This window comes from Centroberyx affinis, unplaced genomic scaffold (genome assembly GCF_046629955.1).
Source record: "Centroberyx affinis isolate AG114_WGS23_722 - 3 ecotype Tasmania unplaced genomic scaffold, CSIRO-AGI_Caff_v1 ptg000024l_1, whole genome shotgun sequence".
Lineage (NCBI taxonomy): Eukaryota > Metazoa > Chordata > Actinopteri > Beryciformes > Berycidae > Centroberyx > Centroberyx affinis.
The window spans coordinates 1-70,261 of record NW_027278738.1 but is presented as its reverse complement, the minus strand read 5'-3'; the positions used below and the strand labels follow the sequence as shown (position 1 = coordinate 70,261).

At 41.5% G+C, this 70,261-nt stretch overlaps 6 protein-coding genes across 17 annotated transcripts in view; 5 read left to right on the top strand and 1 right to left on the bottom strand.

The window, feature by feature from the left end:
- gdap1l1 (ganglioside induced differentiation associated protein 1-like 1) overlaps positions 1 to 9,910 on the top strand; it is an 11,239-nt gene extending 1,329 nt beyond the window's left edge. The window contains exons 2-7 of one of the 4 annotated variants that reach the window (XM_071514236.1): positions 2,774 to 2,782; positions 2,863 to 3,055; positions 6,040 to 6,213; positions 8,164 to 8,258; positions 9,300 to 9,414; positions 9,567 to 9,910. In XM_071514236.1, the coding sequence (XP_071370337.1) occupies positions 2,774 to 2,782; positions 2,863 to 3,055; positions 6,040 to 6,213; positions 8,164 to 8,258; positions 9,300 to 9,414; positions 9,567 to 9,910 (930 nt within the window). The remainder of the gene's footprint in view (positions 1 to 2,773; positions 2,783 to 2,862; positions 3,056 to 6,039; positions 6,214 to 8,163; positions 8,259 to 9,299; positions 9,415 to 9,566) is intronic. The other 3 variants (XM_071514452.1, XM_071514307.1, XM_071514379.1) reach the window with 3 other exon arrangements.
- A 2,961-nt stretch (positions 9,911 to 12,871) lies between these two features.
- On the bottom strand, positions 12,872 to 14,860 carry fitm2 (fat storage inducing transmembrane protein 2). Its single transcript, XM_071513456.1, has 2 exons — positions 14,688 to 14,860; positions 12,872 to 14,338 (listed from the first exon to the last, which is right to left on the bottom strand). The coding sequence occupies exons 1-2, from the start codon at positions 14,858 to 14,860 to the stop codon at positions 13,729 to 13,731; spliced, it is 783 nt and encodes a 260-aa protein (XP_071369557.1). The 3' UTR covers positions 12,872 to 13,728.
- Positions 14,861 to 20,058: 5,198 nt separating this feature from the next.
- r3hdml (R3H domain containing-like) lies at positions 20,059 to 24,776 on the top strand. The gene is made up of 6 exons (XM_071547551.1): positions 20,059 to 20,073; positions 22,641 to 22,967; positions 23,327 to 23,445; positions 23,614 to 23,716; positions 24,081 to 24,196; positions 24,644 to 24,776. Exons 1-6 carry the CDS (start codon positions 20,059 to 20,061, stop codon positions 24,774 to 24,776), a joined length of 813 nt encoding a protein of 270 aa, XP_071403652.1.
- Positions 24,777 to 38,568: 13,792 nt separating this feature from the next.
- Positions 38,569 to 43,908, top strand: hnf4a (hepatocyte nuclear factor 4, alpha). 2 transcript variants are annotated; one of them, XM_071546621.1, is made up of 10 exons: positions 38,569 to 38,677; positions 39,934 to 40,108; positions 40,446 to 40,540; positions 41,055 to 41,161; positions 41,297 to 41,452; positions 42,184 to 42,271; positions 42,446 to 42,598; positions 42,772 to 43,008; positions 43,110 to 43,232; positions 43,766 to 43,908. In XM_071546621.1, the coding sequence occupies exons 1-10, from the start codon at positions 38,590 to 38,592 to the stop codon at positions 43,906 to 43,908; spliced, it is 1,365 nt and encodes a 454-aa protein (XP_071402722.1). In that variant the 5' UTR covers positions 38,569 to 38,589. The 2 variants fall into 2 exon arrangements, with proteins under 2 accessions (XP_071402722.1, XP_071402650.1); XM_071546549.1 differs by having other exon boundaries at positions 43,110 to 43,242; positions 43,746 to 43,908.
- A 5,892-nt stretch (positions 43,909 to 49,800) lies between these two features.
- Positions 49,801 to 53,668, top strand: ttpal (tocopherol (alpha) transfer protein-like). 3 transcript variants are annotated; one of them, XM_071546427.1, is made up of 6 exons: positions 49,801 to 49,811; positions 50,310 to 50,536; positions 50,735 to 50,978; positions 51,186 to 51,379; positions 51,703 to 51,813; positions 52,231 to 53,668. In XM_071546427.1, the coding sequence occupies exons 2-6, from the start codon at positions 50,327 to 50,329 to the stop codon at positions 52,507 to 52,509; spliced, it is 1,038 nt and encodes a 345-aa protein (XP_071402528.1). In that variant the 5' UTR covers positions 49,801 to 49,811; positions 50,310 to 50,326; the 3' UTR covers positions 52,510 to 53,668. The 3 variants fall into 3 exon arrangements, with proteins under 3 accessions (XP_071402528.1, XP_071402378.1, XP_071402454.1); XM_071546277.1 differs by lacking the exon at positions 49,801 to 49,811 and adding an exon at positions 49,824 to 49,930; XM_071546353.1 differs by lacking the exon at positions 49,801 to 49,811 and adding an exon at positions 49,847 to 49,907.
- Positions 53,669 to 55,057: 1,389 nt separating this feature from the next.
- Positions 55,058 to 70,255, top strand: pkig (protein kinase (cAMP-dependent, catalytic) inhibitor gamma). 6 transcript variants are annotated; one of them, XM_071513995.1, is made up of 3 exons: positions 55,058 to 55,279; positions 67,606 to 67,787; positions 68,462 to 70,255. In XM_071513995.1, exons 2-3 carry the CDS (start codon positions 67,634 to 67,636, stop codon positions 68,542 to 68,544), a joined length of 237 nt encoding a protein of 78 aa, XP_071370096.1. In that variant the 5' UTR covers positions 55,058 to 55,279; positions 67,606 to 67,633; the 3' UTR covers positions 68,545 to 70,255. The 6 variants fall into 6 exon arrangements, with proteins under 6 accessions (XP_071370096.1, XP_071370163.1, XP_071370023.1 ...); XM_071514062.1 differs by lacking the exon at positions 55,058 to 55,279 and adding an exon at positions 59,902 to 60,034; XM_071513922.1 differs by lacking the exon at positions 55,058 to 55,279 and adding an exon at positions 61,768 to 61,896.
- The last annotated feature ends 6 nt before the right edge of the window (positions 70,256 to 70,261 follow it).

The following is a 70,261-nucleotide window of genomic DNA, read 5'->3' as shown; positions in this document are numbered from 1 at the left end:
CCAACAACCTTGAGTTGATGCTTAGTCTCCCCTTGCCATGTGGTAAAGGTTGGGCTTCAGCCTGTCTGTCAACCATGAGGCTAGATGTTGGCTCACAGCCACTCAAACTGAGCTGCTGATTGGGCCTCTTGTCACTCAGCAGAGGGGTAAACACCAGCTCGCTGTCATGATTATCACCTCAATCCTGGATTTGGACTAGCTGGAGATTTTTACTATCATGTGCAACTGTGCTGTGAAGGAAGAGACAATTGGGTATGTATTTCTTGAAAGATGAAGCTTAGCAACACTGCTGCACTGAATTCCTACAACAATCGTGACTATGTTTATTTCCTAAAATGCTGTATGACATTTGCTGTTATGCAAGCTGAAGCATGCTTTGAACGGCATTGTGGAGATGGCTTTTATAAGATTAAGAGGTCATGCACTAGATTGCCCACTCCACCAGAATTGTACCAAATGTGTAATATAATACAAATACTTTTAACTTGATTTGTTAAAATTATCCTTCTACATTGAAAGATTGTGGTTTTATGTGTATATTAAGTGGATCTTTTGTGACCTGCAAAACACTCTCCCTTTCCCTAAAAGTACTTAAATAAATACTACAGTAAATACTTCTCATTTTAAGTCGGCCATGAGACATTCAGCAAGTGATAATGATGTAAGACTGTGATTCTAAACCTTTTTCATATCAAGGACCCTAATTTAGTCCACATTAGAGCCACAGACCCCCATTTGATGAGATTTTGTCTCTTGGATCCAAATCTGAGAATATTTTTATTGTTCGGTATGATTTTGTCCAGAATTCCATGACTGTCTGTATTGTAGGTAGAGAGATAACAGAGAAACTATGATCAAAATAGTCATTCCTTTACATTCTCTAATTGTGTTAACTTCTTGTAAATTAAATAATGGTGAAGTTGAATAATTTGTCAATTTGCTGGGGACCCCCTGGAACCCCCTCAAGGACCACTGGTGGTCCCTGGACCCCACGTTGAGAACCACTGATGTAAGAGATATCACCTCTCTAACAGAACAGCAGCTCTATCTTTGTGAAGAGACCAGCGTCATTAGATGTTCAGGGAATTGTATACAAGTTGGTGTACGCCTCAGCAAGTTTCTGAGAAAAGAAGAGAGCTGTACCGCTGAATTTCCCCTGCAAAACCCTTTTCTCTATTTTCATAAAGCATCATGACTAACTGCTAACTGTGCTCCCAAGGTGTGGAGAGGGGCGTAAATCCACCTGACAGACATGAATGATGCATTGTGAACACAACAGATATGATATGGATAGAGACAGATGGAGCTTGATACTTCAGAGTTACAGCACATTTAGAGGCCAGCTTCACAGATCAATACAGCACTGGCAATCTGAAGGGCTGCAGGTTGGAGATTTACACCTTCAACACTCTGGCTTGTAAGTTTCTGCTGTTTTAGAGTACAGTATGTCCAGATACCAATAATTATCTGGTCAGTCTTATCAGATTTGGTAGAATTCAAGATTTGTTATTATGCTAAAATCAGGAATGAGCCATATGACACCACTGTGTATGAATTAGCTCCTTGTGAATTCCATTGTAATTATGTATTGACTAGAAACATAGTAATAATGTACAGTTGTAAAGTAACTTATAGTGTTAAATAAGTGCAGTCGATTTTACGCCTCTTTCTGAGAAAATGTCTTACCAGGCAGCAGAGCTACTTGGCATTTCTGCTGAGGAGTGACTGAAATTATTATGTAACAAACTGTTGTTGCAACAGTGGTTGCATTGCTAAGGGCTTGGCTGAGGGAAACCCAGTGTGTTGTGGAGACTGGGACCTGAAATATTTGACATTTTTATAAAGAAGATGCAGATTTTCGATGCAGACTTCAAAAGCCTTGCATTCATACATTTCTGCAGAACTATAGGTCCCTCCATGCTGTCCAAACCAGTGCTTGTGCTGTAATTACCGTGCTTATGCTACTAAATCATTCTGTGCTTTCACATTTCTTTTATTTCATTACACCATGTCTGGCCATGTAAAGCAAAACTCCCATTTTTTCCTTTTCTCCCCAGTGGCCACAGCACTTTTCACCCTAAGTGTCATCTCCTTTCATTAATCTTATACCCACTAATAGCTCTCCATGGACCTTGGCTTGTCTTTTATACCGCTAGTAATGGATCCTGACTGTCTTGCACAGTTTTTGCCCAAACTTTAGCACGCTGTAAACCATCTCATTACTTTGTCAAACCACACAAACACTGTGGCTTAGCCTATATATTCCACAGCACAAACATAATAGCGCTTTTCTTCCATAAAATACGAGCTTCAGTTTATCCAGACTTGTCTCTTTCTCCTCTCTGTACTATCCCTCATGACTCTATTAACCACCCTGCTCTGCTTTAGTAATATTGTAATACCCCCTTACAACAGAGAATGCCATTTGTGGGTTTTGTTTATGTTTTATGTTCCTATTTTACTTTAAGTATACCCGATAATCAATCACCCTACTACTTTCCATGTTATAGCTTTTCAATTCTACTGTGGATAATGTTTTTACTGCTCTTGGATAAAATATCCCACATCAATAATAATATAAAAACATGGTGTGAGTATGTGCAATGCATACACAAACCCCTTTTGTGTCTTTATTTGACTTCTGGGGCTTGATTCCTTGGAACAAAGAGGAGGACGCTGGAATATGCATTATATTGCTGTTTTTACTGTCTCATCTTTCCTGCTCATCAGCTAGAAGAGGCGATTGTGCTACTGTAAAAAATCTCTAGCCTAGAGAGTATCGGTTGCCAGTTTCAGCATGCAGTCTAATCCTCCCCCTCAGAAAATAGCCTAACCGTGTTCTTATTTATACTCTCATTGCAGGTACGCCTAGTCATTAATGAGAAGGGGCTAATCTGCGAGGAGAGGGACGTGAGCTTGCCGCTGCAGGAGCACAAGGAGCCCTGGTTCATGAGGTTGAACCTGGGCGAGGAGGTGCCCGTCTTCATCCATGGAGACACCATCGTCAGCGACTACAACCAGATCATAGAATACCTAGAGAAAAACTTTGTGGGAGGTACAGTAATAATGCTGTTGACGTCTTTTCTCTCTTTTCTCTCATACGTAAGTGTGACCACTTTATAAAAGCATGAGTGAAAGGATGGACGGACTGCGAAAGAGAAAGTCAGGCTGCAATTGTCGAGTCTGCAAGGCTGAAGTGCACAAACACTTAGCTGCAAAGACCAGTGGAGGCCATTGAAGGCCATCTGCTGTCATTGTACAGTGTGTGTCAGTGTGTGCTGTACTGTGAAACTCTGTAAGTTGTCGGTGTGTCTTTGCACCAACATCGCCAAGACAAACTCCTGTTCATTCATTATACTTGGCGATTAGATTAGATTAGATGAAACTTTAATGATCCCGTGGGGAAACTGGGTCATTGCAGCAGCGCAGAATAGGATATAAATACGAACAGAAGAAATACTGAAATACTGAATTGAAGTAATTATGACAAAAGAGCATACTGGGGATAATCCAACAAATAAATAAAGATATAGCACCTTCATTGACCATTTTACAGGTTAGAAACAGATGCCTTGACAGATTTAAAGCATAGAAGCAATATTTACCACCAGCTATTCACATTGTCAGCTGTACAGATGGAAGAACATATGTACAAACATGTGTCCAGGTAAAGTGATTTAGATTCAGGTCGAACAGCCAGAAACGTGACGCTGTGCCTCAGCATAAGCAAACATGTTAAGATGCCTATACTACAGAGCATTGGGTCTTGGCAGCGTAATTGAATCCTGATCCTGTGAGCTGTATGTATTGTGCTATATCTGTGGGTGACATGTCCTATAGAATCATTAGCGGAGACATTATGGCATCATGTAATGTCCTGGGAGGCTGGATCCAGGAAATGCCTGAGGGATGCTGAGAATCGGCCAATGGATGGAGAACTTCCTCTTAGTTTAGTTTGTGCTCACTCATCCGAAGCAGAGACGCTTGATGCTTCAGCTGACTCCTGATTTCAGCAGCAGAAGACACGGTCCACTGGTTGCTCAATAGTAATCAGATATAGGGCAGACAATTGACAGTGGTGTTTGATGTCTATTTCTCACTCAAACCCATTCATTTTAGCTATGTGATACTGTGCTGTGTACAGGTAATTGCATTAGTTTGTTTTGGAATAAATGAATATGGACTTGTATTCAAATCCAGACCTGAATATGCAGCAATAATATCATCCAGCATTCTTGAAAAAGTAATTCACTAGTGAGGTTAAGATTTGCATGTTTTCTCTCTTTATTGTCATATGAATCCACCATATGCTGCTTTTAAAACCAGACCTCAAGCTTGACATGCTTTTAGCCACAAGTCAATCTGGGGGATAAGATTTACAGACATGCTTTTTCTCTGTGTTTAAATCCCTAATGAATCCTGGCAGTGTGAGCTGCAGCTGGCCTGGAAAGTGCAGATGTCTCAGCAAAGAGATTCTTACTCCAGTACAGAGGAGCCCAGCTCAGGCTACTTTACCCTGTTGTTGAGAAGCAGTGGAGGGCTGTGAGAAAGCCCTCGCTTCTAATGGGTAATCAGAAAACTGGCTCTGAGGAATTTTTGCCTCATGTGATTTGTTTGTTCTTTTTCTATCAGAGTTGAATTCTTGGACTGCTGCGTGACTTTGCACTAGAGCCGGCAGAGAATAATGAAACGATCAGTGGCTCTGTCACTCTTGTATTGTATTTGTGCCACATTCACTCTGAGTGAGCATGGCTGTCTGCAAGAGTCAGACCATAGCGTTGGCTTGTTCTTTGGACTATACAGTGCAGGTTGGAGTGGGCCCTCGGGTGCTGAGGTAGTGATCTAACACATGCGCCCCAGCGCTGCAGCAGGCCACCTAGAGGACCACTCCTGGCATGCCCAGGTCGGCCTGCTGGTCCCGGGACTGATTACTCAGCTTCCTGGAGCTCTGCCAGGTGCAGCTCCACCCTCCGCAAACCTCCACATTGGCCCGGCATTGAACATCCTTCAAGCAGCCAACTGACTATCGCTCTTTTGTCAGCGACGCCGTCCCTCTACTTGGCTCAGCTGTGACCCGGCCCGCTGGGCCCTGGACGAAGATAACAGCTCTCTTTGTCGTGTTATCCACTCGCCTTTCTCTTTCTAAACTCCGATTCTGGGCAGCGGGTCACTGTGGCGAGTGTTGACCTTCCCTTTCAGTGTCGCTGTCAGCCATGCAGCATGCTTTAACCTAGCCTGCTTGTTGAGTTGTAACACACACGCAGACGAGGACGGCAAGATATAAAAGCTTGTTTGCTCCGTCAGTAATAACACTTTTTAACCTGGGTCACAGCAGATAAATAGAATAGAACAGGCCAATGGGGGTTTGGTGCAATGGGCCCAGAATGCAGCCTAATTAATGCGTGTATTTAATGAAATTATTGTCTTATATTACTGTGTATGTTGTGTTTTTGCTCATCTGGATGTCTATCATCTTTTTAATGCAAACAAATTTCCTCTCTGTTGATAATAAGGTTTACCTGTATCTGTACCTAAACTTTTTTTTTTTATCTTGGCTTTCCTCGCTCCATACAGATTCTCAGGAGCTTGTTGTGGTTGAGGAGTTTCCTTTCAGATAGACTCAGTGTTTTTTTCTTTTTAAGATGCCAGGCTTTGTGATATGTGACCAGTGGTGTGTTACAGAGAGGGGGAGGGGGTGTGTGTGATCTGTTACTAAGTTACCATTCTGTGTGCCTATCTGATGGCTGAAGCACGGAGCATTGTGTTATTTTTGGAGTTGTGTAGCGGCAAGCTTGATGAAGGTTGCTTAGGAACCTCAGGTGTTCTGTGAAGTTATGAAGCACTTACAAATATATAGCCAGAGAATGTCAGTGTGTGTGCAACTGTGCTCTACGTTTTCATTTTTGGTTACACTTTTTCTTTAATCAATGTATTATTATTTGTCTGTGTGTTTGCCTTCAGGGGAAAATGCTATTAATGGGTGCTAAAGTACTTAAAAAGTGCTTTGTATGTTTTTTTACCTGGGTGTCTTGCCTTCAGAAACGGTGGCCCAGCTGATTCCCGATGCAGGCTCGCCTCTCCACGAGCGCGTGCAGCAGTACCGTCAGCTGCTGGACGGCCTGCCCATGGACGCTTACACACACGGCTGTATCCTCCATCCAGAACTCACCACTGACTCCATGATCCCAAAGTACGCCACCGCAGAAATACGTAGTAAGTGGAGCCAGTTCACCGTACTGTGTGGGCATGATTGTTCAGCATTCTGCACGAGTTGCATGAAGAATAGTGTGGATATTGTGTGATGAATTAACACTTTACTTTGTGTTATTAATTCAGCCTGAAATTTCTCTCCCTGGAGTGCTGTTCAGTGATGTTTATAACTGGGATTTGCTCCAAATGAATTAGAGATTGGTCCTCTCTAATCAATCAGAGAATCCTGGTCATTGAATAGTATAAAATCTTTCTTTGTCCATGATAGTTTGCCCTGTTCAACCCATTGTTCCTATAAAGACCTATAAAATATAAAATTGTGAATAGATGCATATAGGTCTACAGGTACTTGTGGAGAGTTAACAGTTAACCCACTAATGATATTACCAGTCTCTCTTTATGCCCGTTAGCATTACAAAGTTATTAATTCTTTCCAATTACAGTAACACTCTGTTGGCAACAGAGACACCTAAATATGCCAAATCAACATGGATATCATCATGACAGGCTAACAAAAATACAAAGCTGATGTTTAGATTTGGTTGACTGATAAAAATGTGTGGTTTGGACGGGAATCTATGAGTCTGTACCTCACTAGTGTGTTATTTCCTACAGTAGTTATTTCTTTATTCCTCCTGTGTATTTAAATGGTTTGGTTTGTAATTTCAATTAATTTGAGTGTTTTGGTGGGAACAAAAAGAAAGAAGGCACCATGACTGCATAATTATTCATCTTTCTCACAGTTTCCAAATCCCTACTTTTATGTACACAACCTGATTAACATATTGTGTAATTTGATGCTATTCAATACCAAAAACCCTTAACGCAGCACCTCACAGTGATGCCAGGTAATCAGCTCCATGGCCCAACAGCAGATATTAAGCTTCTCAGTCTGAACTGCTCTGCTCCCTCCATCAGGTAATGGGTTCGCCCTGTAAATCAAAGCAAAGGGCTCGACTGGCCAAAATTCTGCAGCAGAATTAATTATCCAGGGAACCCATGGTCAGTCTGTGTAATATCTATTAAATCAACCTGATGGCTTATTTAATCGGAGGGATGCACCAGTGATGTTTATGTGTAATTAGATCCACTAATGTTTTTTATGTAAAATCATTATTGAGTATTATCAGTATTTTTAAGAGGTTTCGAAGATTGTATTAACCCTAAAACACTTAACACTGGGTCCATTTTGTGGTTTTGTGGTGTTTTCTTATTGCTGTATCTAACTGGCCAAACTCAACAACTTTCCCAGCATTCTGGGAAATGTAGGAAATCACTAACTGAAGCAGAAGTAGAGGAGGCAGGTTGAGGAAAAGTGGGCTCACCAAAAAAGTAAATTGCAACACTTCATCATAAAATAACTCCTGGAATGCATTGAACATTACAAATTGATGATATGTAACAGTGTAAGAGACTGGAATTTTCCTGGGTTTATGGGCTTGATGTGGTAACCATAGCTACCACAGTTGACAAAATGAGTGTCTCCCTCTGCCCTCAAGGGGGTGTGGAAGAACATAGATGAGAATAAGCTCTCTGAATAGTCGGATATCTGCCTCTCCTTGGAGGATTGTGCACATTGGTCCCTGGAGTGCCTGTCCTGTGAAAAATACAGGGACACTGCACTTAGAAAACCAACCGGAAAGCCATTAAGTGTCTACAATAATAATATCTACAATGTGTGACAGCATATGATACTTGTAACTACATTTAATGCTGTCTGTTGCGTTCATGTACAATATTAACCTCCATATTGCCAATCTCCTTGTTATACAGGTTATACAAGCTTTTGTGGATTTTACAGAGTGGAAAAGTACCATTAATCACAAGATTCTCCCTAAAGTACATTGGATTAGAAAACTACAATCAAAGTGTTCAAGTATCCGTTTTATCAAACTGATTCTAGATTAAGACATTATGAGACTGAAGTGTGTGTGTGTGTGTGTGTGTGTTCAGGACACCTGGCCAATGCTGCGTCAGAGCTGATGAAGCTGGACCATGAGGAGCCCCAGTTGACAGAACCATACCTCTCCAAGCAGAAGAAGCTTATGGTGAGTTGAAAGAAAATACAGCATATATTATATCCTCATTATATTATAATTCTGTGTGTCTGGGCGAGGCAGCAATTTGTAGGAGCAGAGACCTGTAACAAAGGACTTGTTATTGTGAAGGCTCAATTGGCTCATTTACTTCCTGGAGCTGATTATATTTTGTGATGGACGACTACAGAGTTAGACTTGTCCCTAAACGCTGACCCTGGGTCAGATATTGTTTCATTTTACTAATTGTTACGGTTAGTCTTGGACCAGGCAATCTAATCCCAGGTCTGTGGCTAAGAGAAATGTCATCCTCAAAAGCCTGCAGCATTTCCCTCTCATAACGCCACTTAAGAGCTAAAAAGGGAAAGTACTATACTGTGCATATACTAGATCACTGTATCTTTGCCCTGAATATAGTTCATATTCAAATCCTACTCTTTTTCTCAGCATGGAGAAAAGATCCTACTGTACTAATGCATATTGTTATGCCATTAATGAGCTTTGCTTCACAAGAATTAAAAGATGTGACACAGGATACTGAACAGATAGCACTTGGAGTTACCTCACAGCACCTTGTAATACTGTGGCTACTTTATAATGAAAACATTGTGTGGTTTAACACTATATTATGTATTGTGAATAGGAATCTATGAGCCAGGGATGAGTGTGTACCCTGCTAGCATGTTTCTGTTTTTTTCCCTTTTTGTCCTGCTTGGCTGCACCTTGCTGCATGTTAAGATACTACTCTGCAGCTCAGTCTTTTTTTTTTTACCATGTTTTATTGTAATGCACTATGGATTATGCAAAGTACTTCATGTGCTGGAAGTCATAAATGTTTTGTATTAACTGACATTTTATCAGTGAGATGACATGTCAGCTGTCATTTCTCTAATGTAGCTGTTTCCTTGCAACAGTTTTGGTTGGCCAGGCATTTGAAGCAAATGTAGTTTGCGTTTAACACCATTATTTTAACATAGAATGATATGAAAATAATATATCAAACTATGCATGGGTGCTGGTTTTGCTTTTGAGATGCAAGTTTTGTGTCGACAGGCAAAAATCTTGGACCATGATAATGTGAACTACCTGAAGAAAATTCTGGGAGAGTTAGCCATGGTTCTAGATCAAGTGGAGGCCGAACTGGAGAAGAGGAAACTGGAGTATCAAGGTATGCACCAATGGCCATTGTACCTTTTCATTACATTTTACACGCTAACGATTATGTTTTTTAAATCATCATGGCACCATCATGGAAGCATGTTTCATATATTTCAGACCCGGCCCATGTTACGGTATAGTGTTTTCTTTTTCTCTCGCCAGGTCAAAAATGTGAGTTGTGGCTATGTGGACCTGAATTTACACTAGCTGATATCTGCCTCGGAGCCTTGTTGCACAGGCTCAAGTTCTTGGGACTTTCTAAGAAATACTGGGAGGACGGCAGCCGACCCAACCTGCAGTCCTTTTTTGTGCGTGTGCAAAAACGCTACGCTTTCCGCAAGGTCTTGGGCGACATCCACACGACCCTGCTGTCAGCGGTTCTACCCAACGCATTCCGGATGGTAAAAAAGAAGCCGCCGTCCTTCTTCGGGGCCTCTTTTCTCATGGGCTCCCTCGGGGGGATGGGGTACTTTGCCTATTGGTTTTTAAAAAAGAAATACATGTAGTGAATGCCCTCTTGTTGTGTTCAATGTCTGTGTAATTTGTGTGATGTTTCAACTTTTTCTGTAATGTTTTATGACTGCAGGAAAACATATGAATCTATATAGAGAACACTATTACTTACCTGGGTGAACAAAGAATATTAAGAACATTCCATAACAAGGAATTCTTGACAGCACATTTTCTGGTAATCAATGCCTTCATCTAGTTTAATTTCGGGCAACATACAGGTCTTGTGTCTAAGGCCTGGAAGTCCTCATTTAGCTTTTGTTGGAGGCGTGCATCAGGTCCAGTTATACTGAAAATCTCAACCTAATGGTCTTCACACATAATGTAGAAGACCCAGACAAAATGTTATGAGGTTGCAACACCATACACAGTAACACCAACAGGGGTTAATTGACCTTTGCATGTCACTATACGGTTGAATTATAGTCATTATTCATACTATTGGCGTTCACCTATTGCTCTTCACTCCTTCATTGGCCTGGGGGTTTTCGCTGTAAAAACCCCAGGAGATTCTACATGACAAAATACTTTCTGATAATCGCTGCGCTGCCAGAAACTGCCAGATGAGATGAAGGATGGAGGCAAACGTTCACTAACTGTGCACCCAAAACACAGTGACACACACACGCACACACACGCGCGCTCACAGTGACAGGTCATTTAGAGCACTGTAAATTACACAGCACACAGTAAACGCAGCACACAGTGCTGCATGGACTCATTGTCACTCTATCTGTCGCCGACCAGGAATTCAGATGTTATTGAGGCAACCGGAGCTCGGGTGTTTGAAACGTTACACTTGGCAGAACTGGTAGTAATATTGTAAATTCTGCATCTATGGCACAGCAGTGTTGTGATAGGTCCAGAATGTATTGCATTGCATGGGGTCTTATTGTGTGAGCGTTTCGTGATGGGTGGACACGGAGGATTTTGTGTCACCCGGAGGCAGAATTTATGATGAGAAGTCACTACCGAACATGAAACCACAAACGTCTAAATGTTAAGTTTCTCAATGTAACCTTTGAAGCACCTGCACTGTACAGTCAGTATGTTGGAGGTGGTCAGGGGGTCGAGCCGTTCATCCCTCAGCAATACTGAGCAAGGAACCACTGGATTTTGACTGCTGTTTGTCCCCGACTCCTGACAGACGCAAGATTGTTTTTACAGAAGATATTTATAATTACACATTGTTCCATTTATTTTACCACACTGAATTTTTAATGAGCTTAAAGGTGAAACGAGAAGAAAAGCTGACTCATCTGAAGGCGAAAGGGAGCATGACGAGGATAAAGCCTTTCCCCCGGCTAACCTTGCCAGTCCACTGGCTCGGTCTTGTTGTTTGTTGATGTAGTGTACTTTTCTTGCTTCACACTCTATTTATCCTTTATGGGAGCCATTCTGCTTTAGTCATACCTCCAGGATTTAACTTTAACATGTTATAATGCAGCTCCAGAAGCTCAATAGGTTTTAACTCATAATGTGAAGTATTGGTTGGAGTTGTAAGCTTCTTTTGTCTCTGGTTTTATGACTGGTTGTACAGACATTCTTACTGTTTACTGTAAAGAAACTAAACCTCTTATGGGAACTCTGACTCAAGCCGCTCAGCTTGAAGGACCTACAGTACAGTGTTTCTTTCTGTCTGCACATACACAGCCCAAACACTTAAGGCTAACATACACCTATATTGAATTTGAACAGGGTTTACATTCTGTGATTAAAGGGGTTTATTGTTCAGCTGAAACCAAGCCTTGGATCATGAACAAGATGGTTTACATGAACTTGAGTTTTTAAACAGGAGGCCAATATCTGCGGCAGGATGCTCCGTGTTTTCTATTGCCACAGAAGACTCTCTGCAGACGGTTCAGTAGCCCGCTGCTGGTGTGGCAGAGAATGTTTAACCAAAGACGATGATCAATACTCCTTTAATAGCAGCGTCTCTTAGCTGTGTAATATCTGATAATTCACTCTCACTGATTCTCACTAAGAAAAGTCCTCTAGAAGTTTAGAAGCTGTAGTTTTATGTTTTATATGGAGAGTGCAGTAGAGCCACATAGGTTTACCGGTTTGGAATCAATCCTTTATACGGTGTGCTTGAACAGAAGTAATGTGCATTAAAGGAAAGAGGAACATAATCTGATTCCAAACTATTCTTGCATGAGAGCAGCAGTGATGTAAACGGCACAAATGAGAAGATTTAAAATAATTTGCTGAATTTGTCAAGATTGGAAGTGAGCAAGCGGATACCTAGTGTACAGTACTATTTCCTGTTCCGATTTAGCCATAGGATTAGCCGAAGTATGTGTCAACATTATTCTCAGTCTTTTTCTTTCTGTTGACTTTCGGGCCGACAAACTTTCACTTATTTTGTAAAGTGACAAACAGCAGATGACACTGGGGGGGGGAAATGTTAAGGAAAAATGGAAATATCTCACTTCATGTGAACGCTTGTATATTTTGATTATTGCAAGCACCCTTGTTACAATGACTTCACTGCTTCTTCTGACCTAACCATGACACCTGAGGATTGGATCTGTAAGTCGTGGATCACACAAAGAATTCAAGTTGAGAAATCCTAGTTGTTATTTGTGGCCATTATATTTCACAATAGTATTTTTTTATTTTTTACTTTTTATTTTTTATATTTATATATATGCATTTATTTATGGTGCTTTTTATGATGTTTGTTCATAAGCCTTAATTTATTCAGTTGCCATCAATGACAAATAAATGATGAAAATGGAATATTCAGATCCCAACAGTTTTTCTTTTGCCAAAACCACTGTGCTCCTGTAGACCTTGTAGTTTGACAAATCTCATGAAAATACAAATGAAACAGTTTAAGAAAGGTTTCAGTAAGTTCTTATTTACTCCTGACATTACAACTAACATCTTTTCCATAATGTATTCCCTAACTTAAGTAAGTTTTGTCAATCTAAAAAAAGACAAACATTCCCCATCGAAACTATTTTAATAGGATTATTCTCTTGCACCAAAAAGAAAACAATACATACTCTAATGTAAACCCATGTAGGGCTAGCCTACTACTAGAGCAATAATATATGGCACATGTTAAAATGATCTTTATCATATCAGTTCATCTTTATCAAGCTTATCCTGTCAACATACATTACAGGTAGTGTTGGTAAAAACTTACTCCGGACACAGTCACCAGTTCAGTGGAATTATTGGATAATGACCCAAAACCATGTACCATCAAAAATGGAACGATCCTCAAAATCCTGCAGGACTGCAAAATCTGTCTGAAATGTAGGTCTACTGCAGTTACAGTATCTGAATTTGTTCTGAATGTAGCTTTGCATTAAAAATATTGAACTGCAGTGGTCTGCCAAAGTAGGTTAATACAAGTCATCAGTGCTATACAACTGCAGCTGTAAACAATCTCAAGTGTTCCAATTCAGACATCTAAAAATAGGGATTATTTAATATCACCCATTTACATTTAAACGAATCAAGCATTATATGGCAACAAACAATGAAACGAACGATGCTGTAGCGTGAGAACCGGGGCGGCCGGAGGTGAGAGGCTGAAGCCAGACAGCAGTGCAATGCTTTGCTTTTATCTCAGATTACCCAGAGTCATTTTGGGAACAGCAGCTGCCAACCACCATGCAGGGACCGCAAGCCAATCCCCCCTGTACAAAATGACCTTTCTGTACGGAAGGAAAAACTTAAAATAGCGTGGTGGTCAACTTGGACCCAGAGAGGCAGAAACATCCAACTTTAGTGTTGTTGTTTTGAGGATGGCATTAACATTGGCAATAACGCTGAGTGAGAGAGAACGTATGGTTGCATCTTAGGCGCGTTGTTTCTGTTCTTTTGGCTGGCGCTGCGGGGGAAGTCCGGGTGACAGTGGCTTTAGATACCACACCCGATACGTCAGGTACCACCCCAACAGTCCGCACAAGGTCCCCAGCAGCTTGTGAGACGGGTCATGGAAGTACACAGAGGTACAGGCAAACATCCATACCCAGATGACCACTATCATATTCAGGGCCACGTACAGCAGGTTGAGCACGGCCCTCGGCAGCGCAGACAGGCCGGCTGTCTTCAGGAAGGCCATGGGGGCCGTTTCCTCTACGATGAAGAGGGCGGAGTAGGCCAGAATGAAGGAGTGTCCTGAGATGTCGTAGCCGTGCCAGTGGAAGCCGGCCCTCCTGCAGCTGGCTTTGGACGTGAACTCCTCGTTGATCACCTCCATGGCGTTGCTGTCGAAGCACGAGCCGGTGGCATCTTCAATGTAGAAGAAGGTCTCGGTGCACACGTACCAGATGGCTGTTGCCACCACCAGAGACAGCAGCCGCCGGCAGAGGAAGGACACACTCCGGTTGAAGGAGGAGTTGGAGAGCAGGAGGAAGGGGGTCAGCAGCAGCAAGGTCCAGCCCCAGGACACTTTGACAAAATACCTGAGAATATGGGTTACAGGTTTACAGTCAGCTACTCATTCAGGACTTAATCATGTCTCCACATTCATGAACATGCACTCATATGACCTGACACACATTTGACAGCAGCAAGCAGCTTACGTTGACTTGGCTAGCTCAATAATGCTACCTTTGACCCATTTAATTTCAACTGACAAACATTGCTAAATGCATTACAACACAGCCAGGAAATCATGCTGAATTCCTGAAGGTCGTTTCAGGGCAACATAGCAACGGTCATCACCAAGTCATCCGACAGTTTAACTAACGTTAACGTTAACTGACGTTAGCTACACTAACCTTAGCTAACATCCCAACACACTTCACTTACATATTCAGGGCATTTTTGCTGCTGCTGAAATACGTCTCGGGGACGAGCTGCAACTCTTTGAGGATTGATCCCACGAATGAAATAACCAAGAAGACCCAAGGGAAGTTCAGTCGGACAGCCGATATCCTCCAAAGTGACACAAACTTGTCCACAATGACATCCACTGCTGCCATGTTGACAATGCGGACGGTAGGAGAAGAGCGACTGAGCTCTGACGTCACCGCGGGTTAACCAATGAGGCGTTTCGCCGGTATTTGTCATTCCTCCCCACAGAACAGAACAGCATAGAATATAATAGAATAGAATAGAATAGAATAGAATAGAGCATAACAGAATAGAATAGAATGTGTAACACTTAGTTCATGTATGTTTCGATATTTGGGTTATTTATAATTATTTATTATTTATAAATAATTTTTTGGTTTTTGAGTGATAGCTTTACACCTTGGGGTTTTATGCTTGTCTGTAAAATAGAATCTCCATGCTGTTTCTGCTTTTGTGCATTTGTTATTTCAATCAACTTTATTTTAATAACAAGCACAACCAGATCTCCAGTCTAGGCATGCAGATGTTATGTGCAGAAACTCCTACTCCCCTATAGGTGGAAGGCTAGTCTAACATGGGCAGAGCAAAATGTGCACCTACAGTGAGCCTGGTATAGACCTGCATGTGACTGAAAGAAGGCTAGAAGAATGAAGAATGGGATTGTTGTCAAACAGGTCTGCAGCATTCAACTGTAGACAGTGTGACACAGTTCAAAATGTTGGCAAATAAGACTCTTGTGGCAAATTCAGGGAAAGTTTGCGTGGGAAACAATTTTAATTCATTATTCATCACAAATTACTGTATACCTGCTTGAAATGACAAAGCCCCAAAGCAAAAAATCATAATTTCAAGATGTGCTAGGATGTTTGTGTCCATAATCACACAATCACATTTCCCTACACCCAAGCAAAAAGTCATAGCTCTTAGTAATGAAGAGTGTAATCACCAATTAATTTCAAATCTGTCTTATTTCAAATCAGATCTGTAATTTAATGACTGCCTTATTATAGTTGCTATGACAGATTACCGTTTTTACGAGATTATTGCCCTATACTGAGAATAATATCTTATTAAGAGAGACTGAGAGAGAGAGACTTAACTAGACAGACAGACAGACAGACCTGGGTTTGCCTTCCTCTTTTGTGACTTGAGATGCGCCCATTCCTTTCTTGCTCTGGGTCATGTTTGCTCAGACGGAGCCTTGTAGTGTGGCATTTGGATGTAAGTCAGGGGGTCGAGGTGTCGGGTTTCATGCAAGCCAACTATCAGAAACAAAATGCAGACAAACATTCATACAGTATCCGCCCACTGGCTATGCCACTAACACTGAAGTTAATATGTAATGGTGATGGTGACAAAGTTGGTGGTGATGAGAGTAATGATGATGACAGAGTTGAGTCCGGCTGTTGCTGAGTTATTATGATTGTTTATACTTCTTTACAACACTGGGGGAAAAGTGTATGATGGATAAATCTCCCCTTTGCATCTGAATTTAACTTCTCTCATGCAGCCTGAAGGTTTGTCCTTGATGCACTTGGCAAGCAAGCCTCTCCTAGAAATCCAATTTTCCAGACACGCCTGTTGATCGTTCCTGAAATCTCCATCTCAAGCACCGATGCCAGACTACACACTCCTGCAGGAGGCAAAATGTGTTTAAATTAAATGGTTTCAGATTACGGTTTACACATCACACCAAAGGAATTGGTTAAAAAGAGTTTGGACTTTAAAAACGGTTCCAATCTAGCGTCTGTTGCTGCAAGGCTGCAGAAAATACATTACAGAGACATCCAGAATGAATGCTCAAAGTATTGTGAACATGCTAAATGCAAACAAATCTATTGGAGCGACCCTCTTCTGGTTTCTGCAGTATGAAAATCTCAAGCAAATATGAGAGAGGGGATGAAACATTAGAAGCTTTCCTGCAGACAACTTGGCTGCTTGATCAAGAGGCCCAGGCTTTGTGGAAAATGTCGACGTGAATTATTAAACCAAACTCTTCTGACTTGGTGCTGGAACAATTCCAACTCCGGGGAGATACTTCTTCTTGGCCATGCTGTTTTACTGTCCACCTGCATACTAATGTGAAACTGCAAAAGAAAAATGCCTGTTGTATTATTTTTTCCTTCAATGATTAACTAGGCAGAACATTTGATTCACATGAAGTCTGATACTTACATGGATTACATAATCCTATTACAAAAGTTGTTCCAGGCTATGATTTGAGGGAGCACAAATTACTGAATGAATTCACCTTGTTTACAACAGTTTTTATGGGAAAACATAAGAGAAAACTACAATTTACCTGCACCCATCTCCCTCATTAGATGTGGATAAATTTCCCTCTGATTCTTGAGAAAATTTGTTTTAGCCACATCAGCTGACTCAGATTGTTTAACACTAAGCCTTTGCAAAGTCATTGGCGTTTGATTCAAGGGGCTGTAATTCAGCTGAGTGCCGGTGTTAAAGGAGTGCAGTTTTGTACTAGATTATATTAGAAAGGGCCAAAGTCTTTCCCTGTGAAAGGCACCAGCTGCTGTGCCGTTACTCAGACAGAGCTGAAAGGCCTGGCTGACAATTGAAAAGCTGTGTCTTGGGGACCTCAAATACAGTTGGTCCATGGTTTATTTTCTGTTCCCTCTCGGGTAAATAAGGGAGGCTGGCGAGCGCGAAGAGGTTTCTGTGTGTTCGGCTCTCCTCCGCACCTTTCAGACACGACAAGGTCACTGTGTGCTTTTGTATGCAGGGGCCCGGCAGCCCAGCGTCTCGGTCCAGACAGATGATGTCATGCTGCAGGGGGTGTGGGATGGTCTCTGGGAAAATCCTCTGGTCTGGTCCAGTCTGAGGTCCCTCTTCTCCCAGGTTTGACCCATTTCAGACTTTCCTGAAGACAGTTTTCCTGATCAGATTTACTGGATGGTTCAGCCGTTCACTGCAGAGATCCAACATAAATCACAACTGTTACTGCCTGGAGTTACTCAGTGTGATTCAGACTAACTAACAGACTATCCAATCATATCCTATTGCTTATAGTCTTTCCAATAACTACATAGAATGGGAATTTAAATGATGGCACCTGTTCTGATTGTGTGTATTTGGGGGAAAGAAACTAAAATTGTGAAGTATAAACCATGAAGATAAATCATCAGCCCTTTCACACTTTCATTATCGTATATATTTGTCTCAGAACTTGATCATGACTTATGCATGCTGTGATGACTTTATTCAAAACCAGAGTGTCATGTGACCAGATGGTCCACAAGCTAAAGCAGACATACTGTACTCTTCTAAGTGGATGAACACTTGGTTGAAAGTTTATGCCAGAGAGCACTTTTCATTCCTTTTGAGTCCAGTAAATTCTGTATGGAGCGGCCTCATTGCCACTCCCTCTCTGTGTCGCTGGGAAGGGACTCTGAGTAAATTTGTTTCCAGGCTGCCAAAACATAGGTTGGACCATGCTGACATGAGGAGCGGCTCCATACGTGACAGTGGCAGAGGGGAGACTCTTGGATTTATTGAAAAAAAAGGTGTTACACCCCTGTTTTTATTTCTGACTGAGAGGGACGGCCGTACAGCTGTGCACCTCTTGACCTTTTCCTTTTCTTCAGATTTTAATAACATCAGCAGCAGTTTGACAAAATGGTCAGTTTTTAGAGACTTTGTAAGTGGGTACACATTGCTAATTTATAATACAGTCTATGTTTCATCCTTGACACTCAACAGTAGTCCTCATTCAAACATCTTGTCCTTGTTCCACTGTCTGTCAGTCTGTCTATACACCTTCAGGTTTGATGGATCTATTTTATATTGCTGCTCAACATTTCTCCCCTCTTTGATGTGCGATGATGGAATTATTAACTATGTGACAGAACTGACATGGATGTGCCCATTGCTAAATTTAAATGCTGGGTCTTACAAGGCTTCGTTGTCAGCAGGGTCAGCTTCGCTCATACTCATCCATCAAACCTGCACCAAAGAATTCCATTGATGTAACCCTAAAGATAACAGTTTGATTATATCAGGCTGGTGTAACCTGGTAAAAGTCCACAATGTGGATTTTCTGAGCAGTTTTATCTGAATGGTATATCTCAGTAGTATAAACTAAGTGTTCTGGCTGCTGATATAAATTCAAATTTGTATGCAAATGAAGTGTTTGCTTTTCACTTCATAACCAGCCATCCAACCAAGTTTTCCCTGCCTCTCAGCAGAGTAAAAGAATACACGGGGTCCTTTATAATAAAAAAGGTACAAAAATAAACAAAAAAGAAATCAAGAAGCGGTTTATGTTGATGACTGGTTGTGGACATTGAGATACTACTACAGACTAGTGGAAAAGCAAACTAGTCAAGCTCAAAGACCAACAACAAGATGTGACCTGGGGTTTTAAGTGAACCTTGCTGTTGACCCTGTGTGGCCAAAGGCCCACACAGCCTCTTTGATGGAGCGCTCCGTGCATTTTACACACCGAGTCACAAAGTCTGACAACACTCAACCAAGCCTGTGTCAAAGTATGCTGCAGGTCTTTGAAGGGTCGACTTCAGAAAGCTTACCTGAGCAGCCAGGTGATGTACGTAACTGGCCATGGTGGGACGCTGTGTGCATTCAGGTAAATAATCTTTTTCTGATACAGGAGAAACCAGGGAAGCACTAGCTGCATGCTGCTTTGGTGCAGACACCTTGAAATATGAAGCAGTTTGTGAGTGTGAATGGTGTTAACTAGTGTATCTGTGTTATATTGTATGTTGTCTGCTGTTGTGTATGATGTGCACTCTTTCCTGTACTGGCCTTGAAAATTGCATTCCCTCTCAACAATAAATCCTAGTATATCTTTCATCCAAGGCCATCATAATTGCAATACGTTACCACACTATACCACTTGTAAGCAATAGTTCTACATGTGAGAGCCCAACCCACTAGACCACTTAAAGACAGCTGGATTTTGCTGAGCTTTTAGACAGTAACCTCAAGTATCTCAAACTTCACCTTGATCTAGTTTATGGACCAAACCTCATGTGCACATCTGAGGTCTGTAGGCCAAAGGATACAAGCTTTGCAGAGCAGAATTAACACCTACAGTTTTTATGATAATAAGAACCACAGTGCAAGCTACTCAGGCTGTTCATTTTTGCATCTGATTCTTAAATATGTATTTTGATGACCATGGTATTTTGCTCACAATTCATTCTATTTCTACTATTACTTCCACCAACAGGAATTCCCTATACATAAATCATAAGGAGTTTATTCTATATTGAAACAGCTTCATGGTCTGGGATGGAAACTCTGCCATGAATCTGTGAAATTCTCCCCATAACAGCGATGTGCCAAAATGACTGTGGAGAATGTAAGTAAACAGTTAATTGGCATTTGGCCTGGCTCTTGATACGTTCATGTTCATGTCTGAGTCTGAATCAGCGCTCTTATTGTATTCTAGTGATAATTATTCTTGGTCTATAGACTGAGGTCCATAAACATCATCTTAGGAAATATGGCATGTCATCTACATTGGAGTTTTCAAAAAGACTGAATATAGTGTAGCTTTGTCTTTCAATTCAAGTCCAATCAATCATTTTCAAGCATCATTTGTTAATGGACGTCAGAAACAAAAAGTCAGCCAAGAATACTGTTCTACACATTTAAGCAAAACAGCAATAATAATAGGCTGAGAAAAGAGATTAAAAGAATGATTGGGTCAATTCATCTGAAATCTATCAAAGTCTGCTCTGTAACTAGGTTAAAACAATATGGACCAAGTTCCCTTTCCTCGTGCATAAAATGTGAGCGGGGGACTCACTGGAACGCCCGAGAGAAAGACTACATGTCATTCTTTACACAGACAATCCTTTTTGAGAGGCTCAGGCTGGACGGACCCTTCACAACGTTAAGATTCCTCACATAGGATTGTGCTATGCTGCCGGTCCGTGACATTTCCCATTCTCTCTCAGACATATTGCAGAACGTTGGGTGGCCGCTGGTTAGTTGCAAACCCATAATTTAGGGGCAGTGGCATGAGCAAGGGATTACAAATGGTTTCCAAATGGTGTGAGTCACGGTATGGAAACTCAAACATGAAAAATTATTTCTCAATGGCATCGCATTACCATACCTCAGCTGCTTTGGGAGAGACTGGAGACAATCAGCAGCTACATACATTGGGCCTATGAATATATTCAGTACATGCATCTGAACAGCCAGTTTTTCAGCTGGCCTTGCAGCTTTGCTCTCATTATACAGTTGCTCCTCTGTGGACTCGCGCTCTCGGTGATCTCTGTGACCCCAGTGGCTGTTGCGCCAGTTGGTGCAGTGTACCTTGGCAGCACCCTGAGTCTCTTGGTATAGTATATTACACATGGCAGAGGATCTGGGGCCCTTCCTGGAACCAACAGCAGCTGGAGATGAACGCTGACTCTGCAGCCACTTCAAAAACTGGACCTTTTCCCCCCCTTTTGTTTAATACGCATTCTTCACCACGCCGCTCAGTCCTTCCCCAAGGCATGCTTATTTAAACATTTTATTGCGTTTTATTGAAACAACTCAGGGAGGTCAGGGGGCAGCCAAAACATGTGTGCTATTACTAACAGCCTCTTACAAGACAGCCTCAAGCTCTTAATACTAATACTGCTGTCCTAAATCTAATTTAAAATGGAAAGATTGTTATGTGTTCAAATAACAGCTCTTTGAATGAGATATTTTGCTGCTCATCATAATAAGAGATAAAGAGCATTTATTTAATAAAACAAATCAAAGGTGATTTTCAACTTATTAACACGAGGGTGGCCAGTAAAATATTTTATCAGTGTGATTTTTATCCTGGAAAGCAATTTCCTGTGTTTGGGATTTTCACAGCAGTAGAGAGAGAGAGAGAGAGAGAGAGAGAGAGAGAGAGAGAGAGAGAGAGGGAGAGACTGTAAGTTTACATAATGCTTGTGTTGAGAAAGCTAAATCACCTATCAAACGATGGGAGGAAGAAGCATGCAGGAGGGTTTGTGCGTCAGATACCCTCTGAGAGACTTGGCCCAGTTAAATCTCCCTGCCACACATGTCCAGCGGGCTTGTTTGCAAAGGCTGGTGTTTAAGTGAGGATCTCCTCAGCTGCTCACCGCTCACACTGTCGGTCTGAAAGGATCCACTGATGAAGGTATGAGACTCAGCTTTTACACTGCCTGTGCTTTTCCTCCTTTTGCATAACAAACTTCTATACTGAAGACAATGCAGATTATATTGCAGGTTTATTGTTTATGCAGCAAATAAAAAGATTATATTACAAATTGTATGTGCGTAATGATGTTTTTGTAAAAAAAAAAAAAAGGTAGAATGTGACTTAATAGATTAAGTTCTGTTCATCATGTACTTTCCTTCACAACATTTCAGAGAGCTTAGCAGCACTATTTCAGCCAATATCGCTTTGGATATTTTGTTTCTTTTTAATGACTGTGATGTTTGAATATACTTGTGGTCAGGCGCACTGTAATATGAACACTTTAGTGCAAGCTCCCATTCAATTTCTCTCATCATTCTCTCATAATAAGTTTTCATAATTAGTTGCTTTTTGCCATCAAGCCAGTTAACAGAACAATTTGGAAATGAAATGGTTCTGATAATAAAACTGAATCCACGCAATTTTAATCTAATCATGTTACCATTACTGTGTCAGTTGGCTGGTTTGTTGTAAGTCAGCAGGTCAGATGTAATAATCTCAGCCTGAATGCTCATACAAGATTTGTTTCCATTCTTTCCAAATGAATCATATCAACTTAATGAACCACTCAGCTCATTATCCTTGATTTGACATTGTCCAGATATAATTAGTGAATTCATTACTATACATGTAATGGTTCCTGTCCATAGCCTTTTGAATGACTTTTGCTTAATTTTTTCTGGAAATCTGAAAACCTTCTCATTCCTCATCAGAGGCTTGCAAGGACCTGCTGCTGCTCCAGCCTCGTCCAGAGGGTAGAGATGGGTGCTGCCTGCCTTCAGCTCCTGTTGGCTGCCATCTTGTGGACGATGCCTCACATGGGAGCTGCCGCCGTGCTGTCGAGCCCCACAGAGCTGCTCAACATGAGCAGAGCTGGGTCTGAGGCAGAGTCAGACATTAAGAACCTCACCGGCAGTGTCGGTGAGCCTCGCAGCAGACGTAAGCGAGCCATTTCCTCCAGGGACGTGAACGCCTTGCTGGATTACCACAACCGAGTCCGCTCTCAGGTCTTCCCCCCAGCTGCCAACATGGAATACATGGTGAGATCCCCACTGTAAACTGGTAACACTGTGCATTGGATCCGACCAGGGAGACAAGGCACTCCTCCTATCCCTGATCTTATAAATGCTTACAGTGAATGCTGCACAACCAAACTGATAGGGAACAGAACTTACTTTACTCATTTTAAGATGATCCTCACACAAAATTATGTGCTTACTTTCTTATTTACGGATACAGAAAACCTGAAAAGCAGGGAGCCAATATATGAAAGTGTTTCTGGTTTCCCATAGTCTTCTCTATAGGCAAAAAGCAGATTGGTCTGAAGTGTTTTCTTCTCACTGGTCTCTCTGAATTGTTGAACAGCTTCCCTCTCTCACTCTCTTCCTCACCACTACAGGTCTGGGATGAGGGACTGGCCAAGTCAGCTGACTCCTGGGCTTCACGCTGCATATGGGATCATGGGCCAACACAAACCATGAGATATTTGGGCCAAAACCTGTCAGTCAATTCTGGAAGGTAGTGCAGAGTCAGCTGTTGGTTATGCAACATACTATCAGCTGTGCAATGGATAGATTGAAATATGAAATGAGAAATGAGATGTTGTATAATAAAAATTTGAATGTTGGAGTTGTATAATGAGAAATGTATGATGAATGAATGAATGATGTGTGTTTGATATGACAGGTACCGGTCTATCACTGATATGGTAAGGTCTTGGCATGATGAGAGACACCAGTTCTCCTACCCGAACAGATGCAGTGGACCTGTGTGCTCTCACTACACACAGGTACGTAGCTTTCCTAATTATGATTGAGGAATGGATCTGGAGGGATTTGCTCATTTAGTGCATTCATTCTCTCCAAATAACCCAAGAGACCTAAGAGAAACTGTCTTTTCTAGATAAAGTAGTTCTGGACTCTTGGTTTTGGTTTGCTAGGATGCTGGGTCAGCCTTACTTTTTATAGCTTTCCCAAATAATGAAGAGTAGTAAATGTGTGATACATTGCATGATTTAATTTGACACTGACCAAACATAATGACAAACTGTTGACAAGTCCTGCGTTGGTTTGGGCTGTGTTTGATGACATTATGACATTACACAGGATATAAATGTGAAAATGTCAGCATCTCTGTTTTGTGGTGTGTTTCAGATGGTGTGGGCGAGCACCAATAGAGTGGGATGTGCGATCAAGAAGTGTTCAAACATGTATGTGTTTGGGAGCACCTGGAGGGAGGCCACACTTCTAGTCTGCAACTACTCTATAAAGTAAGTATAAGAGATGTACACACGCACACATTCACACACATTTATATTTTATCTATATTAGGACCCAACAACTGGGATAGCAGTGTGATGACATTGGCTTTTCACCCATATATTGGTAATTGGTATTTGTTACCCTGATAATGCACAAATAAGATGAGCACAAAAAAGACGCAATTACTTATGGTCACTTGTTTCATGTTTATTGAACATTTAACATTTAAGAAGAGAAAACAATTCAAAACATTACCTGAATATATGTGTGTGTTGTAAAATTGTGGTTGAGTTTGGTCTAGAAAGGGGTTACAAAGATGAATCATGTTAAGTAACAGCAATCCCATAAAAAGACATTGCAATAAATATTGGACCCAAACATCAAAGCAAACCCATACAAAACAAATGCGTAACAAGACCTTACAGGTGACAGCATGTTCTTTATGTGTTTTCCAGAGGGAACTGGGTGGGAGAGGCTCCCTATAAAACTGGGAAGCCTTGCTCTGCCTGTCCATCAAGCTATGGTGGCACCTGCTGGAGAAACCAGTGTTCAGGGGATTCAAAAACCAACAGATGGCAAAGATATTAGAAACAACACAACATTTCTAATTACATTGTTTCCTGATTTAATGGGAAAAAAAGAACAGATACATATTCACAGTCCATTCGAAGCCCAGTTTTGTCTCATTAAAGCAATGGCTGCAGGACAATTTCGACAAATACAAAATGATTGCTCAGTTACCACTATTTCCATGTTTATAGCAAGTTTTGGTAACACTTTATAATAACCATCATTAATAAATGGTAAATTGATAGTTAATTAAACTTTAGTTAATAGTTATTTTACTGTTAACAAACAATGAAATGATCATTAATAATGTTTACTAATTATTAGTAATGCTATAATTTATGTTATTTTATCATTCGTTTGTGTAATATAAAATCATTTGTTTATAAATTATATATTGTATCATAGCTTTTTACCCTTTTTACCGTCTCTTATCAGCTATGATACAATATATCATTATTGTATCAATTCAACTATCAACTATCAATTCAACTATCAACTATCAATTTACCATTTATTAATGATGGTTATTATAAAGTGTTACCCAAGTTTTTAATAGTGAATGTTTAACACACAATCAAGTTGATCTTTCCTTACTATGTTTGCTGTTATCAGTTTTGATCATCCCCACTTTACTGAGAAAATAATATTGAAAACCCAAAGGAAAATCTATTTGAATCATTTCTCTCGTCATCAGGTGAAAGAAGATGCCTATTTTTATACTTTATAACACACCCACAGAGATTGTTTGCACTGTTATTGATGGATTTGTTGGTTTAAGTGACTTTTGTGAGGCATTGTCAAAAATGAAGCACTTTTGATGTTCTTTTTTTTATTGTACAGATGATATTACTGTAGCTATGGATGTGTTATTGATTCTCTTGCGGTGTCCTGTTTCATACGTTTTTTTCTTTGTTGAATATTTTTGGCTGGAAAAACTGCCAAGTCACTCCTTGAATAAAACAGAAATGTGTTTCATTCACGGATATCTGGGCGCCTGATTGAACATTTATTAAGTTATAAATAACCGATGACTCTGTATCTCCCCATAAATAGCCTGCTGTGCACTACTTGTGTTTATTCACCAACTGCTGCAGGAAATATTTTGCCTTGCATTTCACATCATTACATCTCTCCATTTACCCTCAGAGGCTTTCTCTGCCATAAAACAGGGGTCTAATGCAGCTTTTATGGTCATAAATATGAGCTGTGCCTCTCAACCGATTCAGGGACAGACAGAAGACACACACACACATAAGCCACCACTGTCACTACCACAAAGCATGTAGAACAAATGATTTCAAAAACATTTTCCCTAGCAAACAAAAAGCAAATGTTTCCCACAAGCAACCTGCGATCAGCACTTTCTGTAAGAGAGAAACTTGCTTACACTATCGTTTTGTACAGCTCTGCATATTGTAAGTTATTGCACCTATTGTTTTTTTTGCCATTTTATACATATTGATAATTACAAACAATTACTCATTTTGTGATCACCACTTTAAGGCTCAACAGATGCCTAATAGAAACTAAATCACTTAAGGACACCAATGATGTTCACACCCTAATTGCAGAATGTGATAAATCAGAATATGAATCAAAGAAAAAAATGTAAAATGTGGCTGTGCAGAATACAGGGATAAAATGTTTCCATGTCTGTTTGTTGATCTATGGTTAATATTTTGATACAAAATTGCCTTCACTATAATCTGGCTGTGGGCTAATGGAAACAGTGGGATTTCCAGCCAGTTAGACTATGGAAATTACATCTCCTTCTTTTGAATCAAACTTCAGTGGGTGTCCTTCCTCCACAGGTGTCTCTGGCTAATTTAGTCTGTTGTATTAGACAGCTAAGCAGGAAATGACTTATTTTCTCCGCCAAAACAAAACTGATTACGTCACTCACATACACAGTCTCTTAGCTGCCACCCTCAGTACATTCTCCACTCCTCTTTCTCTTTTATGTCACTCCCTACCTTCTGGCTCTCTCTCTCCCTTTGTATAAACTCAGTGTTTTTATTCAACTCTCTCATTCACTCTTAATCCATATTCTGAAAAATGTTTCTTTGGTGATGGGAAAGAAGGGGAAACACGTAATAATTTTATGTCTATTTGAGTTTCTATCATCTTGTTGCTATAGCTACAGCTGCTATATAGATTGGTGTCCATACGAGCCTGGTTACTGTTTAACCTCTCCACCCACATTTGCCCAGATTAGGAAAATCAATAAGATAACAGCAGCAACACCGGCCTTACCTTGCACCAACAACACCCTTCTCACACTAAAGCTCCCTGTGCCAAACTTCCATATTTTACACCTTATGGTTTGAGAATCCTGGGGAGAAGAGGAGTGGATTTAAAACAGATGCTTTGAAAGGGGGAAAAGGAGGAAGACATGGTCAATGTAAATACACAAGTCAGTTCAAGTATGGAACTTCCATTTGGTGAGTACACACCTTTGTTTTTATCACTTTGACTCGGCGGTTTCAGTGAAAAAGATTGAGCGTGGCAGCTGCTTGCTCTCTGTGTCGCCGGTTTGCATGGCCACTGGCTTCACAGCGCCGCTGGATCACAACTGACTCCTGCTAGGAAATATCACCGCCATTTGTGTCTGGGTTTTTCACACGGCTGCAATCTAGGAGGTGTGTCAGAAATATGGAGGCTGTTAAAAAGGCCCTGAAAGCTGCGCCTGTCGGTGATGATGATACACTGGGTCTGACATGTCAGAGTAGTTGGAGAACATTGAGATCGAAGGGAATTAGAGGATGATTTGAACATTTTAAGCTCGGTGTTCTCACCATAATGGTTACAAATAAGTCTTTTGAGACACCATAGTAATGGATAAAGTCTTGTAGCTGTTATCATTCTGGGCATGCTGCAAAATGTCTGGATGCTGAATAATGTCTTGCTGGGGAGTAAAAGTGACTAAGAAAATACAGAAATATGAAATCTGTGATGAAACTTTGCCAAACAGAAAGTGGTTTGTTATTAACCTGGGCTTTGTGTTTAGTTACGGCTATATGATGCTGTGTAAATGCAGTGGGGAGTGTGAACTCTTTAAGATCATAGACATATTCCCATTCTTCACATCCAGACACACTTCACATCCCTGTAACAGGTTGCAAACGCTTCCTGTGTTTTGATTCTGCTGAACAATCCCCATCGAAGAACTGGCCTCACTGAGCTGCCTAATAGACTACGCATACTGTGCTGCAGGTGCACATGCAGTAGTTGGTGTGGGTTTTGTTTTTATGCCAGTGATCATTCATTGAGTGATTTGCATGTCACACTGGGATCTGGAGATGCAAATCAGTTTTTACAAAGCTCTTGCAATGAGCTTTGAAAAGTCAACTGAGTCAAATGAGAAAAATGAATTAAAAAAAAAGGCATAATGCAGCTAAACAGTTTCCATGTCCCTGAACAGGCAATGCTATTCTATCTATATTACCCTTTGGGACCATGCAAGGAAGTTTTGAAGCATCCTAGAGCGGTGTACCCTGTCCCACCATGCCTTTCAACAGTTTTTTTATTTTATGTTATTTTTTTAATAATACCACTGTCAAATGGCTTGGCTCAAACTTCAACACATCAGCTCTCTGTTCCACTTTGCATTTACATGTCGGTCTATCCTCCACCTCCTGTCCCCCTTTCTTTGCAGGGAGTCAATCCAATCATTCATAAGAACTACAACAATAATAAACATAATGATACTGAATGATCATCTTCATCATATGGGTTCCTTTACTGATAGGAAGTGTCCCCAAAGATGGCAATATCTCTATCAACAAGACACGAGCATCAATTTTGACAATAATGCTAGCCATATGAAATGACTTTCTCAGTGGCCAGTTATAATACCAATGAATATTTATTGGAGATTCTCAAATGCCACCTGAGACAGTGTTTAACCCCACAATCATGTGACGCAGCAGATCATTATGGCCGTAATGATTAGCACTGACCCTCTAGGCTACATGCCACAAGACGAATCCCAGACTATTATAGAGAATCCACTACTAAAGGAAGATGTGCTTGTGTTATTTTGACTATATTCTGTGTATTTAGTCATATAAACATCGAACAAAAAGTTTGGAAATTTGTGTTTGGTAGATTATTTCTCTGTTGTAACAATGCTTCTTGGCAATACATTTTATACCGTTGGAAAGCCTGTTTATTTCCCTTTTAAATGGTGCCCCATTTGTAAGGAACATGCATTTGTGGGATGAGCAGCACAGCTGAGTATGTGGGTTGCGCTCATGAAAAATTTGCCAAATCTTCTCTGCCAATGCCAAACAGCTTATTCTGCTGTTGCTATTGACTCTTGTTTTGAGCTTCCGGTACCCCCAGGTGCTGACAATCAGGTACCTGATTGGCACCTGCATTGGCAGCACCTGTGAGCATGGGCCCTGCTACAGTGGTCAATCGGTGTCTGCTCCAAGAATCGGCATGCCACGTTTGTCTGATCTCGATAAGGCCTGTGCGATAGGGCGACTTCAAGCTGGTGTTCCACAAAAGCGAGTTGCGGCATTATTTGGAGTGAGCCATAGTACCATCTCCAAACTGAAGGCCAAGTTCCATGAAACGGGGGATGTCAGAGACAGACTGCGAAGTGGGTGTCCCAAGAAGACGACACCCCAAGAAGACCGGTTCCTCACCCTTTCAGCACTTAGGAACCGTAGGCTGTCTTCTACAGATTTGCAGTCAAGGTTTGCAGGACGATATGGCGCACGGCTCTCGGCCCAGACGATCCGGAACAGACCGCACGCAGCCAATCTCCGGGCTCATGGGGCTGCCAGGAGGCCTGCCATGACCGCCCTTCACCGTCAGGCCCATTTGCGCTGGTGTCGGCAACACCTGCACTGGAACCTTAACATGTGGAGGAACGTTATGTTCAGCGATGAGTCCAGATTCTGCCTATGGAAGTTGGATCGTAGGGTCAAAGTGTGGAGAAGACGGGGAGAACGCTATGCTGATCGCTGCACCGATAGAGTAACACCTTTTGGTGGAGGCGGTGTGATGGTGTGGGGCGGCATCTCCATCACTGGAAAAACGAGGCTTGTCATCATCGGAGGCGATCTCAATGCAGAGAGATATCGAGATGAGATTCCGCAACCGGTGGCGATCCCATATCTCCACAGTCTGGGACCGAACTCCATCCTCCAAGATGACAACGCTCGCCCCCACAGAGCGGGGTTTATAGTAGTATAGAGTATAGGAGTAGAGAGAATGGAATGGCCTGCCAACAGTCCTGACCTCAACCCAATTGAACACTTATGGGATCAGCTTGGGCGTGCTGTTCGTGCTAGAGTGACCGACACAACCACGTTGGCTGACTTGCGACAAATCCTGGTTGAGGAGTGGAATGCCATCCCACAGCATGGTGACCAGGCTGGTGACCAGCATGAGGAGGAGGTGCCAGGCTGTTGTGGCTGTGTATGTTTGTTAAATGAATAAATTGTAAAATTGCCAATATGTCTTGTTTCTTCCTTGTTACTGATAGACTTCAATCATCCAATCCACCAAACAACACCAAACAAGAGTCAATAGCAACAGCAGAATAAGTTGTTTGGCATTGGCAGAGAAGATTTGGCAAATTTTACATGAGCACAACCCACATACTCAGCTGTGCTGCTCATCCCACAAATGCATGTTCCTTACAAATGGGGCACCATTTAAAAGGGAAATAAACAGGCTTTCCAACGGTATAAAATGTATTGCCAAGAAGCATTGTTACAACAGAGAAATAATCTACCAAACACAAATTTCCGAACTTTTTGTTCGATGTTTAGTATTTGGTCATTTTGGTTATCGTGTCCCTCTGATATTCAAGGCCAATGACAATCTGCAACGTGGTCACAAGCACCGATTATGTTAATTAGCCAACTAGAGACATTCATCCATGAATCCAGAAAGACTGTGTCACCTCCAGCTGGATTATTGAGTTCGCACTGTTATCGAGTACAATAGCAACATTTGTTTGGCTTCTATATGCTTGACAAATCTTCCAAAACGAGGACATTTACATTACAAATGCATTTCTTTGGCAGCTGCCTTCTCTAAGCTTCTTTTTGGCCTAGATCGGGTTATACTATGTTTCTTTGTGCAAACAAACAGAACTGCAAATCACTGCTCAGGTTGCTCCTACTTTGAGTTGTGCTGACACAATGTTTCCAAAAAGCATCCAGTTTAACAATACTGAAATTACTGTGTTATGAGCACTGTGAGTTTGAAGTTTTCTTGCATTATTTTGTAGACAATGCAATCTATATAATGTAGACATACAGCACTAGCAGATAATTACAGCCATCCATCATTAGAAGATAACTGAACGTGATGAGATGAGAAAAGTGTGTCAGAGATCTGGACCCACTTCTAATTAATCAGCTTTGACTTGAACACCATAAGTATGCCACAATTTGCAGCCTTTTTCCCCTAATTACTCCTCTAGCCTCAACTACTGAGACAAAACAACACACTTTCCTCTCAGCAAGGAAACCCATTGCCTATACAAGTCACATAACTTCATGTCAGACACATAGGATTAATTGCTAAAACGCCTGAGCTCCGCTGTTTGCAGAATCAGTTGGCGAATGTAAACACGACAACAGCCATTGAACAGCCCCTCAGCGAATATATCTGTTTGCCTAGGAAGCTGAATGACTTGACAGTGGGGCACTGAGAGGCCTGGCTGGCTCAACACAGGCCATGTGAGTGACAGGGACAAAGTTAACAGTAACTGGAGTCACACACAGAGCCTCTCCTTGACTCAGGGCTGCAACACGTGGCTTGGGTTTGCAGCAAGGATATGAATTGGTAACTGGGAAAACACTGTGTGGATAATATAGTGAGTATTAAGGAAGAAGAGTATCATTGAAAAATAGTGTTGGATATAGTTACCCATATACAATGTCTAAAAAGGTCAGGCTCAGGTGTTATGGCTTCTTTATATAGCCATAAATGTCATTCAATTAAGAAATAAGAGGAATGCAGAATAAGGTGGCATTGCAGTTCACCAGGATTTCTATGTTGCTATATCTATGCGTAGTTTTACTTGACTTTCCAATAGCAGTGGGCTGGCACTGGTCGCATAGACATTTCATTTGGCACCCACATATATTAAACAGGTATCAAATCCTTGGTGGGCAGGTATATTCAAACCAAATCTGCATTTTTGCAATATTGAAACCCTTTAGTGGAGAGATTTCTTAGTCTTTATTTTTGTCATCTGGATGAACCAATCTTAAATGCAAACCTTAAGACTGATACTGCTGTATTTCAGCATGGTGTAGGCCGTGTCACTGGCAAGGTGCCTTTTATTGCCTGGAGCCAGCTGGTGAGACTACAGCCTACTGTCCTCTAGTTTGTCCAAGCATCATCATGCGATCAGATAGTTTTTAGTATTTAACAGGGTTGCTTAAGGGCACAGACATAATGCAACCTCTTCAGCAATTATATATTGATTGTCTGAAATAAATTCAATCTCTGGACAAATTTTCAAATTCTAAGAAAAGTATAGCTCTTGTTATAGCAAAGTTACAAAATGGTGTAAGAAAGGAACAAAATCAGCTATACTGATGGGAAGCATTGTTTAATCTGTCTTCTGTACTGAAATAAAGTATGAAATTCAACCAGTCTAGATGTGCCTCTGTAGTGTTTTACCAAAGTCGGAGCCCTGAGTTAGCATTCTGCACGGAGGGTGGGTATTACACACTGTTCACTTGACACCATTAAGCCGGGTGTTCAAGTCTCCAATCAAATCTCATTGTGACAGGCATTAGGGGATTATCCCCAGTTGCCTCGGGCCCTTACAGCTGGCCCGGCGGCCCCGGCTCTATCCAGTAGCTGTGGCCCTGCTTCTCCCGCCTGCCTGCCTCAGCCTGGCTGGGCCTGAGAGAGCAGCCGAGGCTCATGGGCCTGCACTCAGCTGGCCAGACCGCTGTCAGGCCTCTGCCTTCACAGGGATGTATGGTGAGGATGGGACGCTGCACTTCAACCCAGGTAAAGGAAAAGGAAGCAAGGGGACTTTCTAAATGTGGTGGGGAGAACTACGGGAATTAGTCGGAGCATGTAGATTATTCCAGAGTCGGGCGCAAACAACAAGCTGCTGTTTGTTATTGCATTATTTTCTGGGGAAAGCAAAGCTGCTGGCTGCTAACAGATCAAATAGTGATTGAACTGTAATTGCATATGATGCAGTGATATGTGTTTCTGGTTTACTGTTGCTTAAAGCTTTCAAAAGAAATCTGATCTACATATGGCAATGAATGTAAAACCGAATTGTTTTGGGTGAAAAAACTATAGAATAATGAATGCTGCATAGAGGAAACAAGTGAAGGGACATAATATCCAGTTTCAACTTGAAAACAAATAAATATATATTACACTATCTTGGCAGTCCAAATTGTTGAACTGCAATGTGATTTGGACCGAGCATGACACATTCATCCAACAGCTTGCGGATGATACATACAGTATCACACAGCAGTGGGATCAAGTACAGATTTGTGCTTACATGTCCACATGATGGCAGTAGCAGCTAGAGAGTCCAGCTTCAGGCCTACAGCAGTGTTGTAAAAGGAATAGTTTGGCCTGTGACATTGACATCAAAAATGACGCCGTGATCAGACGACCGGCTTGGCTGTTCAAACAGGGCGAGACAGGCCAAGGAGAGAGAGGCTGAGGGCAGCGTGTGGGGGTGGGGGGGGGATGACCCCAGTGAGGAGGAATCAATTGAAAGGATTGAAACTATCCAGCACCAAAAAAACTAGTGAATACTGCTGCAGTGTCAGTGATGCACTCACTGGGCTGATGATCAGATCACTCTCAAGTCTGCATATCACCCACACGAATGTTAAAGCAATTAGGTTAAAAGTCACAGATGTTTATGTTAATTTTAACACAGAATATTTGTCGGATGTATTTTCATTCAGGTTTCAAACTGCAGTGATGTCAGTGTTTGCTGTCTGATGGATGCTGCACTATTTGAGGACTATTTGATTTTGTCCCTGTGCTGATAGGATAAGGTTGAATTCCTAAATATTTAGTGTCTTGTTATTCAAGATATTGAGGTTAAATGTCTATTGATCTGCTGATGACAAGAGGCCCTATAGGGAGTCAGGGAGATAAAAGCGCTCAGAGCAAGGCTGCTGACAGAAGTGATTGGGCCAGCAGTCAAAATGAATTCTCAGCAAAACAGAAGTTAATGATTACAGAGGCTTATCACACACTGTGATTGATTTACGTTGCGCATGGGTCTTCATGTTTATTGATGCAATTGTTTACTTATTTGGTGCACAGAGGCTATGTGAGTTTTTCAGTCTGCAAAAACAGCTATGGCTGGATATGTAATGAAAAAGAAACATGCTCCTGTACATTTACATATTTTATCTGCAAAATGTTGCAAAACAGTAGAATATTGCCCTCAGCCTGAAACATTACACAGTTGTACTGAAAGGTTGTTTTGATTTAAAGAAATAAATATGTTATAGAAAGAAGTAAGCAACAACTAAGTTCCTACAAATAAATAATCATTACATTAGCATAAGAAAACATTTGACATTATCAGAGTGCACACTCTCATGTGGAGAGTAAGTGAAAAATCATAGCTGTGTGTTATCTTTTCTTCAAACTACATACTTCTCACCTTTATTTGCCAACATCTTTATTACCCAGTAAGGCTATGGGATAAGTAGAACTTGTGCAAAATTAGGCCCTAGTGGTTTATCATTACCCCAAAACCAAATAGTCATTATGGGTGAGGACTATGAGAACTTTTCTGTTGTGTCAGAAAAAAAAAGATATGATTTCAACTGGCTCTGCTTTACTCTCTTGGCATTTTTCAACTATTAAAGTTTGTGTTCTTCATACAACACAATTACCTAAATGTCCCTCCAAAAGTGAGGAAACATGACTGAAGAGAAAATACAAATAAGTCAAAATGTTCATTATCTTTCCCTTTACATTTTACAGTACATGTTACCCTTTTTAAAAATGCGGAAAAGCCTCTTTATGAGGCTCTGGCTAGCAACCTTACAATATTTATGCTGTTAAATTACATTCTCCACTTTAGCACAATCCAAGACCTGACAGCAACGTTTAACTAAGCCCAACACAGATGACGACTTCACTGAAGTAGAGAGGAAGCCTCAAAAGGCTTTGATAAACAAAGACTGTAGGCCTCTGAGGCTCTACCACTATTGATCAGTTTAGCTTCACTGGAGTTATCAACGAAACTTGATTTCATTTTACAACTGACTGAGCAGAAAAATGTTATTTTACTAAGCTGGGTAAAGGTACTGATTCAGAAGTAAATTAATTCATTATTGATCCAGCACAACTTAACGGACTAAACATGCTAACTTGACAGTGTTAGAAAATGACCACAAAAAGTAATTCGATCTTCACAAAAATCAACATCAGCGTGAACAACGAATGTGTTTGAGAATATTCCAGTGACACAGAAAATATGATATTCCCTGGCGAGCCAGAGGGGCTTGCATAAGCTGTGTGATTTGCAGATAGTTATCTGTTGACAAGGTCTTTGCCATGTCACTATACTCACCTATCTCCTCCATCTACTGCAGGAGACGGAGCAGCGGGCTTTTTCTACTGGCCTCAAATATGCTGCAGCAAGCACATTGTCTCTTCTCTTTTACTCTTATCCACATCAACACGCTCCTGGATGTGCATAATAAACACTCACTTTTTGTCTGTAGTGGAGCTCTTTTAAAAAAACAAAATAGGTTCCCAAACAGTGTATTCCAATTCTTATTGACTCTTCCAGGCCATCATGGATTCTCCTTTCTCCCAGCTGCTAGTTCCAGTATTTTGATTTTACTATGAAGCTTCCCTGCCGCTTGCCTTTGAGATCGGACTTGGGGAAATGAAATGTAGTCATTGAGGAGAAGGTACAAATAGGCAGTGGTTACAAATGGAGTTTGGTCAGTGGTCGGAGATTCCTATTCAGAAGATAGACAGGACTTTGTTCACAAACTGGAGTTTGAAGTTTCAAAGGGGAGAATCACACAAGTGTTACATCAGTTCTCGCCGATCCTTTGACTTTTAGCCCCGGGGCAGGGAGTTTGGGTGACTGATTATAAGACAGCACTCTCATCCCATCACAGTTCAACATGGCTTCCTCATGCTGCATGCAATATGACAGCTGAGTGACAGGCAGTTGTGGCCATTGGGGTTGACATTATCACAGCTCTTTGTTCTGCTTCAGCTTGAATAATTGCTTATCATCCACTTTATATACTGGTCTTGAACATTATACAAGGAAAACAGTAATGAGAATATGCAACAGTGGGTGCTGAAAGTTTGGGCTTAAGATACATTTTAGGGTCTGTAGTCTTGGATTATCAACATGTGCATACATTGTGTGTATTAGAATTAATCACAGGAATGAAAATGCGCTGCAGTAATTTTATTTTGTTCAGAGATTTCGCAGAGAGTCTTCTTTTTCATACTGCACGTCATGCTATATAGCCTGTGTGTTGTGGGAAAGTACCCACAGTATCGTATAGAATACCTCCCCTCCTCCCCAAAATGCAGACAAGTTATGGGAGAATCTGAAAGTAACTTGTCCTATCTCACACATGAGAACAGTTTGTCAGTGTGTGTGATTAAGAAAGCTACAACCACGTAGATTATACTTTATAGTCCTGTATATGACTGTTCCTTGAGGAGTTCACAGAATTTTAAGATGGGAGCGGTGATAAAAGCGCTTTAATGACAGGGAAGATAAGATTTGTTCCGAGTGACTCATTCATAGCTTCACACAGAACCCCCCCCCCCCCCCCCCCCCCCCCATCCCATCCGATCCCCTCTGCTTACTAGGTGCTTTGGAATAATGAACAAACTTCTTGAGCAAATATGGGCATTGCAGAGGAGCCGCATGAATCGAACGTGATCGACGGCTGCTGTGTAGACCAGTGACACAGCATGCTCCATTTAAGAGCCACGTTTCATACTGTATTATCATTACTGGCTACAGAGTAATGGTCTTTAGGAGTTTGTTTAAAAAGCTGCTAATCATTTCTCTATCATGGGTGTGAGTTAATCAGATTAGTTAAGATGTTCACAGCATTCCCTACATCAAAGCACCCAAGATTAATGAATCTAAATCTATGATCATACATGACAGTTAGAGTGGCTGAAAAGAACAGTTTCTATAGGTTTTAATCATAGGTTGATGACATCCATTTTCATTTCTGATTGGATTAAGAGGGGGTTTTCGTCAATATTTAATCACTGAACAGACTATGTCAGGGTTATTATAACCACCAGGAATGTTATGATGTTTGCCTGCTGGGAGAGAACTGGATAATTTTATGAATGCTCTATATAATTTGGGTGGATGGTTATCAAGTTCACCCACATGGGGTTTACCGCTCCGGAGGTCTGGTTGAACCCAAGATCATTGACCTATTGCTATGTACTGGCACTTTCTCTTTAAATACTAGACTACTGTTTGCCGTGTCACATTCACTTACGCAGAGGAGGCAGTGAATTTGCGCAACCAAAGAATTTATTCCTGAAAGCAATCGGATTCAGGATTGTTGTAGAGAATTGTAGGAAAACAAGAATAGACTTATTTATTGATAAGCACATCATCTCAATTATAATGTTTTTTTTGTCTTTATTGCCACTCCATTCTTAGACCCTAAGTCACTTTCTATTCAGCTTTGGCTAAAAGCGTCCTAAAAGCATGCTCTTATAGTTATGTGCACAAACTGAGGCTCTAGTCGCCTTTGTACTGCAGGGTCTGACCTTTAAAGAAATACTGTATGTCGCCTTTATAAATAATTCGCAAACATGAATCACCGAGGCTGTCTCTGTCTCTTTGAGGGGCGACTGCCCAGACTGCACAGCAGGTTTTGAGCATTTGGATCAGAATGCAGCCTCACGTGCGCCCTGCATTTTCAGAAACAATGAACTCTTTTACATAAAGGCATCAATTTGCTTTAGCAAGAGTTATTTCTCCTGTTCATTATGCTAGAATTAACTGAGATTTACCCGGGGACGTATTACACGTGGAAGTAGGTCTGAATACAGACTAGTGGGTCTCCCTAATGACATATGAACGCCAGGTAAGCTACACCTTGCTCTGCTCTCGCCTGCCCTACAGAGGTGATAGATGTGAGACACTGTGATTTGTGTAGTCGTGACAACGCCATGTTATAGAAAGTGTTGAGATACTTGGCTATCAAATGGACAACTGGTTTAAACTGGTGAAAGCTTGATGTGTCACAGAGTGATTTGGCACAGGATTGACCTTTTATGGCTCTCATCAGGGAGTTGTTTATCCATTACTGACAGTGTTGTGCAGAGAGAGAGAGAGAGAGATAGATAGAGAGAGAGAGAGAGAGAGAGGGAGAGAAAGAGAGAGGGATATCCAAGAGATGAGAGATATCAAAGTTGTGTTATCTCTTCAAAAAAAAAAAACCCACAACCCTCTGATTCACCATTGAGGAGGCTAGTTAACCATCAACCAGAAAGACACTCCACCTCTCCTCTGGTTAGAGGCATGAGAGAAGGAGGAGGAGGAGGAGGAGGAGGAGGAGGAGGAGGAGGAGGAGGAGGCGGCCTCTGCTGTCAGTCAGCGGTGGCCTCCGCATGGTCTCCCCTCTCTGACACCACCAGGTCCCCATCACACTCACTGGGCCAGGGATCTACCTTTTACTGGGCGGAGCTAGGCCCCAAAAAAAAAAAAAAAAGAGGGAGGGGGTGAGTGGAGGTGGTGGTGGTGGGGGGGCACATTAGCTTCTTGGACAAGTCTTTCTGCCCCACTGTCAGGTAGTTGAGAATTTGTTTGCCCAAAGCACTAGCAGACATGGACATGGCAGACTACAGCGATTCTCTGGACCCAGCCTACACCACGCTGGAGTTCGAAAACATGCAAGTGCTGGCCATGGGCGCAGGTGAGTCACCTATATGCAGCTCTGCCGATGAACTTTGAGACTTTTACCCGCTTAAAACTTTGGTCAGGGGAGGACAGAGTCATGATAAAAGGGGTCATTTGTCCATCTGCTTCTGCTTGCAGAGGGGCGATCATGTGCAATGGTCTTCTTTTATCGCCTCGTCGTGCGATAGTAAAACATTAAGAGGTTCGGATTTACGAGACTGCGCTCAGTTCTCAATGCATTCTGGTCATTTGGCAGTCATTGGGAGTGCAGTGTGTGGTGCGATCTTAACCTGTTAAAGCTTGCAGGGTGAGGTGGTACTGGTCATATTTCAGCCAGATCGATGACAGCGGATAGACATTCATCCTCTGATGAAGCAGTAGTTTGAGTATCATGAACATCCCTCTCTTATTACAAACCGGTTGTTCCCACAGGTTCTAGGGTTGTGAATTAGGATAGGGATTTTCTGGTGTTGGGGTGATTAATGGTTTTTGAGAAGTTAAGATGACACCAACTTATTTATGTATGCAGTCTCCCATGACTTCTGGCTGTGATCCTGATTCTAAAATGAAACTTTTCCCAATGAGGATAAAAAAAGATGCTTGAAAGTGAACCTCACTACATAAACTATAACTTTACATTCACATTTTGGTGTAACAGTATTCTTCTATAATTCTTCTATAACAGATTCTTACTACCTAACTATTCAAATTTTTAATGGTTATCAATAACTAATAACCCTTTACAACCTAAAGAATGTTTATGATCATGACAACATGACATTCTGTGTGATTGATTTACCCAGTCTGATGACTATGAGGGTGACTAGAAGGAAGACTGTCTCCAGTGATTGCCTTTTCAAAGGTAATCAAGCCTACATCAATTATGGTCTGTTGACTTTGTCTGAGATACTCAGGCAGGTAATAGATCCTAGCAGGTTCTCATGAAGGCTCATTGTGATCAATAGCACTGATGACTGTACTCACGTCTGCCGTTCACGCCTCCTTAAATGAAGTCAGCTTGACTACCTGTCTTCAATAAATGCACTGTTTGAGAATATTAGGCAATCAAACCATGTTTCCTGGTGTGATTAGCTTTCATAGAAACATTTTCATAAAAGCTGCCTCTGTTCAGTGTCACCCTGTGTCACCCTGTGTATCCCTGTTCCATGTCTATGTCAACAACTGATGACCTAAGGCCTGGTGACCTGATGAGAAGTGTCTCTCTCTCTCTCTTTTTTTTTTTTCTCTTTGCTCTTCTTCTCCTCGTGCCAGACTCCTCGCCGGCTGAGAGTGCCAGCATGAACGCCGCCAACCACCTGGGGGCGGGCAGCCTGTGTGCCATCTGCGGAGACAGGGCCACCGGCAAGCACTACGGGGCCTCCAGCTGTGATGGCTGCAAGGGCTTCTTCAGACGCAGCGTCCGCAAAAATCACATGTACTCCTGCAGGTGAGAGCACAATGCATCCGAAATGGCTCAAGCATAGTCATAGAAACATGAGAAATCCTGGGTGGTAGTAAATTAATGTGTAATGCTCTCCCCTCCCTTAACCGCTACTGTTGAGGTGCCATTGAGCAAAGCACTGCACCCCCACAGTGAGTGTGTGACGGTGTCTAACCCTCCCACCCACTGCATTACTCCCAGGCTGTTGCTGTGAATAAGAAAATATTTTTAGTCATTTTGCCTGATTAAGGGTTTAAATATTGCATAAAGGAACCTAATTGCTTCATTCATTCCAGTTTGAATCTGCTACAGTACCAATAAACTTACTCCACTCACTTTCCAGGTTCAATAGACAATGCATTGTGGACAAAGACAAGCGAAATCAATGCAGATACTGCAGACTGAAGAAATGCTTTAGAGCTGGCATGAAGAAAGAAGGTAGGAGGCTTTTATCTTTTCAAAACTGTGACAAACTGTCTCAATCTATAAGCTCAATCTATATGTTTTTGTGAAAAGAGAAGTAGTGATTTTGGCAATCTCTTGCAAGGGAAAAACAAAATTTCCCACTTAATCAGCGAATCACCGTCATAGTGTAAGCTGTCCCGTTGAATTGAAGCTACCCGTAGTCGGGGTATGTTGCAACACCCAGGAGAGTAGCACTTTGTTAATGTTCACTCCATGAAGCACTGAAGTCTATGACCAGCTTATGCTGAGCAAACATTTCTGAGCAATAATAGCCATATACTGATAAACATGACAACCTTGGAAGCCTTATTTTTCCTTGAAATGACGCAGCATTGTATCTATTTGTATAGCACAGCAATGAAGAAAATTAAAAGTTTGTTCTTGTTTTCTTGCATATTCAAATTGTTTAGCTGCATATAAATGCCACATTTTTGTGCTAGTTTGTTAGTTGCAGTACTGATGGTATAAATGTGTGTGTGTGTCTCAGCTGTACAGAATGAAAGAGACAGAATCAGCACCAGGAGATCCAGCTATGAAGACAGTAGTTTACCATCCATCAACGCACTCATCCAGGCAGATGTACTGTCGAGACAGGTAAGGCCCGGAGCTGCAGACTAAATCATCTGTGGGATTTGCAGGCTCCGGAGCTCTTAGCTTTTTCACATCTGACTAGGACGTATCACTGTGACAAGGCGTCTGATGACTCTGCATCTGTATTGCCTTGTGCAGATCACCTCTCCTGGTCCCATACTGAATGGCGACATCAGGACCAAAAAAATCGCCACCATCACAGATGTATGCGAGTCTATGAAACAGCAGCTGTTGGTCTTGGTGGAGTGGGCCAAGTACATCCCTGCCTTCTGTGACCTGCCCCTGGATGACCAGGTAAGACTCATACACTGACAGAGTGTACATAGCTGTATAGACACTCTGGTCACTCATCAACCAGGCGACAATTGCAGCAGCATCAAACCCCAAACCATAAGACTGCAACCACAAGTACGGGCTACAGGAGTGTAGAGATTGACTATAGACCAGCAATGTCTCTCCAAAAATATTTACTAGAAGAAAGACAGCTCAATTATTAAAAAGAATATATACAAAGAATGTAATGAGACTTTTTTCCATCATGCTCAGTATCAGACTGATCTCTAGGAACATCTTAAACTCCTCAACCGGAGTGGTTAATGTATTTTAATCCTGAGTTAGAATATGATGAGCTGGTTTTAAAGTTATATCCCTCCTCAAAAAAAAGTGCAGAATCATTAACACTGTGATCACCGGGCCTTGGTAACTGATTTGCTGATGTTGTATTAGAGGGAGCCAGTGTCTTAAGAGAAGCCACCACGGTCTTTCTCTTGCTCTTGCTCACTCTTTGAAGCTTCGATTTACTCAGTGACCTTGGAATACTGACTTTAGAGAGTGATAGCCCAGTTAAGATGAACATTAGGAAGTCAAGGTAGTGGCTAAGTGTTTAAATCTAGTGTACAATGGAATCTGAGACTTCTAGGCTATATGATACCAAAACATTCAGATTAAGGTATAGTGGGGTCTGTGGGGATCTCATCAAGTCATTATCAGACTGTTAATAATGAAATGAATTCGCTGTATTTCAGGTGGCTTTGCTGCGAGCTCATGCTGGAGAACACCTCCTACTCGGTGTTGCCAAGAGGTCCATGCTTTACAAAGATCTCCTGTTATTAGGTAAAATTTACATGCATGAGTATTTTACCCCTAAAAACAGTCAATCACAGTCTTACTGCCATCACTCAATGTCCGATGCTGCCAGCAAAGTTACTGTTCCATCCTGAACAAAATTCCAATGTATTCTTTTAGACCTCACCATAAAATACAAACTCCAAACTGATTCTCCTGCAGGAAATGACCACATCATCCCCAGAAACTGCCCAGAGTTGGAGGTGTGCAGGGTGGCAGTGAGGATCCTGGACGAGCTGGTGCTTCCCTTCCAGGAGCTTCAGATAGATGACAATGAATATGCTTGCTTGAAAGCCATAGTTTTCTTTGACCCAGGTACGATTGCTGAATAATCTTTCGGTTTGTGGAAACTATTAGTCCATTTCAGATCAGTGTTTGAATGTCTACCTATTTAGATACTGTATACAGCTCTATGTTGCCTCCCTCAATATAGGAGGAAAGTTACAACACTAACACATATCTCTACCCCTGCTTTTATTTGCCCGTAGACGCCAAAGGTCTGAGCGACCCGGGAAAGATCAAGCGGATGCGGTACCAGGTCCAGGTCAGCCTGGAGGACTACATCAACGACAGGCAGTACGACTCTCGGGGCCGTTTCGGAGAGCTGCTCCTGCTGCTGCCGACGCTACAGAGCATCACCTGGCAGATGATCGAACAGATCCAGTTCGTCAAACTCTTTGGCATGGCCAAGATCGACAACCTGCTACAAGAAATGCTCCTCGGAGGTGAGCTCTCTCGGATGATTTAGTTTCAACTGTATATGCTGTATATGTATATGCCACAGTACATTGTGAATGACTGTATGTTTGTGTGTTTTGTCTCTCAGGTTCTGCTAATGAGGCTCCACATGCACCTCACTCTCTGCACCCTCACCTGGTTCAGGAGCATCTCAGCAGCAATGTTATAGTGGCCAGCAACATGCCAACGCCAATCCACAATGGTCAAATCTGTAAGTACAAATACAATTAGTATGCAATGTTCTTACATGTGTCGCACAAATGTTATTGCATCCAAGATTTCACTGCTTCTTCAGCTAAAATATTGTTGTAATGCCACATACAATAGTACAGTGCAAGAATTGGCTAGTGCAGGAGTGGGACCAGGACAATCAAAACCACTGCTCTAAATGCATTGAAATGAATGATATTTTAACATCAGCAGAGACTGTTAACTTCCCTCACTTGCACCCAGCTCCATGTGCAGCCTAGTCAGGTAGCTGGAAGGACAAACAAGCTTGGCAGAATAATCCTCTAAGTTCTTCACGGAGACTAATCTGGCTTACTTTGTCAAAGGGAACTTCTGTTATTTTTTCTTAACATTTTTAATGCTCTCAGAAATTTCACAAAAGTGCTTATTCCTTGTCTGAAAATTGTGTTGTTCCAAGAAATGTTACACCGAAGAATGGTAAAAATGGCCACTGTACCCAATTACGCTGTGGTTTCTCATTCTAACTCTCATGTACGTTGCTGTGCTACTTTTCAGCCACTCCTGAAACCCCAATACCTTCTCCACCTACTGCCTCCAGCTCAGAACATTATAAAATGGCTCAGGGGGTGATAGCCACCGTGCCCAAGCAGCCGACCTCCATCCCTCAGCCTACCATTACAAAGCAAGAGGCCATCTAACAACCCACTGGATCCTTCTTCCTTTTTCTCAGCATTCAGTTTCTTTTTTTTTTTATTGTCATGGCTACTGTTTGAAACCATGGCCTTTATACAGAAGTTTATATATAATCAGCATTGAAGCTGTTGACTTGACTGAAACAGTAAAGTAGCTAAGTGTCTAAATTGTAATTGCAAATATGTTCCTAGCAGATTGCTCTTTTTCAAAGGCTTCAGGGATCCAAACGTCAAAACCCAACTCTTTACAGACTGTTGCTCTGTAAGATCGACATTAAAAGACTGTTGTAGACAGTTTGTTATTGGGCAACATCACTAAGTGAGTTCCTTCAGCATGGCCTCCATATGTGGATTTGTTGTATTACACAGAAGGCAGAAGTCTTACTGTTCCATGTGGTGACTTGATCATGTCAATATTGTATGAATGTTACAACAGGCCTTACATTGTCGTGTATTTAGTGTTGCACAGTATTTCATTTTATGTTCATTGGTGATGAAACTCTTTGATAGGGTGAGGACTTTCAGACAGTCATGAACACAGTGACATTTTCTAGTTCAGAAATAATGTCATTTTATCAAAGCTGTACAAAAGGAAATCCCTTAGATAAACTTTTTGAGGTGTCGTCCTAATATGCTGTGTGACAAGATTAAGATTTCCACGGTTTGTTTGATGTACTGGAAAACTATTTGTAGTAGTTATGTGAAATTGAACATGTTAAAATTGACACAGAGAAAGCTTGGTACATGACACGGTGTTCTCTGCGGTGCCACTTTGTAAAAGTCATAGACAGAAACACTTTGTGGAATTAATGTAAGTTTCCCCAATTCAAATACTGTTGTATTGGTTTTTAAAATATATTATATTTTTTGTTTGAGTTTAGTTTTTTGTCATGGTTTAACTGACAGAATAAAATGTGCCTTGAAACCTGTACTGCCTTACAAAAAACAGGCAATGTTTCACCTTACAATGTGAAGATGAATTAATAAAAGCTCAAGGTCTATTTTTACATTGAATTTGCTGCAGACCTATTTAATACAAACCTATTAGCCATGATTATAAGACACTATTTTTTAGAAAGGGGCAACATTACTTGCACATTCTGAGGATAATAAATGGTAGGAACTTTAATGTCACATAAGTCAGACAAGTTGGGAAAGTTTGTCAGCTACATGTAGGCCACTGGAAAAAAAAATGGGTCCAACGTGGCAGTGCTGTTGGTCAATGATACTGCAACACTATGTTGCTTCAGACTGATAAACTGTCATAAAGTCATTATAGATAGCACTGATTCCAGAGAGAGAGAGAGAGAGAGAGAGAGAGAGAGAGAGAGAGAGAGAGAGAGAGAGAGAGAGAGAGAGAGAGAGAGAGGCGCACACCTTCAAAGCTAATAATATTTCTACACCGCTGGTAATGTCCTTGTCCTGCAATTGGACGTAAGTCTATTTGCACAACACAGTTTATTACAGGTTTCACGTGTGAAGCATCAAACAAGTGTAAGTTAACACGATAGAAACCTGACCTCGGTCACGTCCAAACCAACTGCGTTTATTTCTGCGTATCAAAAGACTTCTTAAATATCTATTGTCTGTTTCAGAAAATAGTCGGTGTCATTTCAAATTTGAAACAGCAAACATACCTGGTAGAAATGTGACCAGGCTTGGTGAGCACGGTGATAGGAATAATGATGCAGCTGTGTGCGCCTGTGCAATTCTGCCACCTACCGCATTCAAATGTAATTAAACACAGAAACATCCACGCCGTACATATTCAGATAACGTCATGTAAATAAAACGTAAATTAAATTCATATGTTCAAACAAACCATTACATCAGCCTCCTGATACATAATTAGATGCTGTAGATCTATGATGCTTGGTATATTAATAATAATAATACAAAAAGATAATAAGAACTGTGGAAAAAAACATAAAGAAACCAAATATTGCATTACATCAATTGTACTCTAAAATGACAGATTTCTATGGAGGACCATATTAGTCATAATTAAATAAATAAATGTGTCAGTAAAATAAATGATTACATAAATAAATACAAAAATATATAATATCATCAGTAAATTAATAAAAAAAAAAAAATAATTGGTTGGTTTTATTCTTTAATTTCAAAATTCAAAATTCAAAATTTCATAATTATTGTTTTCATAATAACATGTCTATATTTCGTTTTATTATTTTTTTTTTTTTATTACATATTTTTATTTCATAAAAACTTTTTTTTATTTTTCAAATAGCTTTTATTTTCAAATACATGATGATATTATTCGGAATTACATTTTTCAAAGTGGTTCTTTTATTTCACCTTTTTCTTTTTTCATTGCTCCTCTTTTTATTTCATAATAACTCTTCATTTCATAATATAATGTCTCAGCCATGTGTCAATCAAAGTGAATGGGGCAGGATCTATTTGCTGATCGGGTAATCCTTTGCAATCTATTATTTTTCTTGGCTCTGAGGCTGGTCTTGCCCCATGGGCCAAATGGCGTTAAAAAATACATTAATTCGTTGGATGTTGAAGGGTATAGTCCAGAGCTAACATAAGAAACTCCTTAAGCTTTAGTTTTACATTTGGAAAGACATGTACACTGTTTATTGCCTATTTTGGTCTTGGCCTTGACTTGGTCTCAATGCCCTTTGGACCTGGTCTTGACTTAAACTCAACTGGACCTGGTCTTGGAATTGACTTGGACTCCATTAAGGTGGTCTTGACTACAGCGCTAAATTTGAATGCCCTGTTCTTTTCCACAGCTGTAAGTCCCATCGCTGACATCCTGCAGCAGGCCCTCCTGCCTGTGGTCAGCCACTCCAACTGCACCAAGCCTGACTGGTGGGGCAGCCTGGTCACCAAGAACATGATCTGTGCTGGAGGAGATGGACAGCTGGCTAGTTGCAACGTGAGTCACATTAATTTCCCACAACCCCTACATTTTATTCTACAGACTTATGTAATATAGAAATGGAGTTCCTGTGAAAATATACCAGCCTTACAGTTTAGAATAGTTTTACACAGTGCCATAATGATTATTATATATATACAATTTCTAAATGTTTTCGCCATCTTTTGCCTGAACATCATGTCTGGCTCTGTTACCCCTCAGGGAGACTCTGGTGGCCCCCTGAACTGCCAGAACCCTGACGGCTCCTGGGACGTCCACAGTGTGGTGAGCTTTGGCTCCAGCATGGGCTGCAACTACCCCAAGAAGCCCTCTGTCTTCACCCATGTCAGCGCCTACATCTCCTGGATCAACAATGTGCATGGAAATGGGCTTGGCTTGTGCAGTATTTGTTAATATAATATGCCTTTTAGTGGACGCTTCTGCCCAAAGCACCTTACAGTACAGTGCATAGATTGTTTTTTTGGCTCCACTTGACAATGTAGTGCAGTGCTGTCTCTGTTGCTTACAGCTCTGCAGATAGATTCAGCGTACTTACAATTTACTGTCTTTGTGACAAGGCAATTAACGTTAAAACCCACAGCTATTGATGGGCAGCCATTTCTGGTGATTATGTGGCTCTTAAAGTTGGGCTGAAATAAAAGCAGGAAAATTGTTTTACTTAAAAGGAAATCATTGAGTGTTAAAATGGAAATGTTCATGAAATTCCAAGTTTCATACTCAACACTTAAAATTTGTAGGAGTGTGCCACCTGCCGTACAGGTGTAGAATATCTATCACTGAAGTTTAATTCAAGTGACATTAGACAGCATACTTTGAAAACCAATTGTCAGTGGTAGGAGTGCACATAAATCCCTATTATGTATTCTTTACACGAATATTCATGTTGCAAATAAAATCCTCCTTTCAAACTTAGCAGTCATTTACCAGAATGAAATACATTGCAAAATGCACATATTATCATAAACTATATGTACAAGAATAATATAATCTAAATCTTACTTTTAGTCCTTTAAGTATGTGTGGTTTTTAGTATGTGTGGCTCAGATGAGTGTGGATTAGATATATTGTGATTAAGAAGCATCCAGTCCTAGCCTGGTCCCAGACTCCTGACCCGCCCGCTCTTCAGATTTCTACTTCTCTGGTTCCTCTGAGCCTCCCTACTGAAGCTCCTGTGGTTCCTCTGAACCTCCCAACTGAAGCGCCTGTCGTTCCTCTTCGCCTCGCTACTGAAGCTCCTCTGGTTCCTTTGACCATCCCTACTGAAGCTCCTGCCATTACTCCAGTCCAGGAAGACTTGACTAGCAGCCTGGTTGGCACTGAGGAGAAGGAGGAGGTGCCACAATCCTCCACCACATCAGGTACAAGTTCTTTATCAGGTCCGCTCACACTGTAGCTCATGTCTACTTCCATCAAGATGAACTGAGGCATTGATTGTCCTTTTATTTTTCAGAGATCAAAAAGACCAAGAAGAAGAAGAACAGAGTCTGACGCTTCTTCCGTCAGAGGAAATTGAAGAGGGACTGAAATCCCACTGCAAAAAATAAATTCAGTGTTGCATTGCAATCAGTCCATGTCAGTCAATTTCTTTTTTCGTTTACTGTGAACTGATGCATTGTAAAATTCAGAAAGTATCATACAGGAATTGCATGATACATATACATATACAGTCAACTCCAGAGTTATTGTCACCCTTCATAAAAAAAGAGCAGAATTTATCAAATAAATAAAATTCAATTTTTTTTTTATTGATCTCAGAATCCAGAAACTGTATTGCCTTCATCATTTCCTGTTTCACTGGGGTCAAAATATGAGGTTGCACACATGTAAAATCCATTGTCATCCATCACTGTGGAAAATCAAAGAGCTTTCAACTCAGAGGAGACAGATAGTAAAATACCACTGAGCACAGTTAGGGCAATAATCAAAAAGTTTTAGAAACGTAAGTATCAGGATATTTTAGCCCAAAACCTGGTTGCCTCTGCCAGGAGGTTGAGACTTGTCTGTGGAAGGACCTTTCAACCAGACAATGATCCCAAACATACATCAAAATCATCACCGAAATGGTCGCGGGAACACAAAATCGTTGTTTTGCAATGGCCATCTCGTCTCCAGAACCCTATTGAAAATCTGCGGTCTGAATTGAAGAGGGCAATCCACAAGTGGAAACCTAAGAATATCAAGGATCTTGAAAAGTTCTACATGCAGGCACGGTCCATCCCAAAGTGTTCTCCAACCTTGTAGACATTACAGTAAGAGGCTATTGTACTAAAGAGACTAAAGAAGTGTTATTATGAAATAAAAAGAGGAGCAATGAAAGGTAAATAAAAAAACACTTTGAAAAATGTAATTCTGAATGATATCATTGTGTAATTGAGAAATAAAAAAAGTTTTTATGAAATAAAAATACAATTAAATATAGTAATGTTATTATGAAAACAATAATTACGAAATAATATGATTTAATAATTTTTAAATTAAAGGAAAACAATCAATCGATTATTAATTTATTTATGTATTTCTGTATTTATTAATGTAATTATTTATTTCACTGACACATATTTATTTATTTATTTAATTGTGACTATTTTGGTCCTCCACAGTTCCGTTGTTTTGACACATTGTTACAATGCCTGTAACAATGCTGCCCTCAAGTGCTGTCGAAGATATCGTAATAATGAGTATCACCGTTATCAACAACCATGGTGGTACGACCATGGAAGTATTATATTATGTACAACCTAGACACCGGGAATTTCTATGATAATCGAGTTGCCAAGATGTGACTGCTATTGTCACAGGGTCATTTTTTTGTTATTTTGTTGAATTCACAGCTTCCGAAGTCGGAATAAGGATTTTACGAGGAGCGCCTGAATGCAGCATAACCTACCAAACAGCAAATGACGTAGTCCCACTGTAATGCATCACATGCTACAGATGGACCAATGAGAGCGCGTCGTCTCTCTACCCGGAATTGGTCACAGGATTTTCCTGGCAGGTTGGTTGTGATTTTTGGTTTGTTATGTTTTTTGTGCGACCGTTTTATCCCATTCCAATGGATGCTAATAAATGTCGTCTATATTTTTCCTAAAAGGTTATTATTACACGCATACTCGGGTTGGTATTCAGTCTTTACACTGATTTTGGTAGACTGTCGCATCGGTTGTGTTCAGGGTCAGTTTATATTAGCCAGTTCGGGGGGCTGAGGTTCTGCATCATTGCTTAGCAAAGACATAAAGTGAACATGTTTGCGCTGCTGTGTGTTTCATTGCTGTGAGGCACTTTCCCCACTCTTCCTGTGAGGGGATAATTACGTTTGATTTCCAGCCTTTAATGTTCAATTAAGGTTAATTGGTATTTCTAAGTGGGTGACAAACTGTGATAATGGCTTCAGTGTGAGACCTGCCAGATGCTGATAGCCTAGTCTTTCTGTGTTGTTCTGTTTTCCCAGCCTGATAATCTGTGATTGTCCACTTGTTTCTTGCTTTCCCATCAGCGACACCCAGTCAGTCCATGGCCGATCAGCATGAGTCCATCGATCTCAGGTCTCCTCCAGTGGAACCGTCAGCGGCTGCCGGACACAGCTGGTTCCCCGGCCCGCCTCCGCCCATCTACTCCTGCACTCTGACCCCTGAGCTGGTGGCCAAGGCGCGGGAGGAGCTCCAGGAGAAACCAGAATGGCGTCTTCGGGATGTCCAAGCGCTGAGAGACATGATCCTGAAGGTTGTTTAGCCATATTGAGCCTAAATTTCCTCTTCTTCCTCGCCTTAATATTATTGTTATTAGTAGTAGTAAATAGTATTTAGTCACAACACCCTCTGTTTTCCAAGTGTAGCTGGATTTTACTGTGTGTTTGCCACGCTGGTTGGAAATAGCTGAGCCTTTTATCAGCTGAACTTGGTTTCCCACCTGACCCTGAAGGACCAGCCCAACCTCAGGACCCGGCTGGATGACGCCTTCCTGCTGCGCTTCCTGCGGGCCAGGAAGTTCGACTATGACCGCGCCCTGCAGCTGCTACTCAATTACCACGGGGGGCGGAAGGCTTGGCCCGAGGTGTTCCAGGACCTGAAGCCGTCCACGGTGAAACACGTGCTGGACCTGGGCTTCCTCACGGTCCTGCCGCACCCAGACCCCAACGGGCGATACATCCTCTGTCTGCGGCCAGGTTGGTGTCAGCTTCTGGGACAGATCTGCTTTTGCTTTTAATGAATAAGTCGTTCTTGAATAAGAATTTGCATGACCGTCTTACATTCTGCCTTCGCATTGTCAGTAGAGCTCAAGCTCAGTGCATCTTTTAAATCTAAGTACGTACTCTATGACTAATAGGCTGTTACTGATTATTCTATGAGTCAACACGATCTCCTTCTTACAGGGAAATGGAAACCGAATGATTATCCATTTGTTGACAATGTGAGAGCCATTTATCTGACTCTGGAGAAGCTGATCCAGCCGGAGGAAACTCAGGTGAACGGTATTGTCATCCTGGCCGACTACACTGGGGTGGGCATGTCCCAAGCGTCCAATCCAGGCCCGTTCCTTGCCAAGAAGGTTGTGAGCATCCTCCAGGTGAGAAATCTGAGAGCTGATGATAGGCTATCCACCTTAATACGTAAATTTTATGGAATTATTTAAATGTAAAGAGCCAAAGACTTTTATTTTGCTAGTTCTGAGAAAGACTGCTGTAAAAAAGATGCTGAGTAGAGTCAAATAGTCATTTTACTTTATAATTACACAGCAAATGAAAAAAAATCAGCTCATTTACAACACCAGTACTTTATATCGCATCTTGAGATTGTCGTGACTGGAGTGTGTGTGTGTGTTATATTTACAGCACACAAAACACACAAAACAATTCTGTCCTGAATACAATTTTCTCCTCTAATCCACAGGATGGCTTCCCAATCAGAATCAAGGCCGTTAACATAATTAACGAGCCCCGGATTTTCAAAGGAATCTTCGCTATAATTAAGCCTTTTCTTAAGGAGAAGATGGCAGAGAGGGTAACTATTGTTCCTTGCATTGTCTCTGACTCTTTTGTGTTAAACAAAGGACTATTTTGAGTTATTTGCCTCTGTTTTATCCAAACCCTATGCTCCAAAGTACTAGTTGATTTTAATCTGGCCTGTGGACACATTTCCAATACATGTTTCAGGACAGTTTGGCATGGGTGACGCTAATGTGGGAATATGTCTTTATAAGTTCCTTGTTTATTACTAGGAGCCTTCTAGGTTCATGGATTTGTAAATTTGCACAAGTGTTGGCCAAGCGCTTTTTTTTCTTAATACATTCAGATGAGCAATCCACATATTTCCCAGAATCTCTGCAGAAGGATTGCTTTGTGTTTGTACGAACAATGACGCTGATGGTGAGACTGATGACGTCACTGCCGCGGTGTGTTTGCTTGTCTTCACGCACAGTACATCCTCCACGGATCGGACCTACGCTCCCTGCACCGGAACATCCCCCGCTCCGTCCTGCCGGAGGAGTACGGCGGCATGGCGGGCCACCTGGACATGTCCGCCTGGTCCAGGATACTGCTGGCCTCGGAGGAGGAGTTCATCGTGGAGTTCTGCCAACCGGATCCACTAGAGGGCGTAGTGCTGCCAGACTCCATGCTGTATGAAGGGGAGCAGGCCGGCGGGCAGGACGACGACTCCTTCAGGGGCCTGCGCTCTCAGCTCTACTACTGCTACTGACACACTGCAGACACACTCCCATCACTGAGAGGACATTTTCTGTTTCTTTTGAAACATGTGTTTAGAGTTTTACGGGGCAAGTTGCCAATATTGTACATTATTTATTTTACTAACATAGCAGCACTGCAATAGATGAATAGTGCTATCTAGTCTACACATAGCCCAGCATTCGATCATAGTTCCAAGGCAGCTTCAGGCTCTGGCAAGGAAGCTTTCGCTGTGAGCCGATGCATGTTTATCCATTATTGGTGGCCTGTATGAATTTATCCCTGGTATTTAATATTTTCCACTGAGGAAGAATTCTAAAAAAAGGCTTGCATCTCTTCAATTTGTTCAGTATCTGCATAGTAGGCTGTACACAGGCCATTTCTGCTCTTTCTGCACGGTTAGATTGCCCTGCAACTGTTCAAAGGTCGAAACACTATTTTGTATATCTACCCGTCTTATACATTGCCTTAATCTGTTTAGAAATCAGTAGATTTTCCTGGGGATATATGATAAATCATGTTGAATTTGTGTGTACCAAAGCAATATTCATGTGCATTCTCATCAGGGCTCGTCTTACATAAGAATGGATATACATACACTCTTCTTTGTTTGTAATTGTATTGTATTGTTTGTAAATAGCTGATTACTGTGGCAAAAAGAAAAACGTGGTAGATTTAAATGTTCACGCTGAATTCCGAACTTATGTGTTTCAAGGCCTTTGTTCAGTTGATGCTTTATTCCTCTCTAGCTTGAATCTACTGAAAGTACAGAGGATTATTTTTCTAAATTCAGATAATCTGCCTTATGTTTTCTTTTGCATTTTACACCAACGTTGAACCACTTGCCTGTGTCTCATCACTCAGTCTTAACACAGGGCCATTACCTATTTCAGAAGTTACAGAATTACATTGATAGAACACTCAGTATTGACGTATAGATGTCCGGTTTGCCAAATTTTTACAAAAGGCCATTTAGAGATTAGAAATGTGCAATAATGTTGCATCTGTTTTCATCTGGTAGTCTGTAGCTAACTTGAATGTTTTTGTTTTGTATCTTAGTTGCATTCCAAATGTTACAAATATTTTTGATTTTTAAGCATGTCTGTTATTACAAGATATATCATGTTGCAGAACATTCATTGATGGTAGTGAAGACAATAAACTCAGATTCAAATGGAAAATGCAGTTTGTGTGTTGTTTGCGTTATGGATGCTGATGTTGGCAGAGGATGATGGTACAGTGTGTTCATGTTGAGGGGAAGTTGGGAATGTTTTGAGAGCAGTGGTTCCCAAAGTGGGTCTGAGGCCCCAGCAACATCAGAAATAGTCTAATTTCTGATGTTATTTCTGAAATAATGCACCATAACATAATGCATGAATTTGGCTGTATTCTCCATGCCTTTTTACCTACAGTGTAGACAGATATACAGTCCTCCTGCGGTCTGTGTGCAAACACTTATTTATATGGGGTTTTGGGCATGTAAACATTTTGGAACCTCTGCATTAGAATAGAGTTTGTACCCCTTTAAATTACCACCTAAATCAGTGTTTCTCATTTCAGTTGGTCCCCAGCAAAATGAGGAATAGTTCACTATAATATTTTACTCACTAGAAATGACCCCAATTAATTAGAACATTTATAAATGTGGCTATTTTAAACAATAATGAGCTGTCTTTACTTTAGTCATCATTTAAACAGTTTTGGCCATGTGGCCACTGGTTTGTTATCAGACTATTGTCATTTGGAGCATTAGAAAATTGTATTTTACTTTCTTTCATTTGCATGATTTTGACTGTTTTGATTTTCCATGTTGTTTTACTTTGCTCTTTCCCTTAGGCCTATGTCATTTTGAATTGTGACTTTGTACATTGTTGTATTTTGTTGGTCTGCAGTTTTTATATTTGTCATGGTGCTTCTTGGACAAGAGACTTCATCTCAATGGGACTAAAAGTTCAATTCAATTAAAAATTAAAATAGGTTTCACTCTCACCACTATTAGTAATGTAGGTGGGTAAACTGTGACCCCCAGTAAGTGATCATCATATGGCCAAAAAAAACGACCTTTATAACCAAAAATCAATTACATTTTCAGAAAATAATGAATTTCTGCTGTTTTTCTGAAAGGTCCCGATCCTCATTTAACATACACGAGCTAGACAACTTACTATGATGTACACTGTGAATTTAGATCCCTACCAGCCTAACAGGGTAGATAAACTCTATTCTGCAGAATAAATGGTGAGTATAAACTGAGTGCATGTGGATTTACCCTCCACTACATCACTGCCCAGGCAGTTACACAATTCAATACTAAATCAGCAACAGAAATCTTCCCAGGTGAGGGTTAACTGGGACAAAATCTTATAAAATGGGCTGTCTAATGGTCGAATGTGTGTCTAAACAGGCTGCCGTGACATGAAAATTAAATTACACCATGCCAAAATGATCAGTGAGCTAAACGTTTCATCTTCGGAGTCTTGGCTCCAGCCCACAGAGGAGTGGGAGACTCCACAGCCGGCTCTGATTGGCTGAGACACGGCTAACTCCATTTTGGAAAACAGCTGTTTGAAGACACAACCTTTCCTCATTGTTTGCCGTCGGTACCCGGAGAAAACATCCAGGCTTTTCGCAGAGACTCTCCCTTCTGATTTTTACACCGACCTCCTTTAGTTTCGGTCGAGTTCAGCGCTCGTTTTTGCCCAAGTGTCCGGAAACTTAACTGGGGATTCATGCTGTTACATTTCCATTGTAACAAGTGGATAACAAGAGGCGAACGGATCAAGGTTAGTGGCGGTCTTTTGTTGCGATATTGCTAAATGCGTGTGGTGAGAAAACAGCATTATTGTGTATTTTACACGTCAAAAAAATGGTCGTGCAAGTGTTAATGTTTGAAGTGACCAGCCGCAGGGAGCTGCACAGTCACGAAGCGAGGGGTTGGTACATGTTTTAGGCATCTTTTCCAGCCAGCAGAGCGCCAGGACAATACATATTCTTCTGCACAGCCGTTAGTTCATACTGTAAACACAGCATCTATCCATATCTTAACGTTTTCTTACCTCTGTTTGTTGCAGTGCATTATGGTTATTGTGATATCCACAAAATTGTTGGTTTATGCGAATGTGTCACGCATGCATGTATCCATGTTGCTACTCGCCTGTGTATTATATTGTATGTACAGTTCAGAGTCTGGCATGCATGACCTTCCTACACATTACATTAGCTGGGTTCAGTGTAATGACAGGCTGGACAGGTTTTGAGTGAGGTTCTCATCTCCTCTCTCATCAGCTCGGGTTTTCTCTCTCTCTCTCTATGCACCCAGCCCCCCTACACACACACACACACACACACTTACTTACACACACACACTCTCACACTCTCTCTCTCTCTCGCTAATCTAATCAACTAACTTTATGTCTTTTATTTACTAACTGAATATAGACCTAGACTGATGACAGCAGCTTTTCATGCAGTAACCTGGCTGCTGAGTGAAGAAACACGTGACTCCTTTTTTTTTTTTTCTGGATGAGAGGAGTATAGTCATGTAGGAGTATAGTTTAGTCATGGAAAATGATGGAGCTGAGTGGAGTTGGTGCCCAGAGATTCAGCAGGCGGATGGGGACCCCCCACTTTGCAAGAGTGTTACTGGGCAGCTGCCAGCCTTGCTGGGCATGGGCACTGGTGGAAATAAATACTGGCTTCTCGCCGGACTATGGTGCTTTCGTTCAGTGTAGGGTGGTAGCATCTTACTAAAGCTGTGTTTTCCCCCCAAGCTCAGTACACAGAACTGTCATTTAATCTAGACTTAATGTAGTAGGATTGTGACTGGTGTGGTAAAATGACACAGCCTGGTAATGTAGCAATATAATAACCAGTGCTAGACCAGACCAGTGTTTCTCAGCTGGTGGGTCAGCTGCCAAAACTGGGTTGTGGCACATCCTGACAGGGCCAGGGATAAAGACCCACTTAGAGGGGGTAAAAATGTGGTGTGTAATGGGTTGGGATTTCATGGCTGAGGGAAAATATTGGTCCCAAACCAGCGGTCTAGATCTGCATTACTTTAGATGACAAGTCTGTCAGGCAATATTTAAAACAGACACCCATTCTGTCCTGGATCAAGGGTAAAGAGCAGCAGCGACATGAAGGAATTAAGCTAGACTAATATGTTGGCCAAAAAGAAATGTAAATCATGTCTGCATGTTTTGTGTAGAAGTGATTTATTACACACTACAATCAGAGTTTTTTCCACTGGAGGTGAATCTGTCTGGCCGTACTACAATGGGCAACATCATTTCTGGTGAAAATGTTGACATTATTGTGCATATGAGTAATGTTCTCTTTGTATAAAATCACAGTGTGTTGCTCCCTCTAGTGGGCTAAATCATCCTGTGGATATAGTCAGATGAAATAATGTACTTTTTGTATAGTCTGATGTCAGATATGGGCGTTAGCACCCTTGCTCTAGTCTCTATGAACAAACCTTCTGCTACCTCCTCTCCTCTGTTTGTACCAACTAACCAAACATGGCCTCTTACATTTCAAAATGGCCATGGGGGATGGAGAAGAGCCAAAACAGAGAGCACAGTGATGCTAGAAAACCCCTAGCAGTACAGAGACACTCATGCCCCTGCTGACCTCAGACAGAGTCCTGCCAGAACATTCCCTCCTGTTCTCCTCCTCAGCGTCCCTTCCATTATCTTTACCGTCTCAATAAAAACGACTTTGAAGAAGGGACTGACCACCTACCTTTAAAGAAATTACGTGTTTGTGTCTTGGCTGTTATGAGGGCCTGTCTTCAGAGGCTTATTACTTGGAAGCTATGCCTTATGTAGCTACCAATCTGTGACAGCGGCTACTCGGAGAAAAAGCGGCTAGATCATAAATAATCAGGTCATGCAAGAACAGTTACTTCTATCTGCAGTGCTGCATGAACAACACTCTGCCCAACACCGCTCTCCCCCTCCAACTCCTTCAGTAAATGGAAGTCATATCTGCTCCTGCTGAGAGCTGCCAACAATAACATGATTACCCTGAGAACACGAGGACCCCTATATCCCTGCACCGAGAACCAGCATTAAGTGCAGCGGACGGGGGGGTGGAGGGTTTCTGTCTGCTTGTTTTTGTCAGTTGTTTTTCCTTAGTGGTCATCAGATTTTTTCCCCCCCCGTCAGACAGCATTCTCTTTTTTTCCACTGGCAATCCTAGGTCAAATGAGCTTGTCCTTGATATGGTTCTGAATGCTACACATTGTTTATCTCCTTTCCAGTTTGAGCATACTGTTATTTAACGACAGTCTGAGGCAGCTGGATTAAAACATTTTCTGCAATAAGGACAGGCCTTTATTGCTTTTGGATAAAAATAGCGATCTATTCTCAGAATTGGTTCAAGTGCCATCCAGATTTCTTTGAGATTATGCCCACAGCCAGCCTCCTGCCCAGTGACCCCCCCACTTTAAGATACATAGATGAGAAGGCAGCAGACTGACTGCACAACACTGAAGCAAAGTCTGGTACGGCATCCAGCGTTATGTGAACAAATTGCTCACAGTCTATTTTTATATTCCTCCCTCTGTCTAATCATGGGTTTAATGTGTACATATTTTGTGGGCTGTGATTTTGTCAGTTCAACTGAGTTGACCTCCAACTGCATTCCTTGCCCTGTGTGCACAGGGCTTTAGCTCCTCTGTTTTTAGCTCCCTCGCTTGCTCATGAAGAGAAAGAGAGGCCATCACCCTGGCTTTGAGCGTCTCTTGTGACAAGCTGACAGAAAGGCCTTTCTGTTTCGTAAAGATACTATAGGCCACTATGAAGAGAATCTGGTAATGAGAATGAAATTATTGTCTTCAATCTGTGTCGCATGGTCTTGTTTAATTATGGCTTAGTTATTTTAATTTTGAGTCCAAGTGGCATTTTTCCTTTTTCCAAGAAAGTGAATTGAGTTTAAAATTAACAGCATTTCCTGAGCCTGGATCTACAAAAGTCAAGATGTTCATTATTTTTCCCAAATTGAATGCCATGTCAGTGCAGCCATTTAAAGACCAGTTAAAGGTTTAGCATTGTAGATTTTATTCCAACTAAAAGTTGGCACAGGGAATAATCTATTTACCAAACTCATTAACATGAATGAATGCTTAACCAGCTAACTAGCAGGAAAGGAATCCTCCATCATTCAATAGTCTTCTAAATTGTTGATACAATTTACTCAAAAAGACCTTGTTTGGAGAGGAAAGTCTACAAAGTGGCAACACATCTGTTTTTCAGTATTAAACTGGTTGATTTAATGTAGCATAGATGAGTTACACCCTCTTACTTCAGCTAGCTTGGTCTACAACCTCAACACAGATTGCACAGATATGGTTTAGGTATTGATTAGAGAGTGTTTTACATGTAGAGAGAGAAAATGTTTTTGTTTTTTTGTTTGAGAGTAATCACCTAAAGGGATTCTCATCAGAGTGAATTGATTTGGCAACTCATATAATAGACATCTCTTTTTTGGCCCAGTAGGTCAATGAAAGATAATTTGATGAGAGCTTTAAGTATTTTAGCTGGAGTGGCCCATTTCAAATTCCATGTGACATGATAAAAGTGATAAAATCATTGAACTTTAAATGTGATGACACATTAAAATGCTAGTGGATAAAAACAACCCAAAAAATAGTGTGCCTGTCACTGTTGCATAGGCTTATATTATATATATATTGCACTGCCGTGTTCTGCTTTGTGCTTTCATTTGGTCCAACTTGGGAATTCTCAGACTCAATTTGCTGTAAAATTTGTTGATGTTTTTTTCTGTTAGACAGGAAAGGGTTTCTTCCAAATCACTGTGGAGGGGAACTGATAAACTGTGCCGATTGGAAGCAGATCACAGGAACAAATTGTTGACAGTCATTAGAATTAATTTGACAATGATATATGCAAAGAAAATCCGGTTTCCCACGGGGTAGCTACAGGTCATGATGAAAAAATAATTCATCAAATGAGTTGGTATTCATTCATGAATACAAATGGTATTCATCAGTAATCTTTACACAAGCTGTCACTATCACAAGCTGGACAAGAAATCCGACATTTTTGTAGCTGCTCACATTTTACAATACTGACTGATTAAAGTATTAACGTTGAGTTTGTTGTCATGCACAGCAGCAAACCTGAAAGTGTTTTCTCTCTAGTGCAACATGAAGGTTGCATTGAAGGTTTCATTATATAGGACTACGGGAAAGACAATGATTGTCTTTGCTCTTTTTGTGTTTGCTTATGGGGAAGGTTATGTGTGCGCTGTTTTATCCCCTTCAACTCAGCAAATCGAATCACATGACGCCCACATCCTCCTAGACTTGTGGGAGAAGAGCGTGATGATGCAGCTGAGTGGAATTACTTGGCAGACCTCAGACACACCGAGGCCACCTCCAGATTCACTCCAGTCCAGGCAACAGAAGAGTTTATCGTTCAAAATCAGCCGCACATTTACTTCTTTTTCTTTTAAATGCAGTATAAATAACGGCCAGTCTTGGCTAGATGCGGAATAATCGAGTTTCTACCCTGGTAAGTGAGAAGTCTTCAGCTGAGTGTTGTTGCTGCTGTGTGTAATTTGTATTTGGGAGAGGATGGGTATGGAGTTGTGGGTGAAAGAAAATCCCTGTAACAGGTGGTGCAGAGCGAAGCCTGCGCCAAGCCAGTTGTTCTGTTACAAATTAGGTAAAGGCTTGTGTATTACAGCATAGCCTAGGAGGACTTATTATGTTTCACTTGAGTTCTCAAAAAAGTAATGAAAATACTAGAGCCTGTAAGGGATATTGCCTTATTTAGCAAGCACAATAAACATGCGTGCATTCCCTCTGTGCTGCCCTCCCTCTTCCTCCTCTCCTCCCCTCTTTCCATCCTCGTCCACTCCTCTCTTCTGCCTCTCCTTGTCCTCGCCTCGTCCTCCTTGTCAGCCCAAGGGTCTTGTTCAGCCTCCACTGTGCGGAGAGCCTGGGAAAAGATAGGGCATAAACAACACAGGCAAACAAACCACCTGCTTCCTGTTAAGGGCTCGTGTTGTTAAATGTGTGGACAGAAATAGAAACAGCCAACCTTGCAGTAGAATTGGAATGGATAGAATTGCACTGACCAGTGCAGCAGCCACCCTCGGCGTGACAGACGTAGAAACCAAACCTTTTGACAGTCGGGGACTTCAGGGAATGGGGAGGGAGAATTCACGCGCAGAAACCAGGGCAGAGGTACTATCATTAATAAGAAATTGGTGCATAGAAGATTGCAAGATTTAGCCGTGCCGTTTCTGTCACTTCGGACTCTCAGTGGATATGGCAAAGCTGTACGTCACAATTAAAATGCATTTCGAGAGCATCTTGCTTCGTTGATGTGAAGTATTTCCTGTTCAAAAAGGATATTGGGGTAGGACATGACGTAGGGAGGGATCATTCAAAAGTGATATCAGTGTATATATATATATATATATATATATATATATATATATAAATTGTCAAATAGGTGTATGGTATGATAGTTTGAATGAGCTAAAAAGGAGAAAAAGCGTGACATGATTGTAAGTTTGCCTACAGCCATGTCCTTTGTAGTGATTGTAGTGGTGAAGCTTTCTAGTGATCAAAATGTCTAGTGATCAAGCATGACATGATTGCAAGTCTGCCTACAGCCATGTCCTTTCTAGTGATTTTAGCTCTATGGGTCGTTCCAACCCTCACAACTCTTTTCCAGACACACAGCAGAGTCACCCAGATCTTCTAAATATTTTCAACTTGGACTCTGCACCTCTAGAGTTATAACCATGTCATATCCTTAACTTAATCCTTAGAACTGCTTAACACAACCATAAATTTAGATTTGGCTTTTTAAACAAACAAGAGAATAAATGTTTGAAGATGTTTGTCGCAAGGAACATTAATCTCTTGCACTTGTTTTTATCATAGGACTTGGCACAAATATTTAACATTCCTTAACTGTGGCAGTTTTTGAGGAGATAATATAATGAGCGATAAAATCTGTCCCTCCCAACGCATTTGTTTTTGGAGCAAAGACGACGAGTCCCAGAGCTAGCTGAAAAGTTGCAATGCCCTTCGGAAATAGAGATGTGAGAATGTTTTTTGGGTCGTAATCACAATCTCATTTTGGAGTCCGGTTGAAGCACCTGCTCCTGACTCAGCTGTGAATCACTGGTGGTTGATGAGTCGCTGCCACACCCTTTCTATTCACTCACACACACACACACACACACACACACACACACACACACACCAGGGGATTCCCTATAGCCCGAGGCAGGACATGCTGCTACAGTAGACTCAGTCTCATGTGTCTGGCTGGCTGGCCACTGGTCTGTAAAGCAGGATTGATTACAGCTTCTTTGCAGTTTTTTGGCCACAGGGACACACACAGTACACAATGAGGTACATTGACCACTTCTGGTAATGTAAGCTTTACTTACCTCTAAACCTGGTTATCTGATATCCTGATATTGTAGTTGAGTTCTGCATTGTGTGAAGGCATACCATTGTTACAATGCATTGGCCTTCATGCCTCAAGAACTGGTATTGATTGGCCCAGCTGTTACCAAGTGAGCGGAGCTAACAAAAGGGAACATGGTCCATATTGGAAGTATATTGTTTTTGATTGGCTCTTCGTTTGTTTATTGCACTATTCTACCATCTGTTTAATAAAGACTTAGTAGATTAACAAAATCAAATAAAGTGCTGGTGTGTGTGGTGTATGGTTTTAGGGTTCCAGGTTGTGCTTAATTAGTGTCACTGCTTGAGTACAGATCTATCTATCTGCTTTTATTACACATCTTCATAACAACAGGTGTAAGATAAATCATGGCTGCTGTTTCCCTTTCCTAGCATGTGTTAACATTACTTCAGCTGCAGCAATACTGTAGGGCAGTGTGGATAGAGCCTGGGGGAGAGAAGTGGAAGCCATACAGGCATTTCCTGTGCAGTGTGGCTGGTCATATGCATGTGATGTGGTCATGTGAGTGGAATCACTCGGTGACGTCATCCAGTAGATTTCTACTCCATAGCCTAACTGTCAGTATACAGCACGACAGCATGCCTGCCACACCTAAAAGAGGAATGTATCCAGCCCAAAAGAGGAAGGTCTTCTTAACTTTGGTATGCAGGTTACCCAGAGATCAATGCGACAGGTGGGCTGCTGTTAAACAGTGATTTACAACCCAACCTCTGAGCATGACGATCGGCACCACCGTCTGTTTTGGTGTTGCTATGCCAGTATGGGATATCTACACCCCAGATCTCCCGTGATAGGCAAATGGAATGCAATTGACTTTTATTGATCTATGAAGTGGTCTGAGTTGTAAAGTGGAGAACCACTACTCAGCTGCTCCTCTATATGCTCGCCAAGATTATCTGTCCAGGCAAGATTGATTTTTGATTTCACTGTAGCTTTCCGGAGAAGCGGCCTTGGCCAAGATCTTTTGTTTTATTCATTAGTTCACTCATGACTCCTCCACAGTAGCTGATGTTAATAGCCTTGGTCAGGCTTCTTATCTCCTGTTCCTTGGCTGATTTGATATGCCTTCAGGCTTAGGAGCTCAGTTAGCTCATTTAGGATGGCAATTACACGAGAGTGGCACTGATCATTCTTGGTATCTCTGCTCAGTAAAAAGAAGAAAGAAGATTGCATTGAGTATCTGGTGTTAACAGTGATAATTCTGTTGGTCTGAAAAATATGATGGAGACTTAGTGTAACTTATAATGTGAGAGAAAGGTGGCGAAAACCTCTGACTTTTTAACATTAAAAACGGCAAAGATGCCTGTCTGCACATCTTCCAGTCAGGGAAATGTTTCACAGCACCAAATTATGGAAATGGCTGACTTCTAAAGAGCAAGCTAGCTGTTTGGCAAGTTGCAATATTCAGTTCACCAGGGGAAATTAGGCCTTCACACCCAGCCTGGGTCCCATAAAAAGAGGAAGGATATATCGGGCAAACAGTGTTGAATGGACAGCACTTTTATTTATTTATGAAAGGAAGAGCGGCGTAGAACAACAATGCTAATCTCTACGAGGAAATAAAGCTCCCTTGTGTTTGAAGTGGGCTGGTTGTCCACCAAGCAGCTGCTGACATCATGTGAATAGACAGTACCCAGACCCCATCTGACTGGGCAGGCTGAGAGGCAGCGAGCAGGGGGGGAAGGAGCTGAGGCACTGTAGTGTTATGCTGCTCTCAGTGTGCAACACTTAGCATTGGAGGGTCTAAATGGACATTTGTCTGGGGTCTGTCTGGTTGTTGGGGTTTGTGGGAAACCGACAGCGAATGAAACAACTCTGATTGTTTTGGTAAGCTGGACAGTTTGTTGTTTTCTCCTTTCTGAATTGCTACCACTTTTGTCTTACCAAAATGTGTTTTGTAATTGTGAAAGAAGCTCATGCATTATATGACCACAAGATCTGTAATGGTTGAGAGCAAACCTCACTAATAGAAATTAGGTGACAGCAGTGTTCTTTTTCTTCTATGCTATGCTGTTGATAATTAGTTCAACCCTGTGAACTATAAGTGTGATAAACCTTGTTATATATTTACATCTTCTTTCATTTAAAAGGAGAGGATTATCATGACTTTACAAATCTTACTTTTTGTATTTTGGCGTTTAGATCATGTTTAACTTAAAGGATGGAAGGAGTTTAGTAAGCACCCTGGATTGGAAAGCCAATGGAAAAGTTGTTGCTATGAGAGGCAGATGAAACTCATTCATGTGGAGGCTTTTTGCCTCGTCAATAAATGCTGGAAAATTAGTTGACAGACTCGAAATTGGTCGGAAGATGGCCCTAATGGACCTCGAAATCAGCAAGGAAGCCAATCTTTGTGTGGGTTATTGCAGATAATGTGAGTTTATTACACACAAATCAGGCTTAAAAGGCTCCGGCGGGATGGTAGCGAGCCTGCCTCCCTAATGGGCCCAGTCAAAGTGGCTATGCTGACTCATATTCCCTCAGTGATCTCAGAGGCTTTTGTTCCTAATATCACCATGCCAAAAGCTCTCCTGTTACATGTCACCTCGCCCAATCTGGCCACCATTCATGCTCAAACCTGCCATCAAGGAAGCCTCTCTCCTCTACGCCCCGCTGCTCTTCACTTCTATTTTACCCTCACTGTCATTCACAGTGGGAGTATGTGGCTACAGTGCTTTTTGTGAAGATAAGGTAATACAGCTCCTTTCTTCGAAATAAAGAAATTACCAGCATTTGAATGAATAACTGATCCAAGTATAAAGGATCCCCACGTTGGTCACAGTCAACACTTACTGTACAGTGCTGGAGGGAGAAGGGGAAAGAAAACTAGAGTGAGGCTAAGCTGAGTTCAGCTCATGAACTGAGCTGCAGTGATTTCCCGTTGAGGATTGACTTGTTATTGTCTGGAGTGAAAATGCACACCTGTGACATTTGTCTTCTGGTAGTGTTTACAGCTGCAGCTGTGTCAAGTTTCCTTCTGTATAGACGCACTGGCCTTTCACATAAAGACACCCTTTTTATTAACTAGGACACTGTGACTTTAGGCCAGGAAGTCATAATTGATTGCAATATAGTTATGAGATACTATTGTGATTTTGGTGTGAAATTTGTGACTGATACAAGGCTGGTCTCCCATGTAATGGGACAAATATTCTAAATATAACATGCCTGTCATGTACCAAAGAAAGCCTCTGCTCGGGTGCTGGTCTGGATGGAGGGCATGATTCCTCTGTTATTCCATTTGACAATAAACGAGATGCAATTAGTCCAGTCAGTTGGTACACAAAAGGTCAGTGCTGTCCTTCACAGATCGCCTACTTCCAAGTCACTTTACATGTTAATTTACGTTATACAAATGTCAGCAGGTGAACAACAACAACAACAACCTACGCTGCCTCACACCGTCAGCGCTTCAAAAACAAGTTCATCATCATGTCGAGGTTTCTGCGTATCAGGGATAAAGTGATTTTAAAAAGCGGCATCATTAAAGTCTTCCTTCCACAGCTGAGACCAGGCAGGCAGGCAGTCAGGCAGAGAAGAGTGTAAACGCGTAGTGAGGAGCAGAAGGCAGAACATCATCACCACCCCTCCATGGAAACCTGTTAATGATCTCATGGTAGGATTTGATCCACATGCGCAGGCAAGCCAACTAATTAAACAAAAGAATGGCAATTAGATGGGGCTCCCATAAGCCACATAACAACTGGGCCAATGGAGTAGAAAAAGTGAGCCACAACACAGCACAAACAGTCATTGCTGGACTAGACACACGGTCGGTGAAGTGTTGTTTGTGTTTCATAGTTGGTAGGTAGTTGAAGGTAAATCTTCAAACAAAATCTAGTCTATGGAATAATTACAGTGGTTGGCACTTGAAGGGCTCACTTGTTTGAACTTGATTTTAAGTTGGTGGAAAAGGTAGGTGTAATTATGAAAACTGTGAGACATTGACCTAGTTAAATTCAATCTGCCTAATGAGGACTTTTTTACTTTCATGTGTATGTAATGAAAGGTGAAAGTGGCCTCCCACGGCGACTTGGCTTACTAATGGCTATACAGTGCAGCTATCTAGATGGCAATCTAACGGAAGATCACACTACCAGCTGCAGAGTTGTGAATACAGAGTGGCTCTTGTTTTTTGGTAGGAAACGCTAGCGGCCCGGGGCTGTGTGACATTTCCTGAGGTAGTGCTCTTACCTAGAGGGGCTTAAAGACCGTCTCCAACCCAAAACGTCACGTTCTCCAACAGCATCGGTACATCTGTATGGCCTGTGACCCCTCAGTGAATGACCCCGGGCACTTCCGTTTTGGCACGGCGCACACGCACATAACACACAGAGACAACAATTGTGGGACCTTTTGAATGATACCAGTGGAATGTGAGTGAAAGCGTTTGGGAACAGACTGGCCCTGGGTCACTGTGTCATTGCTGCAACAGAGTGTCTGCCAACTCTTCTTTTGCTTCCGCTCTCTCTTTCTCTCTCGCTCCCTGCCGCTCCAGATTCCAACCTCCTCAAGTTTCTTAAAGATTCATAGTTCTGCTGTAGTTCGGTTGTTTATCATGGTTGAAATTGCTGATAAATGGTTCATCAGTGGGTAAGTGTGTGACTGTAATGCAGTCAGTCATGCTCCACATACTGAAGCAGTTTGCGAGGTCCTTGCCGTCTCTGCCAGGCTGTGAGAGGATCTTCAGGGGATTGAGGGTGTAGGAGAGGGGGAGCTGTGACGACATTTGGAGAGCGATACAGTATCCCCAGCTGCATGTTTGTGCCAGCTTTGTACCTCTTGTGTTCGCACCAGAGGAGGATGTTGGTCCTACTTTGGAGTGCAGGAGGTTGTTTTCCCTTTTCTTGTCTTTTCTTTTCTCATCTTTTCTTTTCAGTTTTCTTTTTTGGTCTTTTCTGGAGCAGCCTTATTTTTTGACCTCTCTTTTCTCTGAGGAATCACCAGCTGTATAGTGTTTTAGTGGTTGGCAGGATCCATGACCTAGTTAAATATGGACTGAGAACAGGAAACAGAGGAGGAATGAATTGCTAATGGGAGCTCGATACGGTCTTTGCTGGGCCTCCTTCTGGCTCCACCTCTACTTGTCCTTTGAACGGTCTCAAGCCCCTTTGCGTTGGTTCTCCATATTGATCAGTGCTTTTTGTAGAAACTGGTAGAGGCGTATGAGTGTGTAAGTGAAGGCCCTAGGAGGTTTGGAGCAGCTTTTTGTTTTTCTGTTGTAATTAGGACGACCAATTAGCACAGATGTCAGTAGTGCCATTAGCTGCTGTGCAGAAATAGAAATGGCAATTATGAACAGCTTCATTCTTCTTTTTATTAATTCACTCTGTCAACTGTCAGCTTCTGAGGTTGTGGAAGGGCTGCTGAAGTGCCCCCTCTCCTCCCACTCTTTCACTCTGCATGGCTCATCTTCAGCTGCCTCTTGAATAGCTCAGCACTGCTATTGAGTGTTTTTTAGCCTCTTTTGCCAGCGTTCTGGTTTGTGTAACAGTTGATCATGTTGATCACGCTGCACACAGCAGTATGTCCTCCCATAGCTCCTACAGGCCATTGAAGGCAGAGAGTTGATTTATTTGCTTCTCGTAACACCTCCTCACCCCCCTGACGCTTCCTCTCCCCTCCGGCAGGTGTAATGAGAGCGCTGGTCATGGACAGATGATGGACGTGGAGACGTCATACTCAGACTTCATCAACTGTGATCGCACAGGCCGCAGGAACGCAGTGCCCGACATCACAGGGGACGGGACAGCAGCGGCCAGCACCAGTGAACTAACCAAAGACCTGGCAGAGATGGACCTGAAGGCTGCAGGTCAGCAAACGCACACATCTAAATACACACATGATACAGTGAATACATACTGCACGTTGTATATAAAAACCTGAATATACCAGAGTATTGGACTGTATTAACACATTCAGCAATACAGACAGGTGGCTGAGTTTGCTGTCTGTATGAGACAGTTTTGATTTGTGGCCTCTTTGTTAAATGAGTCGTAACAACACCACAACATGATAGATGGTCCTTGCTTCCTCTGCACTATTCTTTTCATTACATATTCATTATTCAGTAGTTTCCCTTGAATTGTTAGAGGAACATGTTTGGATACAGTGCACTTGCTGTATTATGTATTTCCCACTATGACCATTGTACGTGTTGGATTGTTCTACTTATTGACTTCCTTGATTTCCAGTCACAGGCGAGTTTCCCATGACATGATAACCAGTTTGACTGCTGTAAATCAAACCAAGTCTCAAATTTGCAAATAATCTCATGTAATGCCGACATTGTGTTGCCAGAGGAAGTCATAGTTCCTTCCTCAGGAACTTTAGGAACCTTCTCACTATGTTTTTGAGCCCGGACCCCTGGAGCAGATGTATTGCCCGCTGTGAGGAATGCCAAACCGCTCTGAGCTTGATTTTTATACAGTATCTGTGTGCGTGTGACTGAATTTTGTGTGCATTGTTTCCCATGTCGTCCTCCAGAAGGAGACCCAGGGGCCTCACCGCCCCCCACGGCGGAGGGCTCTACCAGCCAAGAAGCCCAGGGAAACGGAGGCCCGTCCTAAGCCCACCCAGAGACTGGACGGGGGAGAGCGAAAGAGCGGAAACAAGAGAGGGAGAGACATGGAGAAAGAAAGAGAGAGAGAGAGGGAGAGAGAGTGTATTGGTTGTCCTAACTGGACACACTCTTCTCACAGCCTCGTTCTCATGCTACAGTGAGGACATCTTCGCTCACTGCCGGCCTGCGTTTGGAGCTTCGACGGAATGCCCAAACGTACGCCTCTTTATCGGATCAGATAGTGATGTGGGGAACAGAACGAAGTACAACTGACCATGGAGATGCTGCTCTTTTACTCTTGTAGTCGTTTATATTCCTGACATGAGAAGAAAGCACAGAAACTTCAGATTTATGTCTCTGGAGACTGACTGAGCTGAACACTATACATTTATAACAACACTCAAAACATTGTTCCAGCCTAATATGGAACTCTATCACAGAGAGCGTTACCTGCATATTCATAATCATCTGTTCGTCATTTTCTTTCTATGTATGTATGTGTTTGTGACCCTCTTGTTCATTTTCATCGTCTAGTCTTTTCCTTTTCAGTAACCAACATAGTTGCCGTTATAATGTATTGTACGGAGGTCATATTTATTGCAAAATGTTCAGTGATAACTTTGTGATAGCAATTTTCTTTGTGTTAATAAAATACTTAATATGAATCTACTGTAACATTTGTATTTAATGTTTTAAGCATATAACGTTTCACATTCAAGGCAGTTTGCAGGTTTCTATTGGATCTGAAAACACTGAACCATGGCAGGTACAAGAGTTGGTGAGTCCAAGCCAACCATAATTAATGAGAGTACAGAGCTGAGTCGTTCCAGAGCCATAAATATTATTGAATGCAGCTTTTGTGTACATTAGGGTGGCCACAGGAAGCCGGTGTTTACATTTCCACCTAGGATGGCCCCAGTGTTCCCATTTATGTCTATAAAGGAGCAGAGGAGAAAGCATTTTTATCTGCAAACCAGTGTACATTTTAACAATCTGAGTGCCAGGCTTCAGCTAATTTCCTCTTCAAGAGTAATTACTTGAAAAGCTCTGTTCTAAGGTCAGTATTGAGGCGGCTTTATATTATAATGAAGTTATATATGGCGGGGGCTGTCTTGACAAAGATATTTTTCAAATTACTGCAGTTTCAGATAATATTCAGAGGAATAACGACATAAGTTAACATGCACAAGAATTTCACTGTAGCGTTTATTTTGGTCATAAATGTATTTAATGTGGCAGTAATAAATGGAAGTGCTTTTTCATTTAGTAAAATGCAAAAAAAGTATGTTTTTAAATAAAAATATACATCAAAAGAATGACATTATTCCATGGGAGTAATTCTGAAATGTAAAACAATTCAACATAGTTGTTTGTCCATTGTGATGACACTAGTGTGCCACCTAGTGTTCAAATGTAGGACTGAAACATTTGGTATTGAGCTGTTTTACCTGATGTATCTTGCATTTTTCTATGTGGAAGGAAAAAACTTGGATGTATGTTGTAGGTATGGCATTGGATTCCCTTAGTTCGCTCGTAGGCCAAACAACAGAGTTTCACAGTACATTTTCCCCATAGGCATCGAGTTTTTATCCTGCACCATTGTAATTCATTCTTCACCACATTCTTTCACCCAATCTGCAGAGCCTACCCCTTTTTATCATAGAAGTTTAGGACATAATGTTATTTAAGGAAGGATAATATTGTTTAGCTATGACAATGATGAA

Bases quoted from the DNA above. Each gene is read 5' to 3' on its own strand.
- fitm2 (XM_071513456.1), bottom strand. From the start codon at position 14,860: ATGGCAGCAGTGGATGTCATTGTGGACAAGTTTGTGTCACTTTGGAGG. The intron at 14,339-14,687 runs GTAAGTGAAGTG...CCATATTCTCAG, and splicing joins AGCAAAAATGCCCTGAATAT to GTATTTTGTCAAAGTGTCCT.
- r3hdml (XM_071547551.1), top strand. The intron at 23,446-23,613 runs GTAGTGCAGAGT...TTGATATGACAG, and splicing joins CTGTCAGTCAATTCTGGAAG to GTACCGGTCTATCACTGATA. The intron at 24,197-24,643 runs GTAAGTATAAGA...TGTGTTTTCCAG, and splicing joins GTCTGCAACTACTCTATAAA to AGGGAACTGGGTGGGAGAGG.
- hnf4a (XM_071546549.1), top strand. From the start codon at position 38,590: ATGGACATGGCAGACTACAGCGATTCTCTGGACCCAGCCTACACCACG. The intron at 40,109-40,445 runs GTGAGAGCACAA...CTCACTTTCCAG, and splicing joins AATCACATGTACTCCTGCAG to GTTCAATAGACAATGCATTG. The intron at 42,272-42,445 runs GTAAAATTTACA...ATTCTCCTGCAG, and splicing joins CAAAGATCTCCTGTTATTAG to GAAATGACCACATCATCCCC.
- ttpal (XM_071546277.1), top strand. From the start codon at position 49,873: ATGCTAATAAATGTCGTCTATATTTTTCCTAAAAGGTTATTATTACAC. The intron at 50,979-51,185 runs GTTGGTGTCAGC...TCCTTCTTACAG, and splicing joins CATCCTCTGTCTGCGGCCAG to GGAAATGGAAACCGAATGAT. The intron at 51,380-51,702 runs GTGAGAAATCTG...TCTAATCCACAG, and splicing joins AGGTTGTGAGCATCCTCCAG to GATGGCTTCCCAATCAGAAT.
- pkig (XM_071513788.1), top strand. From the start codon at position 61,892: ATGAGGTACATTGACCACTTCTG. The intron at 61,915-67,605 runs GTAATGTAAGCT...CCCCTCCGGCAG, and splicing joins AGGTACATTGACCACTTCTG to GTGTAATGAGAGCGCTGGTC. The intron at 67,788-68,461 runs GTCAGCAAACGC...GTCGTCCTCCAG, and splicing joins GATGGACCTGAAGGCTGCAG to AAGGAGACCCAGGGGCCTCA.